We start from the raw sequence: 72,089 nt of genomic DNA, 5'->3' as shown, positions 1-72,089 counted from the left end.
TGCGCTGTCTATGTGACAAAACAGCTTCATTAGCAACGCGAGATGAAAAAAAGAAATTGAACGAGTGCATTTGAACCAGGAAGCCATGTGATTTGGCACCAGCATCTGACTTATCTGATAAAGATTGCTCTGACATGAAATCCATAAGCTCATGGTAGTTAAGGTAACACGACCAAAAAGAGACATGCCGTACTGTCATTCTTGTTGGACAAAACGGTCGTAAACTAATCGACTTATTTTTTTTTTTCACTTTGCAGTTGACGAAAGAAAGCCAGTCTCTTAGGGGAATGTTTTACAGAAAACAATTATTTCCGTAACTAGGTTGAGGACATTTCGACAGTCTATCACATTTCTTAAAGTATCTTGAACAACCAAGCTAAGAGAGTGAGCAAAGCAATGTACATAAGGAGCCCTTGTTTCTAATTGAGAAATTTTTGCTTGAAGTCCTCCACGTACACCAGCCATATTTTAAGCGCCATCATAACACTGGTCTCTACAATACGTTATTTCCAGACTGAAACGTAGAAGAACATCTTGAATTATTTTGAAAAGAGTTTCTGAATATGTGTCATTTGTTGAGTAAAACCTAGAAAAATTTAATCGATTTCAAGATCATTGGTGACTATTCTAAAGCAAAAGAAAATCTGTTCTTTCACTGAGATATCTGCTGTTTCGTCAATAATTATAGCGTAATACTTTGTGGATTTTATAGTGGACACAAGTTGCATCACTACAGCATTACTCATAATTGATAGCATTTCGTTACATGTATCGTGTGATATCCATTTTTCTCTCTCTCTCGTTCAAGCCACAACTTAAGGATAGGGCTGTATTCATTTTTCAATCGGAGAAAATGATTGAAACTGCTTTTGTCGTCAGTATGACCCCTTATAGCTGGTCCCTGAACAGTCAAATGAACAGCCAAAGAAGAAAGTATCTTCATCCATCTGAAGTTTTTTACCATCAGAGAGCTGGGAAGATACATTGATCTTGCTATTCAGAACATGAAGTTTTGAAAACGATTTTCGATGACAATCAGAGCTTTCATGTTTTTTCATTCTTTGCAACGCTTTCTTCCAATTACGGAAACCAGTTTCAATAATGGTTAATTTCATTTTTGATGCAAACCTCAAGTCTTTTCTCATATATGTCTTTGCAAATTTTACAAAATGCCGCGTCTACTTTAGCGTTATAAAACAACCAAGGAAACTTCTCACCCCAATCTACCTGTAAGGTTCTTTTATTTGGTATCGTGTGATATCCATTTTTCTCTCTCTCTCGTTCAAGCCACAACTTAAGGATAGGGCTGTATTCATTTTTCAATCGGAGAAAATGATTGAAACTGCTTTTGTCGTCAGTATGACCCCTTATAGCTGGTCCCTGAACAGTCAAATGAACAGCCAAAGAAGAAAGTATCTTCATCCATCTGAAGTTTTTTACCATCAGAGAGCTGGGAAGATACATTGATCTTGCTATTCAGATCATGAAGTTTTGAAAACGATTTTCGATGACAATCAGAGCTTTCATGTTTTTTCATTCTTTCCAACGCTTTCTTCCAATTACGGAAACCAGTTTCAATAATGGTTAATTTCATTTTTGATCCAAACCTCAAGTCTTTTCTCATATATGTCTTTGCAAATTTTACAAAATGCCGCGTCTACTTTAGCGTTATAAAACAACCAAGGAAACTTCTCACCCCAATCTACCTGTAAGGTTCTTTTATTTGGTATAGGTCTGTCGGTAGATGAAGACGGCATTGAAGTTTCCTCTCTCTTTTTCTCAACAACAGAAGCACAACTATCAATATTGTCAATCACTGAAATAGAAGATTCATTTTGCACATTTTTTCGTTCTCACTATAAAAGGATTCATTTTTCAAATGTTCAATTAACACTATTACCCGCAAATAATGAATGAGTGAATAAATAAAACAAACACTTCACTGAAACTGATGCTCCTCTTCTTCCAGAAAACTGAAACCATAACACGTCACCACAATAATGCTTTATTTTTTCTGTCAACACTATCGATAAACTAACACACCGACACGACACGAAATCTTTGGAACAAAACACATCGGAGTATACGTTGTTACTGACTGCGTTTTCTCTGCAAAATGACCAAAATTCAATATTTGAAAGTATAGAAAGAAAAAATCAGAAGAGAGGAAGGAAAGCAGGGTTGATTTTCTGCAACTAGGGGTCAAAAATCTCTACATAAACTACCATGTGTTGCAACTGCTAGCAGGGAACCTTCAGAGGGTTTGCAGAATTCCTAGAAAGAAAGGCTCACCATACTTGTCCTTTACATCCGCTCATATAGGTCTAGTTATAAAACGTCGATATTCTCTCTCTCTCTCTGTGTGTGTGTTTGTTTCAATGCCCCAGGACGGCAATGCTAACCAATAGTCACCAGTAAAGAATTGAAGCTGGGAGCGAAAAAAAAAAGAATTCTCTTTCCTCTTTTCCATAAAAGTTCTGAAACGGAAAAACAGTTGTTTGGCGAGCTAATTTTATTAAAGAAAACTAAATATTATATTCTGAAAATGAAAACGCACCTGAGTAGTTATTTTCTAAAACTGTCTGGAAAAATCATTTTGAAGAAATAAGGATACGAAAACATAACTGAAATATTGTGGAGGCTCAGCCCCCTCATCGGTAATATTGGGGGTGCTGAAGGGGTCTGAGCCCCCAGGTTCCGGCGCCTATGTTAGTATCAGTGTTTACACCATGATTTATTTTTAACTTGGTTTCCTGTTTCATATATGCTAATTGAATTTTGGAGGGAATGTGTCATGAATAATATTTTTGATAACCTTAAATAGGTAACTTATATGGCTTTCCAGAAACCAGTGGATAACATTAATAAATGTTGCGCGAGTTGTAAACTTATGCTAGGTTAAAAGATATCTTATGTTAGTTAAGATTTCATGAATTTAGCACGTTAGTTATATTCTCACTGTTAGAAACTGAATAAATCTAGGATGCAATATATAATATGAAGAGCTAAGTTGATATAGTATTTTCAAACTTTCTTATATTATACACTGATTAACCTTAATAGCAGAAATGCATTTTAGTTTACCTCGTAGTCGTCTTTATTGAATATGTACTATGGTGCGTTTCATCGATAGGTAAAGTTTACTTCTGACAAAGATTATGTGCAGTTGTTGTTTAAGCAATGACATTAAGTAGGCTTTGGCTCCTAAAATTGATAAAACTATTTTCTGAAAGGCAAAAGATGGAACACATTCTACAATGATAACGTTGAAGTTGTATATTTTGTTGTGTATAATATAGTAATCAGAGCAATAGCGCTATATTTATAAGCGCTAGCCACAGAAAAGAAGAAACAATGATGTAAGTAATATTTGTAGATTGATCAATATATTTTTGTTAGTATTTTGCTATAGTGATGAAATTCGTTGTCAAGGAAATATTTGTAATATATAATTGTGTGAGCCGTCATAATAGTTATACGTGCAATTTTAAATTGTGAAGTGAAACAAGGTATAATGGTCAAATATAGAGTATTGTGAATTCTAGACTGGTACATGTTTCTTCAAGTTATCTTTAATATCAGTAATAACTAAAATATTTGAAAATATATGAACGAACTGAGGCAATCTATGTGAGATTACGTTATAATTTGAGGTGGCACCAATTGTTATTTTCACAACATTAAAATCGACCGCAAGTATTATGTCAGTAACATTGAGAAAGTAACGAAATGATAAATGTTGTGATATGATTGCTAAAATGATCACTTGTATGTCGTTTCCTAGTTTATACTCCTGCCAAACGGCACAAAAACAAATTCACAACTTTCAAATCTCGTTTAGGTAGTATAGCGCTACCTGTCTGTATAAAACCTACATAATATATACTTGATATTCGAGTTAAAATTGAAAAATATTAACGTCACTTTCTGTAAGAAAATGAAACCGTTCGAGTTTTAGTGTATGAAGTTCCATAATAAAGTGCGATTACCATATCGTTCTATATCTAATATTTAATGAAATATTCGAGCAAACAAGAACTATAAAGTACTTGAATAGACACAGATTAAATACCTAGGTTCAGAGTAACAAGCAAATGCAAGGAAGGGAAAATGCTTCTTCTTTAAACTTCTTAACACATGGGATATTTATACACAATAAGCATAAACTCATGTAAAGTTAAAAATGTTACATGAATTCAATTATTATTACCACAAGCTTACCTCTTTCTCAAAAATAAACACTACTACTCTGATCTCCCACAGCATTGGAGAGTAAATAAGGGCTGTGCGTTGGGTCGTCGGTTTCGTGTCAGAAACATGTAAGATCGTGTAAAGATATAAACAATGTGGAACCAGATTTCTAAGAAAGTATTCTGGTTTAATTGCTATCAACATTCACTAGAGTGAGAGATATAATGTACTAGAATAACACAGGTATATAACACTTGTTCGTTAAGACGCTCTTCAAACTATTTTGTTTTACTCTTCTTACCCTGCTTTGGTTGTAATTGAAGATCAAACAACACAGGTGATTTCAAAGTTACTTGTGCAATAACAACTGTTTCAGTTCGGTTGGCAGTCAGTCGAAAGTGTAGCTGAAAGTAGTTTCAGCATCTGGAAAGTTCATAGAAGTGTCACAAGGGACAATACCTTCTTCATTCGGCTTTTAGTGAACAGCTGATGGAAGTTAACCAATTTCGATAGAAAACTGGAGAAAACGCATTTATCCTGTAAATAAATAGATGGATTTGACTGGAGCTCACTAAGTTCGTTGGTTGGAAAGTAGAGACGGTCAGTATCTTAAGTTGTGCTGGAATTGCAGTAATTAGAATTAGTCTTTATATTTCTACTCGAAAGACAAATAATGTTCGACTCAATGATTGAGAAAGTGGTCATTTCGGGTTTTACTTCCTTTGTAAAATCGTTTGCAACATGAGTCACAGTTAGACAATTAAAACAAATGTGGAGAATTACCTTATATATAACACCAGTACAACAACCGGGAACTACAAATTTAGAGACGTACGTTTAAATCTAACTATTTCCAATATTATATTACTTTTATCAACTGGAAAATGTAGAGTACTGAACCACGTTACTACTAAGAGGTTTGCCACTTTTCCGCATGAGCAAATTCTGCACTGTGTTCTTCGTTACTTATTTAATATATACTGAATCAAATGGGGAGATTAATTATTAAGGAAGTTATTTATATAGAAGAAAACATATATACTTACAGGAAGAAACACCGATCATAACTTATTATTTTCACAGAGAAAGAGATTTGGATAATAATGTTAGTTAGATTTCTGAAAAGTTCTAATACTGACAGATAGGTAAATGTTAAAGGTGAAATTAATGGAGTATCAAGTTAAAATTGCAAAACAGACAAGAAAACATTTCGAGTAACAACGTTGCCACTATTTGATTCTCAAGCCAGTTCTGATATTAAGAAAAAAAATCTCGTTGTGCAGCATACTTAGTAAAAGAATAGTGATTTTGTTGGAATAGAACACGTTGCGTTAGATTTATGTTAATTTATACCAGATTAAGTTAGTTTAGATTATGCTAGACTAGGTTAGGTTAAGATAAATTAGATTAGGTTTAGTTATGTTATTTTATAATTACCATAATATAAGTAATCACGGAGGGGCTAAACGGATTTTAATTCATTACAATTACAATGTAGTCAATTACAATAAGCACCTTAAGGTTTACACTCTTCTCACTTGTGCAATGCTGAAAATTTCTATTACTTTCTCAGTAAATTTGCAATTGGAGTCGTTCCTTCAATCTACGCCACAACCACTTGAGATATTTTCAATCTGTTCCGAGATTTCTCATTTGTGAACTTCAGCTTTAAGATGCACTTCCAGTGTGTTGTTTGGTACTTTCTTAACTTGATTTATCTTATAGGAAATAAAGTAATGTTTTATCACCTTCGTTTTATTTGTTCGTTTTTCCTATGTAAACAAGGTAACATACAATATAAAAATTGATGTTCTTTCTAATTTCACAATAAGGTGCTTTAATATTTAATACATAATTAAAAATAATCAAGAAAGTGACATAACATGACCTGTTGGAGCCATCGAAAGCAGAAGATTTAGTATTACCTGCCAAACAGTATGGGAACAAAGATGTGTATGCGAGCTGTGATTTCTTGGAAAATATCTCCGATCATGCTGAACGTGTAGGAATTCGAGGAGTCATGTATGTTAAGAAGTTTTCTGAAGCCAGTAAAGCGAAACAAGAGGTACGTATAACAGGCGATTAAGAAAGTAAAGAGACAGAGAAGAGTTTAAACGTTCTTGATGTTAGTAAAATTTTAAATCATGAAAAATTTTGTAAATGTTTCCAATATTATTATTGTTCTCATAGTCTATGTTTCTTCACATATATTGTTAAATTGGCTTGCATTGTTAAATTTGTGTACATGCCTGTGTTGAGTTAATTTTTCTAGTATAAACAATTCTGTAATCTCTTGAATTCTAATCAAATAATAAAAAAATATTTATATAAAAATAATACTTAATATTAAAGTTTCTTTTTCTTTCCTGAAACTCTCTCGCTATATACTTCATCATACGGAATTTATATTTTCTAAAGTTTCCCGAAGTGTGATGTTTGATTTATTTAACTTTTTGCTAACAATAATACCAGTTGATTGTGAAAATTGAATAGTTATTTCTATACAATTACAATTTAATTTGCTTAAAATTTGTTTACTTTTAAAAGGCAGAAATCAATGGTGCATGCAATTGTTTAAGATAGTTATCGTTTAACATGAAATAGTTTGCTTCAAAACGCAGCATAATGTAGTGTTGCTATTCTTCATAGTCCAAATAATAGTATGTATTGTTTGTAGTTTGATAAGTATTGCAGCATTGAGAGTAGTACGATAGATTACTATATAACTAAGAATTAGTTTATATCTTGTCCGTTCTTGTTACGTTCTTAAGCTTTTAATTTTTATACCTGATAAGTACCGTACATATTTATATTTTTGGTCGATTTATGCTGTTCTTTTACAAATTGGAATTTCTTCGTTTTATTTTTTACAATATATATACTACTAAAAGAGATTTTTACAAGAGAGACATGCCATCGTTTATATATGAATTTTTGGAAGCTGTATCAATAACAGATGTATATTTGATGCTAACATGTGGCATTATTTTTTAGCTATAGCACAATATAATGATTTAATGTAAAGTATTTTTTAGCTGTCTTTCGAGTTCCAATGTGTATTTGTCAAATTTGCAAATACATCTAGATTCTAGAATGTCTGAGAAGATGTAACATGATTGAACCGTATGTTGTTTTTAACGTAAAAAAAGCTTGTGAATTACATACTCTTCTCCATCAAATATTACTTTAGATTTCGGTAATCTATATTTTGATCTTATTTTACTATCAAAATATCAATACGACTGTTTAAGTAATTTACTTAAAATGCATAATTGAAAGTTCAGATTGCGTCATTTCTCATTGTTGCACATAAAATTGCTATATACTTTGCATTTCACTTTCTAGCCTGGAATAGTTAGACATAATTAATATAGTGGATTAATGTAATAATTTCATGAATAAAAGGATTAAATTGAAGTTTAATATATATGAGGTACCAATAATCTAATAGTAAGAAAAGTTTCAGAAATTGAAAATATGTTGTTTTTCTAAGGTGTTTTCCTGTTGGCAGTAATCATGTGAAAGCATTTTAATTTAGTTGCACTTAGTGAGCTTTTTCTACCCAAACTTGCTAGAATGAATATGCAGTCAGCTATAGATAATTATTCCATCTTCGGACAAAAGCTGGTTTCAAATAAAGTAAATTTGAAATTTGAACACGTTGATTCTGCTCTAATATTTGATAAAATAAAGCTATTGCGCGTTCTTTATTGGTAATCAATACATTGTGTGGATTCACATTCAGTTCTCTGGTTAATAAACTAACAAGTAAGTACTTATATTTGCGTAGTTATCACATAAAATGGTTCAAGTGTAACTTCCAATTAATTTTAACTTCAAATTTATCCTTAATGCTGAACTGCAAATTTTGTAATTATGTACTTTGTACGTTTGGCTAATGCTCTTGCTCCTCCAAAATATAATAAATTTAGTTTTTTCCAATTCACATCTTTCCGTTTCTAAGAGTATTTAGTTAATTCATGCATTCCTTCCAGCATTATTTTAATATCATTGCTATTGTTATCTGGACTAACTTTCAAGTTCACATCTGGAAACGGAATAGCTTTTACTCGCTTCCTTGTATAAGACTCAAAGAAATTATTCTCGAATTATTATACTTTTTTTCTTGGTTTCCATGTTTGTTTTCAAATTAGTTAATTCGGTACTATTATCACTGCTGCAATGCTATTCCAAGTTCAAATAAAGCTAGATATCACTATTGAATGACTAGCAACATTAGATCAAGTTGCATATAAAAACAAACTGTTTAATGTCAAACAGCTGTTTTAACTATTTTCGTAGAAATTTTTAATGTGGAAATCTTTTAAATTAGTATATATTCCCTTTTGAGACAGGCCATTTTAATGTCTAATATTGTTGATCTCAAGGTATTATAATTTGTTCCTTCGATCGAGTGAAATTGTTCCGCAATAACTGATTATGTTCTATAAATTTGTTTTACCTTCTTAATATCAAATTTTCATATATTATGTAATTATGTGATATTACAAAAATAGGTCTAAAGTTTTCTGTAGCTTTCAGTATTTGTTCAATTTTTGTGTTGTCGAAAGAAATTTATTTTCAAACCGCAAGCAATTTTACTTCTGTTAAATACTTGTTCGAAAAATTTTAACTGAAATTGTGGTGTTCAAATGAAATGAAATCTTTAAGATTTAGGTCCCACTTTATTCAGAGTAGAATAAAGGAGATAGTGATGATCAGAAATGAATGAAATTGTGGTATGAAGAAAGTGCGAGGAAACTGGAGAACACCGAGAAAACTCCTGCACACTTTTTATTCTACCACAAAGTTCACTTGGTGCGAGCTGGATTCGAATCAAGAACCCCATGCACCAGAGGTAAACCTCTACCACTGAGCCAAAATTGTGGTGTTACATACTGTAATTTCTTAAAGTAACTACATCGTACACCATCCAACACCTGGAGCTGTATTTTTTTACAGTTTAAAACCACTACAGTGGAGACATATTTCTAAAAAAGTCTTCATTTCGGTAAGATAAAAGATTCTTTAGAAATAAAGTTCTGTCATTAATGGCGCACGCCGGGATTGACTCTGGTGAAATGAATTAATAAAATTTAAATTTTTAAGATTAACAAGAACGTTTCATTTTCTTTTTCTGCACTATTATTTGTAGAATATTAACGTACATTTTCACTAGTTGCTCTCTCTCTCTAAACTATTATAAAATTTATCTCAAGTTTTCCCCTTAATTTTGTTGATTGTAATTTTAGTGTTGGTTTAAATAAGTTGATATCCATGAAATTTTCTTCACGTTTCTTAGCCAAAAGTTCTTTAATTTTTTGAGAAAGGTTTTCGCTTTTTAACTAGATGTATTTCATCATTTTATTTTATTATCTCTACTTCTTATTGTACTTCCTGTATACTCCAATTCTTAATTTCTTATCACTTGAGTATGATTTCTTTTCGTAGGGTTTGTACTTCTAATTACTTCTGTAATATTAATACTCTTCTCTTTATCATATTCAATATAATTCTCATCTTTCAGTACAGTGTCATGATAATTTGTATTCAATATAGTCTAAATTATTAATAATTATTAATAATTTGCAATTTGGACTTAAAGAATGACTTCTCAGTACATCATATTTGATTTCTTAGAGTCTGTCCTGATTTGGATTTCAAGAAGATGGCCACGACAGGAATCGAAATACCTGGCTCAATCTGCCTCAATATAAAATATATTCTTAAGAAATGCTGCTCGAATGTAGGACTCCTCCAGTGCAAGGTATCTTTCGTGGGTTATGAAAAATGTCATAGATTTAAAGGTTTCAATAAATTATATCATGTGGTTTTATTTCGAGAATCCCAGAAGACTGAACGAGCATTAAGTTTGTCCCATATGTAGTATACTATATTGGAAGAAATGAAGATCTGAAAAAAAAAATAGAATATTATTATTAGGTGGTATTTATAAATTCAAAGTTTAATTTTTACATTTTTAATTTCCACAATAAATATCTTATTTACGGACCAATACGATAGGTTAATTACGCTGTATTTGTATGACTATCTTGAATTATTATCTCTTTTCGATGGATATTGTTAAGTTATATAACTGAACAAAGTTCTTCACATAGTAAAAATCTAGTGAAAGATAAAGTAGGAAAGCTGATAGATTTTCTCGAAAAATATCACTAACTTTTATAGCTATTTTTGTTGGTAACTCATAAACGAGACCTGGAATTGTTATATATAGTTTTTGTTTAAGTCGTTTGAATTAATTTCTTGTCAGCATATATTTTTCTGAAGTCTGATTTCACTGATCGCTTGTTACGTTTCCAACACATAATTTTTAAGTGCTATGACTATATATAATCTATTTTCTAACAACGAATGTAACTTGCGGTCTGATTTTCAAAGATACGTTGGTAACATATTACACCAGGAAATGGTTATCGTAATGTAATTGCATATCTTTGACTTGGCTTTATTTATCTCAGATACAATTACATTTAGTTCTGTTTGTAATGAGATGTCGTAAAATATTTTATATTTTCCTATCTTATAGGCGCCTTTTTCAACCACGATATTTGATGTTTTACGGTGTTTGACTATTTTAATTACAAATGTTTATTTCTGTTCTTGATAACACGTATCTTAGATACATGTTTATTGGAATCACAAATCGAAGACTTTATTTTTTTTTTAAATACCAAATGGAATGTTGTACAGTGACCAGCAAACGTAGTTCCAATATTCTGTACGGATAAATAATATGTCGCTCAACTCAGAAATTTTCAAACCCTATGTCACTCTAAAATAAAATATGTTAATGGAGCTTGAACCATACACGGAAAATAGTTGTATAGGGGAACAAAGTAATCAGGGTATAAATACGTGATTAGAATAACAAATGTCGCTTTTAAACAAGTAGAATATTTTTTTCACTCAGAGAATTGCAACTCACGATGCCTCCCATACATCTGATGCCATAAAAAGCGAGAATTATTATTAGAAAAGGCGGTGTAAAAGCTCTGAAATGTGCTCCCATGCTGCTCACGAACTTGGTAATGAATTCTCGTGGTATGAGGTTCCATTCGTCCACCACCGCTGTTGACAAGAAGCTGGGTGAGCATTGATGAAGCTGGACTGCTGCATAATATATTTTCTTAGTATACCAAAAGTGTTCGATGGGATCCAAGTTGGGTCAATAGGCCGTTCCGTCCTTTCCAAGGACAGCCTCGTTCCAAGATCTCCGTCAGCTAAGCTAATCAATGCAGTTGCTCATTATCGACTATGAAGAAGAAGATGGGACCGATTGCATCTCTCAAAGGAAACACGAGGTAAAGGAGTACAGCACCGCGAAAACATTAACCATTAAATACATTTAAGAATTGAGAGGTCGGTATGCGTTTACAACCTTAAGTCTCCTCATACAAGAGCATTGTACTAGCAAAATGACCATGTGCTGCACTCTTCCTTCGCTCACAATGTATTCTCACTTTTCGCAAATGAGTGTACGTAGAGAATCATTGCTCAGACTGAATCGTAGAAGATAACGGGATCTCACTACTACTTGCTCCAGTTCTAATGTTCTAGGCACCCCCGAAACGGATGCATCCAATATACAGGTGTCGAGGGAAAACATCATAATATTTGTCAGGCAAATAAACCACTGCTATGTTGTCAACGTGCCACTTAGCAGTGAGATTAGACGCCTTGCAGTTCTCTTAAATCGGTTTGCAATTATACACAATGTTTGACATTGGCCTTCTTGTTTGTTGCACAATGTTGTGTATCATCCTGAGCGACATATACCATGGTCGGTTCTACCTTTCGTTGTGCACAGCATTGCTTGTGTCTAGGAATGCCCTCCGTATACGTAAAACAATTCAATGGACAATACCAAATCTTTAGGCGACAAACGAAACACTTGTCCTTCTTTCAGTTTTAAGATGATTTTTCTCCAAGTCATCAAGCTATTGTCTCTGTGCAGATTCCTGTGTGTAACACCACCAGAGTGCAACATAATAACTCTCTGATTAACATAATCTGTAGTGGCTCTTTTTCTCAACTGTTTCCTATGAGATAGCAGAACTATTCGGTCCATAGTCTCAGTGACATCATCTATGCAACATTTATCTTCCTTTTTATGTGTGGAAGACCTGTAGCAGTATGCTGCTGGTAGGTTTTCATCTCCACTGACCACATGTATATGTATGTATATATATATATGTGTGTGTGTGTGTGTGTTAACATAGGATTCATTAAATCTTATAGTTGTCCAATTTGAAATTCCCATTAATAGCAGTCCAAGGAGTGGAGAAAAGAAGCGCTTTACTTTGTGAACATCATGTTTATATTGTTAAACATAAGCGTTACTCTCCACCTTTGACAATGTACACTTTCTTCTGGGCAAATATTGAGTTCATGAGTTTCCTCGGAGTTCTCCAGTTTCCTTTCACTTTCTTCATCCCACAATTTCATTCATTATCATTGCCATGGTCTCCCTTAGCTTCAGTTAAAAATCATGGGACATTAAACTAAAGTTTTCATTTAATTATTATTATTATTTGTGACGAACCTGGAAATAATGTTAGACTAAATTTGTTTCCTTGCTCTTAAATGAAACCTAAGAAAAGTAATGAGTCTTACATTAAAATCTCAAATAAATTATTTTCAATGCATTATTAAAATTGATTTTTTAAAAGAAAATTTATAGTTGACACGCTTTTATAACTTCAAATAAATTCAGCCTCTTTGGTCCGACTATTTTTACTCTCAAGTACAGCAGAGGTTGTGTGACGTGAAGCAAACCCATCCTATATCTCCTAAGAATCTATTTATTTATATATTTTAGGAGCAATGAAAAATTATATATATATATAGTCCAACACTCCGTAAACATTTGATTTTGAGAGTTTCTAATTTCTACGTGAAATGTTTAGTGCTATGTCGTGTTGTAATCACATTCCCTGGCCAATAGCTTATAGCATTAATCTAAACTCTGTTCGGCCTAAGCTCTAAACTACGATAAACAAAGCCACGTGAAAATAAATCTCGCTGATTTGCTGTTGGCCTACCGACGGTTGTAGTCCTCCGCAAAATAGTTCATATGATTTGATTGTCACTTTTAGAATGAAGCTTCATATAAAACTGCTATATTATTATAAATGACATAAATATATTACGGATTATCTAATAATACTGCAATCAAGTATGGTTAATGAAACAATAGAAATAAACACTAAGCATGTGCAATAATTATGGTGCCAATTCAACTGTGGATGCGTGTTAGCTTTTAAATCTGAAAGATGTCTCACATGAATCCCGGTTCCGCGAGTGTTGTGGTGAAACACCAACAAGGGAAACTTTTAGTCACTAAGCAACAATTGCTTACCAGCTAAATTTAAACTTTAAAAAAAAAAAATCTTTCAAGTCGTTTACTTTTCTGCTGCTGCCCGAAGTACCTGGACAACACGATACAGTATTGTCAAAATGCACGTGTATAACTTGCTCCTCCTCGTGGGGAGTGGAAGTGATACATCACTAGCCAATCGTATTTTTGACAAGCGGAAGGATACAAATATTTTGTTTAACGGAGTTTAGAGCTTACGATGAACAGGGAATAGTGATTCATCTAAAATGGTAAGGAGTTTGCAACCACAAAGACGAATAAGCAACATAAGAACAAAACATGTGGTTCTACACTATACCATAACAGACATTTAATGAAAACCTCTGCTTATGGTATTCCAGAGCAGAGTAGCAGGTAGATTTCAATATCCAAATATGATTGATGTGTCTTTTAAACATGTTTGTTCTCGTGAATATTGCTTCTTCAATCCACAAAATAAATTAGAAAGTCCAATGCAGCAACAGTTTCCTAGCAACATTTTCCTGCAGAAACTGTTGTCAAAATGTCTAACGATGGGCAAAATCTCTCTGTGATAAACAAAGAACCGTCTACAAACAATAGGCGCATCTCTAGAGCGTGTACCAAAATGAGGTTTTAGGGACTAGCTCTTAGCAAGTATACTATTATTACTATCGTAACAAGTACATTCTGTTGAAAATGATCTGTATGCACTTTAAACATCCATCCACGTTCCAGCCGAAGAGATAAAATAGATTGTCTCCCACAAAGCAAACACCAAATTGAAAAGGGTACCTACGTGTGACAGTAACTTTCGACTCAGAAACCGTTCACTGTACACGCTCTTCACCTCCTGGCTGTTGTCCCACACATCTCCATAAACGAGATGTGCTCCCTTGTGGCTAAGGAGTTAGCATGGTGTGCGAGACCCGGATTCGATTCCCGGCGAGAGTTCATGATGCTTGGATCTCACATTAATTTGTAGGTCCACGTCTCATGTAGATTTGCAGCTGACATGTGTGCTAAAATAAAATTCATATAGAGTCCCGCGTTAGGCAACACAAACAGACTTGTCCTCAATCCATACTATTGTGCATTTTTGTATTTTACAAGAGAAGATAGAGATTTGCGACATTGCCACAATTAATAGAAATTCACTGGCCACCCTTCGTTTTACCTTTTTCACAAACTGGCTATTAGTTGCTCCTTGTATCATGTTAACGTCCTTCAACGATGTTAAACCACACCAAAAATATGTCTTGTAATGACAAGACCTTCGAACTCAAGTGCACGTAACATACTTTCCTGCTACTATTGACCAAGATTGAATAGCGTTCTTAGTGATTGGTGTACGTACCTTCTGTACAGGGTAAAAATCAGCACGATCCTCATTTTTCTCTACTCTTTACAACCTTAGTACAATCACAAAAAGAAACGAAGATTATAAGTATTAACAATCTCATTGGTTAGTACTAGAAAATCATAACCGTAGTACTTACATCATTCTGCATGTTTGATTTACCCATATTCCCATACTATGTATTGGTACCCATTGCATATTTCTTAGTGGGTATTGGTGGATATACTCGTATTCGTGGGTTTTCTTGGCGTTTCCCATTTCCTATTACATTCTTCTTCACTAACTCTTGTAATCACTCTTTCATTTGTTTTGAAAGCATAAAAAAGCATTACTGCGAGATGTTAATTTTAAAAACCCAGGGAACGTAAATAATTTCAAAATAAGAGTGCAAGCCAGCGATATAGAGAGAAAACTCTCAGGGAGTCTGGGCATTGTCTATCGCCACGTTGGTTCGGAAGATGAAACAGTCCATGTTGTGTTCCTTTGTAAATCACCTGTCACCGCATATTTTGCAATATTGTCGTCTACACAATAGTCCGTCTGGAACGTTACCCATAAAATTTCAAAATGTTTATCTCCTTAAAACACTCTTTTCAACATTTTGTTACATAGTCAGTTTTGTTGCATTCCTATACCATTAAATCCCATGTGTTGTCCACAATAATTTCTTCTCTATGAAAAAGGAGAAAAAGTGGTGCATGATGACATACTGTTAGAGCATTTATCACTACTGCAAGGTATTCCACGTTTCATTCCACTTAAAGTTAATTTGTATTGAGATCAGAGCCGTAGCCAGGGGGAGCTAGAGATGCTGTCGCCCTCGGGTACTGATAGCAAGGAACGCCAAATGAGCAAGAAGAAACTAAAAGTGTTGTAAAAAGAGTAAACAACGCGGCGCCCTGCAAAATATTGGCGCCGTATAAATCAATATTGTTGTCAGTTTGCAAAGAAAGACTGTAGATGTGGTAAACATTTTCTTGCTCGCTTCCCTCACAATCCAAACTTTTCAATAAGAGTCACAACAAGTTTTTACTTATTACTTAAAAAAGTTATTATCCTACATATATAATATTTGTTATTGACAATGTGATATACAAGGTAATAGTAATAACTTATAGTGTACGCAGGAACAATTTCAAAATAAAAACTGGTCAAAGTGTTAAATATATTTTTGGTATTTTTATTGTGTTGAGGTTAGTTAATTAATCCCGCTTTTCTACGCAACCAGTTGAATTAGGATGCAATGGTCACAATGAAGGTATGAAAATGAGAGAGGTGGACAGCTACTGCAAGCTACTGTTTAAGGGAATATTAAAAATGAAGGTAAACAAGGGGATTAATAATACTTTCGAACTTGAAGCAGTTGCAGAATAGAATATTAAGGGGTCAGAAGTTAATCCAACGAATTTCGTCTTTTCACACTGATCGCTACCCCTGATTGTTTTCCCATTGATATATGAGATGGTTCCAATCTAAACAAATTTATTTTGATCATTTCTCCTTGAACTGCTTGTATCGCCAGGATATTTATTCTGTGTATTTGTATCTAGTTGTGTGATATTTTTGTCCTCTACATACATGCGAAACATATACATATGTTAGTGTATTTTAATATGTTTAATAATTAACCTTGGATTCAGATATTTCATTGACTAAAAAACTAAAAGTTACTGTAATTTCAAGAATATGTAATGACCAAACTTTATTTTGGATCTTAAATACAAAGATTAACCATTTTCTTCACTTTCATCGATCAATATTGAGAAATTTTCAAAGAAGGGTTCTTCAGAATTTTTGTTAGATATCACAAAACATTTTTTACTGTAAAAGAATCGAAATGGCTAGGGATAGAAGTCAGTGGAGAGCTTTTGTGACAGCGGCATTCAACCTCTATAAGCCATAGAGTTAGTTAAATATAAGTTTCCTTTATAGCATGATCGTGAGACGTTAAACTGATTATTTTATTTAATATACGTAACTTCATCAACTACAATCATTCCCTTTTGTAGTTATAGAATCTCGTAAAACCTTTCGCCATCTGAATTCTAAGCAAGATACCATGTTCTGTCAACGAATGATATTTACTTTCACACGTTGTAAATATGACAAACCTTTCCTAATAAAATATCCAGAAATCAATCACTTTGTGTGGGAGAATCACCGCCACTAATAGATTCTGAATCAAGCATTTTTGAATTGAGCATATCACAAGTCTAAAACGATACATATCACGTCAGCACAACGGCTAGTAATTTTGGAGATATTCACCTCCAAAGTTCACTTTCTCACGCTTACGGCAGTCTATAACTCTGAAACCAAGCGGTTTGATGTAAAGGTTTGCTGCTACTTTTTCTTGTTTCTAAAAGTAGATACACCTAAGCGTTGTGAACCGTTGAGATAATAATGCCTTATACAGCACGAGAGCAAATTCAAGCGACTCATCTACGGATTTCGTTCGTCCACGTAAACATCTTTCACCCACCAACGAATCAGGTGATTCCTACATAAATGTAAGTAGTTGTATAAAAGGATCAGACGCAATATTAAACATCTCTCACAAAGGTTGTTTGGTAGTCAACTCGTAATGCACTTGTCTTCCAGGTAAGCTCATTTGTACTACTGTAAATAAAGAGTAAGTACAATACATCGACACCGACCTTCCGTTGATAACTTAATTACTTAAAACATGATTGTATATGCATTTTGAAACCTCTTGTACCTTAACGTATCAACCAAGCATGATCGTAACGTCTTAACAAGTTTAATTTTTGTGATCTTATAATGGCGTAACATAAACTTTTAAGATTACATTTTGCTTCAAACAATGGTAGCGAGTCAAAATGAATTGTTTGAATACTTTCTATTTTCTTATTTATCCATCTTGTTTTGTTACAAGCTTTATTGTTATTTCTGGATTGCGACACTTGCTCAGAAACAAAGGAATATCAAATTAGTTGGATGAGATTTATTCTTTCTCCACAACATTTTTTAAATTTCTTTTCATGTTTATTTGTTGAAATAAAGAAGTAATCGCTCGACTTACATTTGCTTTTCTAATTTTGTTTTATATGGAAATATTGGCAACATAAGTTGATATTGTTCGTAAGTAATAATTGCTAAAATTATAACTTTAGTAGTAGACCTATCCATCCTTAGAAAAGAATTGCTATACACGATGACAGGGAAAAGAAGCTACCTGAAGCTCTTGTTTTAGAAATGGTTCATTACCTTGCTATAGTATCGAAAATAGCTTTTAAAATCAAAGAACTGATATTGTTAGTGACAGTTAGGCTGCAGTGTTAACTTGAGACGTTTGGAAAGATGAGCTTTTACGCAGATGTACGCCTTCATTCAGGACATGTCAATATGGCTGACTGGGAAAAGGATAAACACCACCGTGAGCTAATACTGAAGTTGATGTTGCCAGTTTTGCACTCTGGTTTCCTTTGTTGTACGCTTTCTCAGGTATCCATTTGACATAAGTTTCATGATCTTTAAAACAAAGTTTAAAAGGCCTCTCTCCCCATTGAAGGTTCATGTAAGAGACAGGACCTAACATATATTTACTTCAAACAAAACTGAGTTATTCTTAGCACTATTTGTGTCACCTATTTTAACTTAGTATTAGCCACTAAGTCAGTAGTTTAGTGGTAGTTCGAAAAGTTTATCCATAATTTGGTTTTAAAGGAGTATGACAAAATCCAATTAAGTGGATGGACTAGAGTAATGGGAAAAGAATTAAGATCATTGCTATGACACAGCTGGTTCTACAATGCAGGTTTATACTCGATATTTGTGCAAAGTTGTATTCGAAATAAACATTACAAGATAGTGTTTATACAGAAGTGGCGATTGTTAGTAAGGAGATGAAATTGACTACTAGATACTCCTTGAAATTCTGTGTACCACTTTTGGTAGGTTAATGACTCATCAACTGCCATAACAAATTTCCAATTGTCATAAGCAAATATAACTAGTAAAACCTTCTGTTCTTGCTATTTCGACCAGCGATATGCTGCGATGAAGTGAAATATTTTAGTTTTAATTATGACTGTTATGCTGACTAGGCCAAAGGAGGTGGTGATGAGAAATGAATGCAATTTCAGTGTTGGAAAATAAGTGTTACAACTCTTCCGAGGTGACTCCTGCCACTGAGACAAGAGAAAAGTTCTCTTAAACTTTCGGCTATCGGTCATAGTTTTGGATCTACAAGGTGCCGAAAGCATGGGAAAATTACTTTCGGACACCAATAGTTCGGAAACTATCCAACGTAAAGAGGGTGGGTAATAAATTCACTGAAGAAGTCATACCTGCTGTATTGAATTTCGCATGTTTCACAATCCTACCATGCACGCGCAATGGATTCCCCAAAGGAACGTAGGGAGTATCGGATAATCTGCCAAACAAAAATTGGTCTAAATGGATATGAATTGATAGGGTTTCTACCAGGTAACAATATTCGTTTCTATTAAGTCGGTATACAAAACGGAACAAATACAAAACGGCGGACACCTTCATGCCCGTTGTGTGTCCTTGCATAATCGCCAGGTACGGATGCTGGTTAAGAGTAACGTTATGAGTATTAAGTATAGCGAATTTGTACTCAAATGCTCTAGAAAGACAACTGGAGTGTCGGTAGAGCACAACAGATGAACCAGGGTGAATCACATGTGTGAAAAGACGTAACGAAAATGCCCAGAAAAAATGCACTCATACTAAGTAAACATGAGTTCAAAGCGTCGGAAATGTAAGGAATAGCATCGAGAAAATGAAAGCCATTGCCAATTCACCAATAATATTCCATCAATCCGGTATAATGTACACGGTTACATACCAATGAGGATGCAACAACTGAGGCCAAGTTGAAATTGTGCAAGGGGACTCAGAAAGAAACTGGGTAAACTAAATGGATGTCACTAGTGGGATCGCATGATCGATATTGAAATGTGGCCAATATGTGTGTTGATATCAACATGTAGCTATCGGACAAATGTCAACATGTTCCACTACTGTTGGGACACCGTCCCGCGTGCGAAAACTAGGAAAATAACGTTGTACAATCTGCTATTACATCTGTTGCACTTTTTAGTAGATAGTAACTAGAACAGGATTGTATAAATGTCCCTCTTTGTTTGGGACATTGTCCCACAGTTGACACATATGAAAAGAAATCTCTTAATCCATGCTTCAAATTCTGATAGAGCGTAAAAATAAACTTGTATCATGTCCCACATCTTCTGGGACATATGACGTACTCGAAATATAGAAAAATACCTCCAGAAACTCGTATCTTACACACAGTGCACAATGCAAGACAAAGACGAAAATGAACCAATTCTGGACACATAACAATACAGCTGGAACACCATACATATGGAAAATAAAACGACGAGAGAAATCGGAAGAAACGTCTTAAAGCTTTGATTGTTTACAACTGTGCAAGAGAAGTAACAAAATGTAATACACAAGCATGTCGGGAGGCTGTACAAGATGGGAACTCCTCAAAGAAATGAATACAAAGAATATTCCCTCGAAGCCTCAGGGCTAGAGCGCTCGCTTTTGCTCGCCTGGTAGCAGTTTCCAATCTTACTGGGAGTCCACGGCCTCCGATTCAAGACCCGAGTAGTTATTCTCCTATTTTTGACACGTGGAACGGTGTCCCAGCAGTAGTGGGACACGTTGACATTTTTTCATTAGCTACATGTCGATATCAACACACACGTTGGTCACATTTCAATATCGATCATGTGATCCCACTAGTGACATTAATTTAGTTTCCCGAGTTTCTTAGTGAGTCCCCTTACAATTTTAACTTGGCCTCAGTTGTTGCTTCCTCATTGGTATGCAACTGTCCACATCATATTGCATCGGTTTGAGGGAATATTATTGGTGAATTGGCAATGGCTTTCATATTCGTGACGCTAATCCTTACATTGTCGACGTTTTGAACTCACGTTTACTGAGTATGAGTACACTTCTGGGCATTTTTCGTTACGTGTTTCCACACATGTGATTCACCCTGGTTCATCTGTGGTGCTCTACCGACACTCCAGATGTCTTTCTAGAGCATTTGAGTACAAATTCGCTACACTTAATACTCAGAACGTCACAGTTGGCCAACGTCCGTACCTGGCGATTATTCAAGCACACACAACGGGCATAAAGGACTTCGTCATTTTGGATTTGTTAAAGATATCGACTTAATACAAACGAATTATTGTTACTTGGTAGAAACCCTATCAATTCATATCCATTTAGACCAATTTTTATTTGGCAGATTATCCGTTACTCCCTACGTTCCTTTGGGGAATCCCTTGCGCGTGCATGGTAGGATTGTGAAACATGCAAATTCTATACAGCAGGTATGATTTCTTCAGTGAAGTTTTTTACCCGCCCTCCTTACGTTGCATATTTTCCGAACTATTGGTGTTCGAAAGTCATTTTCCCACGCTTTCGGCAGCTTGTAGATCCGAAACTATGATCGATAGCCGAAAGTTCAAGAGAACTTTTTTCTTGTCTCAGTGGCAGGAGTCACCTCGTGAGAGCTGTAACACTTATTGTGCAAAACCCTATATATATATATATATATATATATATATATATATATATATATATATATATATATATATATATATATATATACATGAGAGGAGGTCCTAACCGACTGACTAAATGATTGATAGATACTAATTCCAAACTGCTTAAGCTAGAAGCTACAAATTTGGACAAAACATAAGATTTCTGATGTAAAAATGTAAAATCGAACGAAGAAACTTTTTTTAGAAATTTGACAGAGAAGGAGATAAAATTTCACCATGAATTTGATATTTGCCATGGAAGGGAAGAAAAGGTAGAAAGAAAATATGGTGAGAGTACAATATCTATAATTAGATAGGCATATCTCGAAATTCACTGATCTTCTAGTGTTTTTCTATATTTCCCTTAGAAGACGAAAAATGGTGGGAATATAAAAGAGCAGTGTTTGGCAATTGTTATAATAGGATAGCCATGACTCAAAATCCTCTTAAGATTAAAGATATATTAGGGATATAGGGCGAAATCCTCAACTAATCCGACTATTAACGAATATATATTTCCTAGAAAACGGTTATGCTTTATATGCGTTCCATTTCCATCCCGTATGGCAGGACAGGAAGTCTGTTCTTAATTACATGGAGATTTTCTTGGGAGTATTAATAATGTATTAAAGCACATGAAGACAAAAGCGGAACTGCAGAATACTTAAATTGTAATTTACCCATATTTTTTTAAAAAATATATAACATTGATATATAATTAGTAATAGGCAAAATAAGAAATGTAATAATAGACAATAATACCACCACAACAAATAGTAACAAAGCTGTATGTCTTAGTGGTTGTCTCGAAGGAATAAAATATGCATCCACTTATACAGTCAGTCAATGAAGGGAAATTGTCTTTATTAAAACGCAATAATCATTTCAGCAATGAATATTTTTTTACTTGGGGATAGCTTATTATCTAACTGAAATAATGCAAAGCTAAAAAGATTTAAAACTAATAGATAAGGATATGAAAGAAACTAAATTACATTTTCGAAAATTCGAATTCGGAAGATTTACTGGTTTTGCAGTGAGAACACGTAAATACACCATCAATTTTACTGTTATACTCGTATATACAATGAATTTAATTAAACTCGTGGTTTTCGTCGTGCGGATATGGTTTGTAGACTGCAGGAAAGGTTGATGAAAGTGAATGAATTTGAGTGAATTCGTGGAATAAGAATTAGGCAGTACACAAGACAACTATTGTGAAATCTTACGAATAAGAAGATGGTTTTAAAAGTCAATTAGACAAGTATCCATGTAAGGATGATTTAAACCGGAAGTTAACACTTTTATGCATAGATATCAAAATAGTAATTATTATGATCTTAATTTTAGAGCCTGTATTGACAAACCAATTTCAAGCTTGCAGAAAAATTATTTTCAATCGTATAACTTGCATTCACTAAAAGCGTCATTTGAGATCATGCAAAACTTCTATTTTAAGTTTATTGGCTATTCGTCCTGATTCAACGTACTGTGAACTGAATAACGAAACACAAAGACACTTAGCAAAAAAATGTTAGCATATCTTTGCAGTTTCAGTAGTTAAAACCAAAACGCATCTCGTAAGACCACTCTGCTTACGTATCTGGATGTGACTTTAGACGAAATGAGTAATGTATATGTTGATGCGAATCGCAACGAGAACAATGGAATCTCCATCATGAAGCACACAAACAAATAATAAGCGATTGTAGTTTGTAGCATTACAAGCGACTTTCAAATGATGTCCAATTGTGAAATGCAAGCCTGTACGTAAAACGTAGATAATCGTTGCGGCAAAAACAAGCTATTAACAACACTTTCAAAATAGGAAATCCAGGTATGTTTGTTTCTGATTGTGATTATTTTGATTTATTACTTTCGAGTGGCCATAACAGAAGAGGCATTGTGATTATTGTTGTATTTTAAACAAACCAATTTAGTAATTTCAATAGACTTACAACTTTCGGAGCATCTGCATACATAAATTAAATATAGTGTAGCTTTAGAGTATCTGGTCATCAGTTCGTTCGTATCTTTTCATGTAAGATCGTAATTCACTTATTTTACTTGAATCAATTTCGATAGATGAGGTATTATTAATAGTATCCATGAAATTTTCTACGAATTTTCCTAATAACAAGTAAATATAATTTACTAAAGGACGGGATGCCGAATTTATCGAAAATGACTCTAACAAATTTGTTTATATATATATCATAAGTCTACTTAAGCAACAGTAAGTTTATGCTTTTGCTGATTACTGTTATAATTCGAATAATTTGGGGAAAATTCGATGTTTTTTCATAATTCACAAATAAATAATTCAGTAAGAAATAAGAATGGGAAGGTTTCCTAAGGTAATACGTAACATTGCATGTTTTCAATGGCTAACAAGGGTAGAATAGTGAAAGGGTATCTTGAGAATGGGTATGGTAATAAGAGAAAGTAAGACATTCCTGAGAAATCCCGGGCATATATTTCTTGTCCACCAGTAAGCCCAACTTCTGAGGGCTGGAATCGAAGTAGAGATTCGCGTGTGAGATATGGGCGCTCTCTCACTGAGTTACTATGGCTTAAATCCTTTCATTTTAGATATTAATCAGTTATAAACGCCAAGAATGATCTTGTAATCAATTAAGAGGAACAGGATTCAACCTTCACATAGATTACTAGGTGTCACGACTTCTTATTTGTTTTACTGTCCTAAGTAATTCAATAGCTACAATATCTTGAATGTTTTGTTTGTTTTATCTTTATCTAATTAGGCTAATTAAACCTTCCTAAAGACTAACAAATATATCGTAGAACGTAACATTGGAATTGAAGTTAGGTCTGAACCGTTGTAACTCGCTTTTGCAAACTTCTGCTGAGAATATCTTTATCTTTAGAGGACAATATTTCTGGCGTATTAACATTGATCTCATTAAGCTCACACGGCATGACGACTCTGAGACAAAATCTCTTCTAACAGTATTAACTGCTTCGCTGTTAGGCATTGATCATCGTGAGATTATCCAAAAAAGAAACAGAGCACGGGAAGCTATCCTAGCTGGTTCACGCTAAACATTATAAATAAAATTAAAATGAAAGCTCGTCACCACAAAGCGACAAGACTCGGAAAGTGAAATATAGATTTACATAAACGCGAATTTAATAAACTTCGAAAATTGATTAAGAAAGATATACAAGTCGCATATACAAACTTCGCTAAGGGAGCGGAATATTTAATACAAGAGGACCCATCTACGTTTTGGAACTTTATCAAGAGTAAATCAAAGCATTTAAATGGTAATGTATTGTGTTATGAGAGTAAAGAGTTAGCATGTGATAAAGATATAGTAAACACATTTGCAACCTACTTTAAATCAGTGTATACAGACGGAGCACCACTATCTGTAACCATTTGGTACTTATGTTACTATATTAATTCAAAGTATTTTTGTAGTTTTCTTTCAACCATCGAAGAGAGAATAAGTCATGGCGATTGCGAGAAAATATCGTATTCAATATTTCATCATATTTGCACACGTTATGCCACCTGCGTGATAACACAACTTATGCAGTTCTTACGACCCATTTTAAATATTTGTCAGTTTGTTCGATTTCGTGAAGTATGTACACTCTTCTAGATGCTGTATTGCAGTTATTCAGACCAAAGACACAAATTAAGATTTCAATAAGTTCCTTGCAAAACGTTCTTCCTATATGTAGTTTCTGCGACACCAAATGAAGTAATAGATGTTGTGAGTGGATGCAAGTAAAATACTATATCTTCTCACATACTGTGTAATACTCAGTTTCATGAAATATGATCCAAGCAAAAATCTGAAGCAACAAAACAGAGCATTCACAGTTAACGATGATCAGGCTAAGAGATTTGACGGTCAAATAAGGTTTTCAATTTCATCCCATTTTTTTAAAACTGCCTTTTAAAACTCAAGTTTCTTGAATGAATGCATGATAATCTTATAATATGATACAATTACCTGAAAAGAACGTCTGCAACATGCGATTCAATATTCCCCTAAAATTTTTACATAACCTTCGGCAATAATGTTACCGTTACTTGTCAAAACAGATTCATTGAAAATTAGAATATTGTATCACATACCAGCCACAATGCTTTATCGTTCGGCAGAGATACTGGCACCTACACACTTCTTTGAGCATTCGCTCATACAAAACGACGCTCAATGATTTGAAATATAGTCAACGACAACTCGACAAATCGCATCATACGTTTACACTAATAGACGGTCTACGTAATATGTTCGCGGCATTCTTGGAGTTCTATTAAAGTCTATTGTACTATTGAATGCATTGCAAAGTAGACAGATGAGTTTCTTTGATGTCTGTTAAATCTAAGTCAGGTAAACTCATTAATGGTGAATCAATAAAAAATGACCAGGCTAAGATAGCTAGGGTCAGTAATGTCATTAGTGAAAATAGTGAAAGGTCTGGAATTGAACATGATTCTAACTGGGCTAATAGAATCTCATTCTTGATATGTGAGCCAATTATTTCATATTACTCATCTTATATGATATTTAATTGATTTAATAGTAAATTTCCAGAGATCATCAAAATATGGAGACCTCGGAAGAATAAAATATCAAGTTAGAAGTCATCAAAATTGCTTCTGATGCAGCAAATTCATTAGTGAATCCTGGTACATTTCTGAAGTGAATAACTTGTGAAATAAATTGAATTCACGATTGTCCTCGACAAACTTGGACCCATTATCACTGAAACTGTGCAGAAACTTTTCTCTTCGCAATATAAATATTCTAAGTGCTGCTGTGAATGCTGATACGGCCAAATCTGTTACTAATTCCAAATGAATATCTTTTATTTCTATGAAAATAACTATGGCTCTATATACCGTGCATCTGATACGATTTTTAGGTGCGTTCTTGAGGATGACAAGACTAGATTAATGATTCCCAGTATTTTATAGAAATCGATGTGAAGGAGTCAGTGTAGGTGATGGAAGTTGATCCGTTAATCATTCACTTTTCAATTTAAACACTTGTAACTGGGCAGTTTATTCTGTCATATTCTCAAGCAACCAATACGTACAAATAAAGTACTGTATTTTCTGAGGAAACACTAATAGCTTTTCTTTTCTAATCTCATACCCGGTAACCTGGCCATTTCACAAACTTGGCAACCCTTCGTTCCACATTAGACCCAGCTTCCGGGATTCTACTGTACTAATGAATCTATAGCCTTTTCGATACGGAAGCATTTTTTGGAAGATTTCTTTTAATAAAAATCTTCTCACTATTCAATTTTGTAAAAGATTCTGGTGAGCAATTGAAAACTACTGTATATATTTTAATGCACTGACGGATTGTGAAAGCTTAGAAAGAAATTAGAACATAAAAGACCAAAGTTAACTGTCATCTGGAGGTGAAAACTAAAATGTGTCAAAATTTCAAAGTTGATTTAAAACAATAAATGGCTGATAGATTATGAAATGAAAATATCATTCTGTAGCTTTTCTCGCATCGTATATGAGAGGAGTTAGCAGTGGATCTGAATTGTGTAATATATTTGCGACATCTGACTGAAAAAGTAAAGAAAAATTTGGGATGTTTCACTTGCATCCTTTCTGAGATATTTCATGGTGAAATTACACGATTTTTGAAAATTCCGAAAGTTTAAAAATTTCCAAGAAAAAACTAGTATATGATTCTCAGATCTGAATCTTGTTTGGGATGTTGTCCATTATCTAGTCTCTATGTAGACAAAAATTGAAGGTGAGTCTAATTTATTTCCCTTCAAATTGTACATTCCAAAACAGTCGTCTTTAGGTTTCCAACATCAATGTTCAAAGCTTCTTTACCGACGTTCTAAAGTACGTCTCAACGTCTACAAAACACAGAATGTTGTCCATTCCATTATCTTTCATATGGGTTTGGTTTGATCTCATTATTTTTGAAACCTAAAAAGTTACAGCGTTTAACGTAATCCTGTGGAAAGATCAAATTACGCTCAGGCGCCTACACAAAATGGCCGCTACGACAAAACCTGCGGGGCTAACAAATAAATGAATACCCACTTTCAACTCACAGAATATGGTACAAACTTAGGTAAAAAATTAGTCAAAAACTAAATTTTGTCGGCAACTATCATTGGTCGATTTCATTTGGATTGACTCCCAACAAAATTTTCTGGGTGTTTGCCTTGTAAGTAAATCAAATATTCTGTCACGATTCCTTCACATGGTCATTCCTATTAAGACTCATAATAATCTTATAGAAAAAGAAGTCACATTCGCACTTTTGATTGATTGCATTAGATTTTGGATTGTTTGAATATGATGTATATCTCCGAAGATTCTAGTAGTTCTAGTGTTTTCCATGATTTGATTGATTTCATGAAGTGTCCTATCCACCTCATTTCTACAATGACTAGTATACGTCTTTGGTGAACAAGCCTCGGGTTCAATTGCAGGAGGGAGAGTATCAAACACATTACAGTAATCTCCTTCTTAAAATGTAAATCTCACCTTACATAGGCTGATCTAACTGAGAACATAAATAGAAAATAAACAGTTGTGAAGTGTCTTGAGGCAACAATGCAAAAGTACTTGGACAAAGTGTTCCTAATTAAAGATGCCTCTGAAACTATTATAATAATTTGATACATTGCATGTTTCCTATATACTGTTCACAAAACAGCATACCTGGCAATTGAAATATATAAGATAGCAGACGTTTCCAATCTAATGGAGATTCCATTTAGTATATTGTCGTGAAATTGGTGGAGAGTCTATAGAAAGAGAACGGCATACAACAAAATTAATGAAAATCATAGGAAATAATCAGATGTTGACTTCAGAAACTGAAAATTGTTTTACTATAATAAAGAACATAAAAGCATTTTAAGGAAATCCATAGCTCAGAATAATCTCAGTGCACTAGCTATGGTATCAACAGAGAAAATGGTAGAAACTAAACTTCAGAAGAGTTACTGACAAGTCAATTGTCCAGAAGAACATCAGAAGTGATTTCGTATGTGAATGAAATGGAGCATTTGTTTATGAATGGGTACGTTTTTATTATATGTAAAAATATACATGGTACTTTCATTATTTTTATAATTTTTTTATTTAGAATACTGACAAAATTAGAATTTTCTAGCGATTGTGAACTACCAAAAGTTATGTTACGAGACGCCACTGACCTCTAAGCCTTTTCCATGCCAATGGGGGAGTAAATTACACTGAAATGTTATCGAAGGTCTCACTATTCACCTCAGTGGAAATTATGGATTCAACACTAATATCAGTTGTTCTCGATCAGTTTCAATTTCAGCTCCTCTCCCCCTAGAGGCGCCTCATATCTCAGTACTTTATCTCAGATATCTCATACCGAGTATTGTCTCCCTATCGACAGGAATTCGTGAGTTAATCTACTTTTACAATTTGAAACAACCTCTACCTCTTTGAAACCCTCTCTACCCCCTTAGGACGAATCAAAAATTTCTATATAAACTGAGGTCTCTTTCCGATTATGTCCTATTTGTCAAAATTAATGTGAAGTATAGCGATTCAACAGTATGTATTTGTATATCGGACAAAGAAAGTAACAAACATTCATTTTTAATATACGATTAGCAAATAGTAAAGGAAGACTAGTCATATTATTACTGTATTTAGAAAACACTAGTACAGCAATTAAATAATCTACCATGTAAAACATCAAATAACTGAAGAAGTATATAAAATACATTTAAGCCTTATGATATGCTATGGATATATTACCGTCCTGAACGATAATGTAGTTGGAACACGCAGAATAAAGTTATTAACGCTTTGTAGGAGATCCGTGTATGATTAAAAGAAATATTCATATTTATAAATACCTTCTGAATAGTCCAATATTACTACTAAATATGAGGTCCAATATTATTCACTTCTAGTTTCATTACGTATATTTCCTCATCAATACTTACGTTTGATTATTAATAATGTTCTATATACTTTACATTCTAATCTATTTTACTGTATCACAATCAGTTTGAATCAATACTCAAATGTTGAACTTTCACTTCTGACGCGAAACAAAGGAAAATTTAGAGATTATTTTGGTTTAGTGGGATTACTTCACCATATTGTACAATTCTTCAAGTACGAAATTTTCATTTGTATATATATAAGATTTTTTTATTTCAGAATTATTCGTGCAATGCGTAACTTGCTGATTGTTCTAAGTCTAGCAGCGTGTGGATCTCCAGAAAATAAAATAACTTATAACAATGATGAAGACGCTATAGCTGGTACGTATTTGACGTTTTGCAAATAATACTCAACATGTGCATGATATATTATCATTTTGTTGTTTATACATATACAAACATAACTTTAACCTAATTAAAAATGGAATATAATTTGGCTTGTTAATAATACTACTACTTTGTTAATAAATAGATGGTTAATCCCGTATTTTCGAGTAAGATCCCATTTTCTACTGGAGTGTGGTATATAACAAACGAAAGTAAACGGGAAGCTCGTGTAACCCTCAGATCTAAACTCCAATCATTATCCTAAGAATATCCTGGATAATGTTATCTTGTCATCCACCTCACGGAGTACTCGACAACTAATACCTTTTCTTTCTGTGAAACAGCTTTTACTTATTTTGATTGGTTATAAATTAACGTTCCTTTCAGCCAAAGTTGTCGTCAAAAACTATTAACTGAGGAGGGGGTCACATACACAGGCATTCATGTATCTACCTATATATATATATATATATATATATATATATATATATATATATATATATATATATATATATATATATATATATATACAGCGTAAGACGTTTAAAAGTACCACATGAAATGCTGAAGAAACAAGAAACGTTAGAGCAGTGTACTGTTTGTGGTAAACTAAACATCACTATCAAATGGGCACGTTCAACGGAATATAATGTGGTAGGAAATATATCGACAAATGAGGCGTTAGAAACGAAGTAAATATATTTTTTGTAATGCGTCAATAAACAAAATATGAGCAACGTAAAAGGAAACACATGTAGAAATTCAACACCATTTATTTCATGCTTCTACTGCACATAGTAACGGAGATATGACCATGGAAATTGTTGTAGATAGAAAGACAATTGACCAATTGACCGCTAGTACTGCGGCAAGTATGAGCTGTCAGAAGCCACAAGAATAGACAAAGAAAGTCGAACATATGGTGTTCGAGAGGGAAGATGAAAACATGAGACATCGTCAGCACGTTTTATTTGACGGTGTTACAGTACATAGTGACAATGGGCATGACAGTATGTCGAAGAACCATACAGACTGACTTGTGCAGTAAGTGTAAATCTAGTCTATCAAGGTGTATATACAGCAATCGAGGGGCATATACAAAGATCGTTCCAAAAAACGTAACATTTCATGTGAAATGGCCCTACAAGATAAATTATTACGCTGTTGAATATTGTCTGGTGTTGTTGACACATTTCATAGACAACGTCCTTCAGTTTCCCCCAGAGGAGACAGTTTGACGGAGTTAAGTCTGGAGAATTAGCTTGCCATTTCACAAATCTTTCCCGTCCTATTCACCGATTGAGAAATATGTTATTTAAACATGATGTAGTTCATCGTGCACTATAAGCTGTTTATTCGTCATGTTCATAAAACGTTTCCCTCCTTGTCTGGAGCGGTATGTCCTCTAATAGCAGTTCATTTTCTAGGAAGGTATGTATCAGTCAGCATTTAGTATCCGATAAATGAAAAAGGCCCAAGGATGGGTTCACCCACTATTCCATGCCAGACGTTAACACCCCTGAACGCTGTAATTCCACTTGGCGAAGCCAAGATGGATTTGTTACAGACCAATTGCGAATGTTCCTTGGGTTAACATTTCCATGATTGGTAAAGGTTGTCTCGTCGGTGAAATGGATACGCGACCACAAGACCGAATACTGTTCACAAAATCATTCCTATATACTTACTAGTGGATGGAGCTATGATATGGTTGAAACGTATGTGTATGTAGATTGCATAATATATTTCTCTGACTCATATCAGCCTCACTCTTAACATCTCAAGCTTCACTACAACGTATGCATTACACGTCATTACTTGAAGCTTTTAGTTAACGAGTTTATTCAGATATAATGTATTTCGTCTTATACGTTCACAAAACCTCTTTCCTTGCAGAGGTTATCTTCACACTTGTAGCAATAATTTTGTGAATTTTACTCCTGTTCGTACTAGTTTAGTACACTCATTTATACCCTCTTGGACTATAGTCATGCTTAGACTAAGCTATAACATCAGTATTCAGTATGATGCAAATCCAAAGTAGCAAATATTGCATAAACATGTAGAGTTTACTGTAGTTTTAGTATAGCGGTCACAAGACGAAAGTTTTAGCGTATTTTGAATAGGAACGACATGCGCGTTTAAATATTTCAGTTCATTTTCTAACAAAAAAGAACCCTTCAGACGATCAAAGCTATCAGAATATTAAAAATATCAGTGAAAAATAAAAGCAGTCGAATTTTTTTCCCTTACGGACGTATTATTTTATTTACGTTTTTGAAAGTAATGACGTTAATTATTAAATGAGAAATAGTAGGGAAGATTTGGTGGTATGAATGTATGGTTGAATGATAAAATATCCGCATATACACAATGTACAATAGAAACAACCTAGGCCTGATATGGAACGTAGAATCCTTGGAACCAAATATGAGCACTGGACTGCATAAGTACCGTACTCTGCTTACCAAAACGTAACTTCAGCGTGTCAAGTTCTAATATTATCAGAGCTCATATAATGAGTTAGGTGATAACATTTCATCCTTGAATTTCTAGATGTTCAATCGCTACTACAAACATTACCTTTCCACCATTTCATACTTAATATATCACATTAAAGTAATGCCTTAATACCAATCACAAAGGAATAGAGTAAGTGCAATTACTTACGACGAACTTCGCATACATTGATGCATTTTTTAAATAATGATTATCATTTTTTAAATAATGTAAGGACATAGATTTAATATCCAAAATATAAATCAACTTTGATTTTGCTCCTTTGTGGCTACCTGTTTCAATACAGTAAGCAACATATAACGTGTCTGTAAGATGAAGAAAAATAGGATATTTTGCAAACAACAATAAAATCGAAAGATCTTTTTAAAAAAATGAAGTAAGATGACTACAAGACTTACAAATAATACATCTGGAGCTAAGACCCAACGAAATTAGCTTCCGAAGTATGAAACGACATAGACTAACAGAAACCAAATTGTATAGGAGATTAGTAACTCATTTTTCAGGTGCTCTCAGTCTATAAAAATTGTACTTAATTCAAATGTATAAAACCTTTACTACACTTTAATGACTTTAGTGAATAACAATAAATACAGCTAACGTTCATGTTTATTAACATAATTTTTCATTCTTGAATATTTTAGTTGAAAGTATACGTTTAAATGGTATAATCTATACAGTTTAAATGGCAATTAAATCGCCACAATGTTTTACTTTAGAAAATGCATAAATATTTATGCTAAAATGTGCATAAAGTTATGGTCCATGTTACACTTTGAAATGATTAAATAAGAACAGTGCAGTTCTCAAAATCTCATGTTTACTATTGTTTGAAATCTGCAAATTACATGGACGCTAGCAACATTTATCAGTATTAGGCAGAAGTACAGCACAAAGATACTACAGTTAGAGTGACTCTTGAATAGTTTGAATTAGCGTTAATCACTAAGTGAGAAGTTTGTACACGAAAATAGTAAATGAAGACCTGGAATAGCGCCTGGACCAACCATTCGTACTCAAACATCATAGTAAAAAGGTATATGAGTAAATGAGCACTTTTGGCCTAAGAAATCGCGCATCACGATTTTTCTTGCTTTCTGACATTTCATACATTTAATTACCTAAGTTTCCTATATACCATTCCCAGAATTTAAGATGGGAGCATCAATGTCATAATCTATGAAAAGAAACAGACTTTTATACTCAGCAGTATAATCATATAAGGTAAAGAAACCTGATTAAAGATAATAAGTTAGGTCAAAAACGTTCGAAATTTTACCTACAAAAGGAACAAAATGAAATAATCAAACTTACAGAGGACTAGCATCAATTACCCGCTTTGCTGGTTTAAATTAAGAAAAAGTAGTATATGTTTCGTTAGTCAGTCACTTTTTGCTATTACCAAAGAGTTCCTTGACGTTGGTCGTTTCCGATGACTTTTATATATCCCCCTCTCCTCCCCATGTTGAGGGCCACTGAATCAGAATTGTCGTTGTTCATCTCAGCGACCCGAAAACTATGAATTCGACCCTGATATTGGTCATTTCGATTATATATATATATACCCATACCCTCCCACAGTTTGCGGTGCTGAATTCGATTTTAAATAGCATCACAAATGTCACTGTTCATCTCAGCGATCTCAAAAACTATAGATTCGACATTAATATCGGGCATTTTCAATAATTTGTAAATGTCTTTCTCTCTCCTTTAAGCTACATCGTAAAAACGATATGACAAAAATCATTTCATGTTTGAACTTCATCTAGGTTGAAAATTTGATCGAGATCGGTCCGGTGGTTCAAGAGTTATTAAGTTTTATTTTTATATATCTCCCCCTCCTTCCCCTCCTATAAGTTCTACTGTCAAAGTGAAATGATAGAAAACATCTCAGGCCCGAACCTCATCTACGTTAAAAACTTGATCGAGATTGATCGTTTGGTTCAAGAGTTCTTAAGTTTTACTTATTTTTCAATTCCTTCCTTGCTCTCCCCTAAGGTCTATCGTCAAAGTGAATAGATAAATACCAGGACCCAAACTTCATCTATGTTGAAAATTTGATCGAGATCGGTCAGGTGATTCAAGAGTGAAGTCACAAAGACAGTCACCTTCATTTTCCCTTTTTTCATTTATTCTCCTCCTCCCCTACGTTTCACTGTAATTGTGAAATGAAGAAAACAGTCTAGGCCAGAACCATATCAATGTTGAAAGTTTGATCGAGATCGGTAAGGTGGTTCAAGAGTTATTAAGTTTTATTTATTTTTATAGACTTCTCCCCTAAGTTCTGCCGTTAAAGTGATATGATATAAACCACTTCAGGTCCGAACCTCATCGATGCTGAAAATTTTGTTAAGATCGGTTGATGGTTTAAGAATGATGAGTTACATAGACAGTCATTTTTGTTTTTTACTTCTTTACACATATCTTCCCCTCCCAATCCCCTTCGTTGCACTGTAAAAGTGAAATGAAGAAAACAGTCCAGGCCCGAACCTTATCTATGTGTAAAGTTTGATCGAGATCGTTAGTGGTTCAAGAGTTTTAAGTTTTATTTATTTTTATAGATTTCTCGTCTTCTCTCCCCCACCCTAAGTTCTACTGTTAACGTGATGTGACAAAAACCACCTCAGGTCTGAACCTCATCTGTATTGAAAATTTGGTTAAGATCGGTCAGGTGGTTTAAGCGTAATGAAGTTACAAAGATAGTCACTTTTATTTTGTATTTTTTTAATTTTACATTTATCTCCCCCTCACTTTCAATGCACTGTAAAAATGAAATTAAGAATACAGTCCAGGCCATAAACTTTACCTATCTTGAAAATTTGATCAAGATCGGTCGAGTGGTTCATGAGTTATTAAGTTTTATTCATTTTCATATATTTTCCCTTTTCCCCTTTCCCTCCCATAAGATCTACTGTCGAAATGAAATGATAAAAACTTCCCAGATTTGAACTTCATATATATTGAAAACTTCATTGAGATCGATCGGGTGGTTCAAGAGTTATTAATTCACGAACATAGTCATTTCTATTTTTATATTTATTAATGTTTGTATATCTCCTCCTCCTCCCCCTCCCTTACGTTGCTCCTTTAAAGAGAAGTGACAAAAATAATTCCAGTCTCGAACCTCATCTACGTTGAAAATTTGATCAAGATTGGTCGGGTGGTTCAAGAGTTATTAAGTTTTATTTATTTATTCTATGCGCCCTCCTTCCCGCCCCTAAGTTCAGCGTTAAAGTAAATAGCTAAAAACACTCCAAGGCCAGAACTACATCTACGTTGAAAATTTGATCGAGATTGTTCGGGCGGTTCAAAAGATTAAAAGTCACAAACATAGTAACTTTCAATTTTATAATATAGATTATACCCTGATTCTATACTTACTAAATTATGTGTTTAAATATGACGACTTCCAAAATATAGGTGAGTAATCCTATGTATCTCTCCCAATATTTAGGAGTGGGCTAAGATATCCCTTCAAAAATCACTAGAACAGTGATCACTATTTGTCATTACATGTAATCAGATTACATGATTTCTCTTAGCAAATCAGAGCGTAGTGAGCTATAATGCTGCCCATACTAGTCCAAGTACAATTTGATGTAATAAGTACGTATATATACGGTTTTAGTATGCATTTGGAAACTCGTTTCCATTTCTGCTTTTAGAATATGTTGAGCTAAGTTCCTTCAAGGATATTTACTGTTCTCGACATTATATTTGTTGCCCTTTGAAGGTCACTTACACACATAATTACGAAGAAAACTCATGAAAAGCGTGTTTCTCTGATAAGGCTAGAGCAGGACTGTCACTGACAAATATAAAATAAATGTTAATTTATTAGGTTGCTTAAGTTTATATATATAATTTAAGTCAACAATGAAATTTCATTCTGCGATCTTGGTATACAAAGAACATTACTAGGAATGTTAGGAAATGTTTCTTTATCTTCTTTTCTTATAGCTGAGCTTTAAACTACTATACTAGTTCGATTCAACATCAACTACTACGCAAAAGTGAAAGTCCTTTGAAGGTGAATCACCAAGCATAAACTACATTTTGAATTCTAGCCATTTAATGTGGTAAATTGTCATTGTATATGGTGTGACTACGTCATAAGGGTTGTTGAAACTTCAATCGCAAAGGTCAAAGCAGTTACTTCTGTTGCATATGTTAGGCATGAAATCAAGAGACTTGTTTTATATGTCGCATTACTTATGTATTGAAAATATTAATATTTGATTTTTTTTTTTTACAATAATTCAATATAAAATTGAAAATAAAGCGTTATGTGAACAGTGCAACATCAACAGAAACTAGCGCTTGATAGATCACGGTAATTTTTTGAATTCGAAATGATTATGAAATAAATAAACGTGCTTTATAAAGGTTATTGAAATTGGAATTACGATTCAATAATTTTCGTAATTCTTTGAAATGATGCAATTCAAACATAAACGTCTTGTGTATCAAAACTTAAATGCTTGTTCTAATAGAAATGCGTAATGCATTTCTATTACTTTAATATGGAAAGACCAAAGTGAGAATACCCAAAATGACAGAAAATGATGATCTAAATAATAAAAAAGACAATACTTAACTCTTATAAAATTAGAAAGGTTTTGGATTGGTAATTCGTCTTTGCACATTTAATTATAAATTAAGTATTTAATACAGTTCTACACTTTAGTGTTACTATTTCAGGTGTACTACAAGCTTGCAGAGTAACCCAATGCCCTCCTGGACAATTTTGTTCTAGAAAGTTTGAGAGAATAGATAGCGGCACAATAAATGTGTATGCAGAATGTACACCAATCAGTAAATGTAAGGAAAGCAATTGACACAATCATATAGAATATTGAGTATTAATCCTAACAATTTATATTAACATTAAGAATTAAGTATAAACTCTAATTTTGTTCCCTTAAGATACTTTGAAGAGTGTGAGTTGATTTGTGTGAAGTTTGATTTTACTTTAAAATAGTATTTCAGTTACAGAAATAATTATTTATGTATTATTTTTGCTGAAAACTTTTGAAGATTATAAATGTAATTATAGCTACTTTTACTGATTTTCTTTTAAACATTCAAGAACATTTTCTCGGAAATTTAATGAATAATATAGAGGGGAATATCAAAGTAATTATTTTAGAGTAAGAACAATATTTAATAGTTCCAAGATGGGTTGATGTAATGGCCTTCAGTAAGGATATGCCTTACATCTAAGGTGAATTCAATTATTTCTATCAACACACGTATTTTAAGGTAAATTAATAACCAATCGTGGTTTCTAATCATAACGGTTAATACAATATACTTAGGTTTGTCTCCAGAATATGAAGTCTCAGTTATCCACCATTACCTTGAAGGTATTTACTTCTATTTTCCTCACAGGCCTGAAATACGTTTGAAAACAGATATTATTCTTTAAGATTATAACTAAGTATTCAACTTTATTCTAGTTCATGAGATCACATGAATTATTGATTATTATCTTGATACAGCCTCTTAAATGTAAAAGAAACAATTGTAAGAGGTTATAGTTATGTCCAGAGTGTATTGTGTGTGAGTGATGCATTTTTATTCAACCGTGTTGCGAAATTTAAGTCTGTTCGAGATGGGCTTAGCCGTCAGGGTATTTTCATATCTGTGTTTTAGTTTTTCAGCTCTTTATTCATTATCTAATTCCTTACAAGAACTTTATTTATTCATCTATTCACTGTCAATATTTTCCCCTATAATGAATTTCAAAACACCCCATTTTGATTCTAAAACATATTCAGCATTATTTGTTTTGTTATATACTCTACAAGTCACTGAATTGAAGTTCCTGGTAATGTTTCTTTAACAACATCCTCAAGATTTGTTTACAACAAGAATTGAAGAATATGTATTAACATTCTCTGTGTTAACAAATTTCAAGAAACTGTCTTTTCAAATGGAAATTGCTTCCAAAAAATTATGATAAATAGTTTTTCATTGAATCATCCATCTGTCTTGTAAGAACACCGGTTCTCATTTGATGCAATGATAATTTAGCAAAAAAAAAAAAAAAAAAAGTCTCAGCTCTCCAGTGCAAACAAACTAAATTCCCATAAATATTTCCGTTTTATAATTTTATTTCTTCATAAATGATATGTTAAAACTTCATTTTTGCCAGACAGTAGTGTTTCTTTGGCTATTCAAAGTAATTAGACAACTCTAAATTATATATATTTTTTAAAAAAATTAAATTGCTTAAAGATTTTGAAAATCAACCATAATACATCATATTAACCAATCATATTGTAACAATTTTATTTTGTAACATTTTTTTATTTGCATAAAAACTAAGTTACATGTTTGGTCATATAAAAGTTTTTATCTACACAATCCGCGTTTATTATAAATGGGTATATATTCACGCTGAAAGTGTTGGTATCATTTACAGATACTTGGGGTGTAAATAAAGTTATTCAAGAATAACTGTTTCTCAGTGAATTACAGCACCGCACTTTTTATCATCTTGAACGTTTACCAGCAAATGCTGCTTGTAAAAGAATTTCAGCCATCGTTCAATTAATATTCATTTGCTGAAAATAGATTAAATACCGGTACTCATTGACACTTGTATCGTAAGAGAACGGCATACTAGACATATAGTTAAGAATTAATTAGAAACTATTAGCTAAACCTAGTATGTCCCATTGATTAGTTAGAATTTATTGATTAATATATGCAGATTTGTATTTGAGTTTCATAAACTAGGCTGTCGTAATGTACTAGTTTATGACTTCATCTATTATTACAAATGCGATCTTATTTTTTCAGCAAGAGAAGTCTATGGATTGTGTAAAGGAGGTTGTTTGACAAAAGGGGAAGTTTGTGTAGACGGACAATGTACTATACGTAAGGTTTTACACTGATATTTATATTTTAGTTAAAATAATAAATATAAATATTAAGCATAAGCGTAACACCAAGTATCGCATAGTAACTAGTTATAAAATATTTCTATATTCTCTTTAATATTTTCCGTAAGTAGAAGCTTTGCTTTGTATATACTTAAACACAAACAATTTGTTGAGCAAAACAATATATTCACATTGAAAGACTACATACGTGTTAGTTGGCGAAAATGTAGCACGTATGTATTTTTTAAATGTGAATATGTTGTTTTGAACAGCAAATAGTTTGTTTGTGTTTAAGTATATCCTCTTGTTCCGAAATGTGAATGAATATGTAAAATACTTGTGTTTATTATTTTATATTACACAATGAAAATGTAATATATGATAGAGAAAAGCATATACACACAAACGCATAAGGGGAAAATAATTTTGATAAATTCTTGTAACTTATAAACAAAAGTCACGTACTTTTGGGAGTAAACGAAGGTGCTTTCTTTCGTTTCTTTGATATTGCAGCTATAGATATTGTTAGTTGTAATTTCAAGAAGTGCTCCAAACTACACGATTTTAAACAATATAGGCAACTTTAATAATATTTATTATATGTTCATAATGTTTTGAAATACCTAATTACTATAAACAACCATACGCAAGCATTATCTCTCCAACGTTGATTACTTACTCCAGTAACTTATCAACCTGTGAATCACTATCCACATAGTAAGTGCATATTTGTCTTCACTTTCTTGAATCTTATACAAACGCATAGAAGATAAATGTTGAACCTGAGTAGTTGCTTTCATATCTTTGAAAACGTCTGAAAGAACAATCAGTTCGTAGTAAATAATTACATGCTTGGTTTAAACCTTTACTTATGAAGTCATCAAACACCGTTTTCAACTTATTAGGGCTCAGGAAGAACTGAGTAATAAATTTCAATCTTACGTATCTAATTTGGTATTTTTATCTTAACAAGCATAATTTTAAACGTTGTAGTGTTTAGTCTGGCAGCTAAATGTCTTAGAAGATGCATTCATATGCATTTTTTTCTCAATCGAACATCACAGCATATGGAATGAAATTACCTAACAAAAGGTTTTTTCTACGTCCAAAACATTATCAACCTAAAATTAACAATATAGCAAACTTTACCAGATCAACAATCAATTATTTATGTTTGTCTAGTAGGTGGTCGACATTTCGATACAAGGTATATTAAGATCTCCTAGTGGTTATCCACAGACCATATTCATGTAACGATGGTTCTGGGATCCCTAACTCTGACGTGCGCTCTTGTACCGTCACTGCTCCTTCGATTGTTTGCCCATCCAGATATTTTGTGAAGATAAATAAGTACATCAGGGTATTTTGATTCATATATTGGTGGTGTGTAGATGCTTCATTATGCTCCTTTGAAAATATTCTATACTATACATTGGCGGAGTAATTTGCTATTTGATATGTATTTTGAAAATATCAGATCTGCAATTAATAGTACAGTTCTTGTCAGTGAACGAGAACTTAATCTTCCTCACATACACTGTCTGACGTTCCGTTTCAAGTTATGTTGTTTAAGATCTTAAGAATTTGTATTGTTTTACGTGCGTATTTATATTGTGCGTTCCTTCGTTTGTTTATGCAACTGGCCTTCATTCTTATTGTGGTCTGACCGTTCCAATTGTGATTGCCAACAAGAATAGGTGGTAAGCTCATCCCCTGTCAGCTTCCTTCAAAAATGCGTAACTCATGACATATTTTAGGACGGCATTTAACTTCTGAATTATATATCCCTACATATACAGAATTGTACAGCGGTGGACACTTCTAAATGGTACAGCCATATGGAGATTTACGGCTAAGGTGTACCATTTAGAAGTGTCCACCGCTGTACTAATTCAGTTCGTTCGTTCTGAGAGATTAGTCTTAACGTCACTTGTTCTACTTACTTGGAAATACCTAGGACATCATTTAAATTGTTTTATGAACTTTACGAAAGCTACAAATGTTTCATTAGCTACTTTCTATTTAATATTATTGCACAAAGTAACATTGAGAACACATAAATTGCAATCAGTACGCAGTTCGTGACACTATTGATCTTTTCCATGCCTTTCAAGAACCACTATTTGGCCTCACAATATCAGTTCACAACATTTCATCTGTAACTTTACCGCTACTAGAATACTTAGATAAAACCTCTTTGTGGATTTATGAATACAGTCAATGATTATATTACCCGCTAACTGAAACATCGGGTAGTAAGTAGACAAGGAGTTTGATGGAAATTAAAAGTATAGATGGTGAGATTTATTTACCCTTAAACAAGCAGTACATCGCATGAACAAACGTTATTCACGAATTAAAACACAATAACAAATATGGAATATCTAAAGTTATTGTAATTATCAGATTAAAATTTGATTTAAGTTAGTTTACAAATTCTGCTTATTTTGCTTTGAGAATGCCAAAACTAGAAGTTTATTCCATGCATGATGAATGTGTCGGTTTTGCAAAATTATGCATATGATTAGAGTCAATTCACACATAATGGCGAATGCTACTTTCTTATAGTTCTCAAGATATCACGGAGAAGAAATTTAGTACTCAGTGTAATCCAAGTTTATAACTGAATGTATGAACTCCCAATGTGTTGTAAGACTACTTACTTTGTACTCATATACACTAGGCCTAAGGAAACAGGCATTAAATATTTGAAAGAATAAGTTCGTAATATTCAATATGTCCTACCCATTACATTCGTGTGCTTTCATCAAATGCTTTGCTTGAAATGATAATATTTTTTTCGGTAATACGCAAATATTGTACTTCAACTATATTATTCCACTCGCACTTTAATTCAAATTATACTCTACGAACTTGAAACATTTACTACAATGTTATCTTTAAGCACAATAGAAAAGCATTTTGAAACAATTTAACAAAACGAACTCAGAGTTGTGTTGGTATATTCATAGTTTTTGAGGGATGTGGTTAAGAACAGCTGTTGGTTTGGTGTTAATGACTGCTTTTCGTAGCGAAATGGAGAAATCAAACATTTGAGTTAATGTCTATTTAATCTTTCTATTAAAAAGTAATTCGTTGTATATATTATTTGAGTAACTTTCGTCCAAACAAATGATTTATTACTTCATTACCTCATTGCCTTATTCTCAGCTCCATATGGATTGTGTTCAGATGGTGGTCCTAGCACCTGTGTAGGCATGGGGAAAAGCTGCCAAGTTCTTAACATGCAAACACGATACCTACAAATATTTGAATTCAAGGAGGAACATTGTACGGTGAGAATATAATTATCTCTTTGAATTTCAAAAATTCATAACATTGCTATTATGTTAGTGATCAATTTAGGATTTATATATGTGTACGGTATTTGAAAGACATGTATTATTCTACCAATGTTACTACTTCTACTACCACTGTTAGTTTGTTGTTATTATTAGTATTCCGATTATTTCGCTTCTTTCCATGAAACAATTTAAATTGCACTGCAAGTGCGATTTTAAACGTATATTTTCATTATATCTATCTGCAACTCTTTTCAGTTCTTAAAAGATTAATATTTATCGGTAGTAAATAATTTTCTAATGTAGAAAAATTCTGTGTTGATCTTTCAACGACCTAAACATGTCGTCCAAGCTTTAAGTCGTTTTTTACAACAGCATTTGATAGCGTTTCCCTCCGAATGGCTCTGTCTTTATCCCTTTTTACAGTTAAATAAATATACATACATACATTCAAACACATGCACGTATAGAAACACAAACACACACAACCACAATATCTGCAAAAATCAATAAAAAACTACAGAACAACTTTGATTTAACTTATCGATTTGAAATGGTCAAATATATGCAGACAACTGCGAACCACAGACGTGTGTCAATCTCGTATTCCATCCCAAATTCAATATAACCAACAAAGTCACATTATTTTTTTTTCTGATTTGTTCCAGAGCAACATTATTTCTTCTGCTCTCGTTTCCAAGAAAATTGAAAACTAAACATGATGACTACAATGTTGTCGTCCTGGGGAATCCACGAAACTTAAATCAAAAATAAATGAATGAAAGTAGGTTAAACCATTTGTGCTGAATTTGTTCTAATTTGTTCTACAAAAACTGCGTTTCCTTTCAAAGTTTTCAATATATTCGGTGGGGGCTATAATGTTATTGTCCAGTTCGTCTCCTCATGCTTAAATTTACAGATAAATGCATGAGAATTGCTTAACGTGTTTGATGCAGAATTTTTTAAATGTATACTAGAATATCAGGCCTTTTTCATAATTGTTCCAGGGAAAAGATTAAATGATTGTGGGGTCAAGAATTATGTGGTTCTGACACTCATATAACATATAAATATACGGACAAAATGACACCTGCTACTTTTTTCTTGTTTGTTCTAGACTTTCAGTTTAAACCTAATCTTTTCAGAAAATAACAAGACAATTGTGTGAGCCTTCAAGGTTTATATTAGAGATAAGGGTACAAAAGTACCAAAAATTGTTTTAGCTGGATTTGTTTTAATACAGGGTGCGGCACGTCAAACCGGCCCGTAAAGTGAACACATAAAATGAAATGTAATGTATTGAATATGATTAACTACAACACATAAATGAAATGTAATGTATTGAATATGACTACTCACCTTCACAGCAGCCTTCACAGCAGGTGCTGAAAGTGTCCTCCGCCCACTTCAACACACATCTGAGCATGATTGAGGAGATTCATATATACCCTTGTCAGTTCTTGTGTTGTAATGCTGTTGGTGACATCCTAGATCCTGGTCTTGAGTTCTTCAATTGTGTGTGGATTTGTTTCGTATACTCTTTCCTTTAACAGTCCCCATAAGTAAAAGTCACACGTGTACAAGTCTGGTGACCGAGGAGGCCACAAGCCTTTGCTGATTGTCCTCTCTGGTGTAAACATCTCATGCACAAGAGACAATGATGCAGCTGATGTGTGGCATGTTGCACCGTCCTGCTGAAAGTAACATAACTGACGCTCCTCTTCGGTCAAGTGTGTATAAAATTCCTCCAGGATTCCCATATACACGTCACTGTTTACTGTCGTCTCAAAGGATATGGGCCCAATAACGCGTGTGGCGGAAATAACACACCAAACACCAATCTTCTCATTATGCAAGGGTACCTGGTGGATTGCGTGTGAATGTTCTGTTGTTTTGGGAATTTACGTACCCAGACAGGTGGAACCACGCCTCATCACTCATGATGAGCATTAGTGGATCCAAGAAACCACTGGCAACATTGCTCAACAGCCATGAACAGAAATGCACCCTCTTCTGCAGGTCAGGCTCCTTCAGTTCTTACACAACACTTATCCGGTACGGTTTTAACTTCAGTCCCCTTAAAACACGTCTGCAACTTCTCTCACTCGCATGAACCTGTTGACTCAATCTCCTGGTTGACTTTCGAGGATTTCTTGTCATTATCTCCTCCACCTGCATCTTTAATTCAGGTGTGCAGACAGGTGGTCGTCTGTTCCTGGGAGCATTTTGAACCGATCCTGTACGCCGCCATTTTTCAATCAATTCCTGAATGGTGCTTTTTGCTGGCACAGAACGTCCTGGAAATTTCTCCCGAAACAAATTCTTTGTTTTCACAAAAGATCCAGTGAGAATGAACCCTTTAACAATGGCAACACGCTCGGGTATCGAATACGGCATTATCACACACTGACACTCACCCGGCTTAACACAACAAGGCCTTTTCCTCAACTGGTTTCGACAAGTTTCACTGGCTGTGGCTGCACGTGACTGCTGCAGATCACGTAAGTCGACCCGACCTCGACACGCCATCTCTTGGTAGGAAGGTAGATTATTTAAGTGTTGCCAAAAGCACAATATACCAGAATATTACGATGGGCCGGTTTTACGTGCCGCACCCTGTATGTTCTTGTGTACCATAGTTTCCTTATTGGCTATTTGGGGAAAAACAAAAAATTAACTGCGGGAGAGGGGAAACCTCAAAAATCGCCTTCCTTGCTGATCTACAATTTTCAATCACAAATTAATGTATCAAAGTAACCTTAATCGTTTGTGTTAAATTTCTTCTAGCGTACTAAAGGCTCCTGTTTAATAGCAAAAGGAGATTGATTCTGTCGACAGGTAACGATGACTTCTAACCATGGCTTAGCAGATCCGATTCGCTCCAAGTTTTTTATTATGTTTCGAACAAACCCGAAGTTGCGGGCGCACTGTCTAAACGAGTGTCCACGCACACGATATAAACAAATTATTTCCACTTTATGAACTTTAGCGAACCAAGAACAACATTTTGTTATTGTAGTGTTTCTGTTTTGTCCACCTGTAGCATCTGACAACCACTGTTCTTAGTTCTGAAACTTGCTGAGGTTATTTTCTAAAAAGTCAAATAAGAAAGAAGCTACCGCTGCTAGGGTCTGAAGTCAGCAGTGCGCCAAAACAGTAGTGCAAAGGCTTACGGAAACAATATTGCCAGTCTGCCAAAAATAATGATATCGAGATGAAATTTTCACACCACCCACAGTATAACATGGTGGTTCGTTTTCAATGATTTCCGGAAAAAGGGCATATACGCCCACACAAACGGTCATAACTCTCACACAAATGGACAAATCTCCCAAATGCACGAACGGTCATAACTCCCACAGCCAAAACTCCCACACAGGTATGCGGTCATACCCCCAATGGTCATAACTTGCACACAAATGGACAAAACTTCCACACATAGCAACGGCCACAATCCCCACAAAAATGGACAAATCTGCCACACAAATGGACAAAACTCCCACACGCAGAAATTGTTACAACGACCACACAAATGGACAAAACTCCCACAGCAAAAACTCTCACACTCAAGAAATGTCAAAACGACCACATAATCGGTAATAATTCCCACACAAATGAACAAATCTCCCAAATGCACGAACGACCAAAACACCCTTGTATTTTTTTAATGATTTTTAGCGTGTGAAACTTACAAGACATGCAACCAGGATAATTTCAAAGTGTGGGATAATTGTCCGATTCTGAGGGAGTTTTGTTCATTTGTGTGGGGATTGTGACCGTTGCTATGTGGGGGTGTTTTATCCATTTGTGTTGGAGTTATGACCGATTCTGTGGGTGTTTTGACATTTCTTGAGTGTGAGGGTTTTGGCTGTGGGACTTATGACCGTTCGTGCATTTGGCAGATTTGTCCGTTTGTGTGGGAATTATGACCGATTGTGTATGCGTTTTGACATTTCTTGAGTGTGGGAGTTTTTTGCTGTGGAGGTTTTGAGTGTTCGTGCATTTGGGAGATTTGTCCGTTTTTCTGGGAGTCATGATCTATTGTGTGGGTGTTTTGACATTTCTTGAGTGTGGGAGTTTTGACCTAGATCCATTTGCTCATCGTTTCGAAACGGCAATCGCTTTATATTGAAGAGAAATAACAATCAGTAGACGAGGCATAAATTGGACCATATGTTATTCTACGTGAGTTTTTTAAAGAGTTGTTCAAAACACATTTCACTTCGTCACTCTGGAGTGGCCATTAAACTCAAATTCAGCAATTCAACAATACATCCTGGTCTTAAGAGGTTCAATTCGCATAACATCAAGGAAATGTGTATAGTATTTCTTTAATCTTAACATCCATTAGCAAGTTCTCAAATATGTAATACGTTCCCATAGATTTAAGATCTAGTTAATACCAACTAGCTAATAGCTTCAATACCCAGTAACGGAAATTCAATTCTTAACCCCGCGCTAACTATTAGATACAAGCAAGTTGGTCTTAATATGTTAGCGGTGGTAGTAGGTGCATTTCGCCAGCCCCCCCCCCTTGGAGTTTCGAAACAAAACCTATGCCAATCGTTTGTGCTACGTTTGTGCCGGAATGTACCGCAAAAATTTTCGTTTGTACCACTTCCGGTACAAAGTTATAATAGTTTTAAAGTGGGGGGCTGGGGAAACGGCAGCCCCCCCACCTTAGAATTTCGAAACGAAACCTATGCCAATCGTTTGTGCTACGTTTGTGCCGGAATGTACCGCAAAAATTTTCGTTTGTACCACTTCCGGTACAAAGTTATAAGGGTTTTAAAGTGGGGGGGCTGGAGAAGCGGCAGCCTCCAAACTTAGAATTTCGAAACAAAACCTATGGCAATCGTTTGTGCTACGTTTGTGCCGGAATGTACCGCAAAAATTTTCGTTTGTACCACTTCCGGTACGAAGTTATAAGGGTTTCAAAGTGGGGGGGCTGGAGAAACGGAAGCCTCCAACCTTGGAATTTCGAAACCAAAGGTATGCCAATCGTTTATGCTACTTTTGTGCCGGAATGTACCGCAAAAAATTTCGTTTGTACCACTTCAGGTACGAAGTTATAAGGGTTTTAAAGTGGGGGGGCTGGAGAAGCGGCAGCCTCCAAACTTAGAATTTCGAAACAAAACCTATGGCAATCGTTTGTGCTACGTTTGTGCCGGAATGTACCGCAAAAATTTTCGTTTGTACCACTTCCGGTACGAAGTTATAAGGGTTTTGAAGTGGGAGGCTAGGGAAACGGCAGCCTCCAACCTAGGAATTTCAAAACAAAACCTATGCGAGTCGTTTGTGCTACGTTTGTGCCGGAATGTACCGCAAAAATTTTCGTTTGTACTACTTCCGGTACGAAGTTATAAGGGTTTTGAAGTGGAGGGGCTGCAGAAACGGAAGCCAGCAACCTTGGAATTTCGAAACAAAAACTATGCTAATCGTTTGTGCTACGTTTGTGCCGGAATGTACCGCAAAAATTTTCCTTTGTACCACTTCCGGTACGAAGTTATAAGTTTTTTAAAGTGGGGGGAGGGGAGCTGGAGAAACGGAAGCCTCCAAACTTGGAATTTCGAAACAAAACCTATGACAATCGTTTGTCTTACGTCTGTGCCGGAATGTACCGCAAAAATTTTCGTTTGTACCACTTCCGGTACGAAGTTATAAGGGTTTCAAAGTGGGGGGGGGGCTGGAGAAACGGAAGCTTCCAACCTTTTCATTTCGAAACCAAAGGTGTGCCAATCGTTTGTGCTACGTTTGTGCCGGAATGTAACGTAAACATTTTCGTTTGTACCATTTCCGGTACGAAGTTATAAGGGTTTTAAAGTGGGAGGGGCTGGAGAAACGGCAGCCTCAAAACTTGGAATTTCGAAACAAAAACTATGGCATTCGTTTGTGCTACGTTTGTGCCGGAATGTACCGCAAAATTTTTCGTTTGTACCACTTCCGGTACGAAGTTATAAGGGTTTTGAAGTGGGAGGCTAGGGAAACGGCAGCCTCCAACCTAGGAATTTCAAAACAAAACCTATGCCAATCGTTTGTGCTACGTTTGTGAAGGAATGTACCGCAAAAATTTTCGTTTGTACCACTTCTGGTACGAAGTTAAAAGGGTTTTAAAGTGGGGGGCTGGGGAAACGGCAGCCTTCAAACTTGGAATTTCAAAACAAAACCTATGGCAATCGTTTGTCCTACGTTTGTGCCGGAATGTACCGCAAAAATTTTCGTTTGTACCACTTCCGATACGAAGTTATAAGGGTTTCAAAGTGGGGGGGCTGGAGAAACGGAAGCCTCCAACCTTTCAATTTCGAAACCAAAAGTATGCCAATCGTTTGTGCTACGTTTGTGCCGGAATATACCGGAAAAATTTTCGTTTGTACCACTTCTGGTACGAAGTTAAAAGGGTTTTAAAGTGGGGGGCTGGGGAAACGGCAGCCTTCAAACTTGGAATTTCAAAACAAAACCTATGGCAATCGTTTGTGCTGCGTTTGTGCCGGAATGTACCGTAAACATTTTCGTTTGTACCACTTCCGGTACGAAGTTATAAGGGTTTTAAAGTGGGGGGGCTGGAGAAACGGCAGCCTCAAAACTTGGAATTTCGAAACAAAAACTATGGCATTCGTTTGTGCTACGTTTGTGCCGGAATGTACCGCAAAAATTTTCGTTTGTACCACTTCCGGTACGAAGTTATAAGGGTTTTGAAGTGGGAGGCTAGGGAAACGGCAGCCTCCAACCTAGGAATTTCAAAACAAAACCTATGCCAGTCGTTTGTGCTACGTTTGTGCCGGAATGTACCGCAAAAAATTTCATTTGTACCACTTCCGGTACGAAGTTAAAAGGGTTTTGAAGTGTAGGGGCTGTAGAAACGGAAGCCTGCAACCTTGGAATTTCGAAACAAAAACTATCCTAATAGTTTGCGCTACGTTTGTGCCGGAATGTACCGGAAAAATTTTCGGTTGTACCACTTCCGGTACGAAATTGTAAGAGTTTTGAAGTGGCGGGCTGGGGAAACGGCAGGCCCCCACCTAGGAATTTCAAAGGAAAATTTTTGTCAATCGTTTGTGCTACGTTTGTGCCGGAATGTACCGCAAAAATTTTCGTTTGTACCACTTCCGGTATGAAGTTATAAGGTTTTAAAGTGGGGGGCTGGAGAAACGGCAGCCTCCAAACTTGGAATTTCGAAACAAAAACTTTGCCAATCGTTTGTGCTACGTTTGTGCCGGACAAAAATTTTCGTTCGTACCACTTCCGGTACGAAGTTATAAGGGTTTCAAAGTGGGGGGGCTGGAGAAACGGCAGCCTCCAACCTTGGAATTTCGAAACAAAACCTATGCCAATAGTTTGTGCTACGTTTCTGCCGGAATGTGCCGCAAGCATTTTCGTTCGTACCACTTCCGTTACGTAGTTATAAGGGTTTTAAAGTGGGGGGGCTGGAGAAACGGCAGCCTCCAACCTTGGAATTTCGAAACAAAACCTATGCCAATCGAGTGTGCTACGTTTGTGCCGGAATGTACCGCAAAAAATTTCGTTTGTTCCACTTCCGGTACGAAGTTATATGAGTTTTCAAGAGGGGCTGTGGTAACGGCAGCCCCGCACCCAGTAATTTCGAAATGAAACCTATGCCCACTCTTTTCACTACTTTTAAACAGGAACGTTTCGCTAAGCTCTTTTCTGTACCACTTCCGGTACAAATATACGAGAGTTTCAAGCTACGGGGCTGCCGTTTTGATGCCCCCTCGGAATTTCGAAACGAGACCTATGCAAATCGTTTAACAACATTTGTGTCGGAATGTATCGCAAACATTTTTGTATGTATCACTTCCAGTACAAAAGTATGACAGTTTTAACTAGGGGACTGCCGTTTCCAGAACCCCCCATCTTGGAATTTCGAGATAAGACTATGTCAATCGTTTGTGGTACGTTTTTACCGGAATGTACCGCAAAAAAAATTACGTGCCTGAAGTTGGCCCCCCACCTCTCCCAAATCACACCAAACGTTGCACATCGTTAATACATTGTTAGTGCACGTTAGTGCATTTAGAACTAACGTTAGTGCTATCAGCGTTTACGAGATATTGAAGATTTTGGTTTGGGACCTACTTCATATGAAGTTAGCCCCCCACCCATCTTTATGCAGATAGATTTTCACTAAACTTAGCGCATCGTTAGTGCATCGTTAGTGCACTTAAACACACTAAGCACTACCGTAAGTGCTACCATATTTTGGGATTATGCAAGATTTTCGGTGGGGGGGGGCAACTTCAGAAATATCAAATTCTATACAAATAGAGGTAGAAACATGGGGTTGACGGTAATCGTTGGTGCATTGTTAGTGCACTTAAACGCAATAAGCACTAACATTAGTGCTACTATATTTTAGGATTTATTCAAGATCTTTGGTGGGGGGGCAACTTCAAAAATATCAAATTTTATACAAATAGAGGTAGAAACATGGAGTTAACGGCAATCGTTAGAGCGTGATTAGTGCACTTAAATGCACTAAGCACTAACGTTAGTGTTACCATATTTTGAAATTTATTCAAAATTTTTGGTGGGGTGCAACTTCAGAAATATCAAATTCCATACAAAGTGTCAGTATTTTCAGGAATCAGTAACGAATGCACTAATTACTTTGTTAGTGCTTGAAGGGGGCGCAAATTCACGCTGACCGCCAAAGATATTTTACTTGTAGCACCTACACTAATTAAGCACTAACGTTAGGGTTGGTGCACGAAGAAGCACTAACGATGCACTAAGGATTGTACTGGAAATGATCATTAGTGCTTTTTAATTTGGCAGAAATTTGACACAGTGAAAAACTCCCCTTAAATTTCTTATGTGAGTTTCCTGAGATGTAACTGGCCATAACTACACTAATAGTGAAGCACTAACGAAAACAGCTCTAATTTTTTCGTTATTGGTTGAAGTGGGACGCCAAGTTCACGAAAGCTTCCAAAGGTTTTTTTACTTGTAGGACCTACATTAATGAAGAACTAACGTTAGGTGTTAATGCACTAAGAAACACTAACGATTTCAGTAGAAGAGGTCATTAGTGCTTTTGATTTTGGCGGAAATTTGACGCAATGAAAAATTCCACATGAATCTCTTATGGGATTTTTGTGGCATATAATTGGCCATATCTACATCAATAGTTAAGCATTAACGGAACTATGAGTGTTTTGCAGAAGCGCTAACGATACATTAACGAATGGACTTATTTTTCGTTACTGCTTGAAGTGGGAACCAAGTTCACGCTGGCCCGCAAAGGTTTCTTACTTGTAGCACCTACACTAATGAAGCACGAAACTTAGGTGTTGGTGCACTAGGAAGCACTAATATTACAAGGAAAGAAAACTTTCGAATTTATCGTGAACTTAGCCCCCACTACAAGCACTAACGAAAAAATTAGTTTTATACGTTAGTGCATTGTTAGTACTTCTAGAAGATACAAGTAGTTTCGTTAGTGTTTCACCATTAGTGTAGAAATGGCCAATTATATGTCTCAAAACTCCCATAAGAAACACATGGGGAATTATTCATTGTATCAAATTCCCATCTCATTCAAACGCACTAATTACCTCTGTTAGTGCAATTGTTAGTGCATCGTAATTGCTTCTTAGAGCACAAACACCTAACGTTAGTGCTTCATTAGTGTAGGTGTTACAAGTAAAAAAAACCTATGGAGAAGTCAGCGTGAATTTCGCACCGACACTTTAAGCACTAACGGAAAAAATAGTCCAATTCGTTAGTGCTTCTATAAAGCACTAACAATTTCGTTAGTGCTTCACTATTAGTGTAGTTATGGCCAATTACATATCACGAGACTCACAAGAAATTTAGGCAAATTTTTCATTGAATCAAATTTCCGCCAAATTCAAAATCACTAATGATCTCTTCTAGAGCGATCGTTAGTGTATTGTTAGTGCTTCTTAGCGCATCTACACCTAAGGTTAGTGCTTCATTAGTAAATGTGCTACAATTAAAATACCTTTTGAGGCCGAGTGAACTTAGCGCCCCCACTTCAAGCACTAACTAAAACTTAGTGGCATTCGTTAGTGCATTGGTAGTGCTTCTGGAAAACACTAACAATTTAGTTAGAACTTCAATATTAGTTTACTTATGGCCAATTACATGTAACGAAACACATAATAAATTTATGGGAAATTTTTCATTGCGTCAAATTTCCGTCAAATTCAAGAGTACTAATGATCTATTCTAGTGCAATCGTTAGTGCTTCTAGAAAACACTAACAGTTTCGTTTGTCCTTCAATATTAGTGTAGTTATGGACAATTACATGTCACTAAACTCCTATAAGACATTTATTGGAAATTTTTAATTGCATCAAATTTCCCCCATATTCAAAAGCACTAATGATATCTTCTAGTGCAATTGTTAGTGGTTCTTAGTGCACCAACCCCTAACGTTAGTACTTCATTAGTGTAGGTGCTACAGGTACAATATCTTTGGAGGGCACGGTGAACTTGCGTCAACTTCAAGCACTAACAAAAAATTAATGCCATTCATTAGTGTATCGTTAGTGCTTCTAGAAAGCACTAAATGTTTGTATGAAATTTGATATTTGTTTGTTGGTCCCACCAGAAATCTTGAATAAATCCCAAAATATGGTAATGCTAACCTTAATGCTTAGTGCATTTAAGTGCACTAACGATGCACTAACGATTGCCGTTAACTCTATGTTCCTATCTCTATTTGTATAGAATTTGATATTTCTGAAGTTGGCCCCCCCACCAAAAATCTTGAATCAATCGCAAAATATGATAGCACTAACGTTAGTGCTTAGTGCTTATAAGTGCACTAACGATTCCCGTTAACTCAAAGTTTCTATCTCTATTTGTATAGAATTAGATATTCCTGAAGTTGACCACCCCACCAATTTTTTTGAATAAATCTCAAAATATAGTAGTGCTAACGTTAGTGCTTACTGCGTTTAAGTGCACTAATGATGCACTAATGATTGCTGTTAACACTATGTTTCTACCTTTATTTGTATACAATTTGATATTTCTGAAGTTGGCCCCCCCACCAAAAATCTTGAATAAATCGCAAAATATGATAGCACTAACTTTATTGCTTAGTGCTTATAAGTGCACTAACGATTCCCGTTAACTCAATGTTTCTATCTCTATTTGTATTGAATTTGATGTTTCTGAATTTTGCCCCCCACTTTAAAACTATTATAACTTCGTACCGGAAGTGGTACAAACGAAAATTTTTGCGGTACATTCCGGCACAAACTTAGCACAAACGATTGGCATAGGTTTTCTTTGGAAATTCCAAGGTTGGAGGCTGCAGTCTCTCCAGCCCCCCCACCCCCACTTTAAATGACTTATAACTTCGTACCGGAAGTGGTACAAACGAAAATTTTTGCGGTATATTCCGGCACAAACGTAGCACAAACGATTGGCATAAGTTTTGTTTCGAAATTCCAAGGTAGGGGGTTGCCGTTTCTCCAGTCCCCCACTTTAAAACCCTTATAACTTCGTACCGGAAGTGGTACAAACGAAAATTTTTGCGGAACATTCAGCCACAAACCTAGCACAAACGATTGACATAAATTTTGCTTTGAAATTCCTAGGTCGGGGGGCTACCGTTTACCCAGCCCGCCACTTCAAAACCCTTACAATTTCGTACCGGAAGTGGTACAACCGAAAATTTTTGCGGTACATTCCGGCACAAACGTAGCACAAACGATTAGCATAGTTTTTGTTTCGAAATTCCTAGGTTGAAGGCTGCCGTTACCCCAGCCCCCACTTTAAAACCCTTATAACTTCGTACCGGAAGTGGTACAAACAAAAATTTTTACGGTACATTCCGGCACAAACGTAGCACAAACAATTGGCATAGCTTTTGTTTCGAAATTCCAAGGTTGGAGGCTTCCGTTTCTCCAGTCCCTCCACTTTGAAACCCTTATAACTTCGTACCGGAAGTGGTACAAACGAAATATTTAGCGGTACATTCCGGCACAAATGTAGCACAAACGATTGCCATAGGTTTTGTTTCGAAATTCCAAGTTTGAAGGCTGCCATTTCTCCAGCCCCCCCACTTTAAAACCCTTATAACTTCGTACCGGAAGTGGTACAAACGAAATATTTAGCGGTACATTCCGGCACAAACGTAGCACAAACGATTGCCATAGGTTTTGTTTCGAAATTCCAAGTTTGAAGGCTGCCATTTCTCCAGCCCCCCACTTTAAAACCCTTATAACTTCGTACCGGAAGTGGTACAAACGAAATTTTTTGCGGTACATTCCGGCACAAACGTAGCACAAACGATTGCACATAGGTTTTGTTTTGAAATTTCTAGGTGGGGTGCCGTTTCCCCAGCCGCCAACTTTAAAACCCTTATAACTTCCTACCGGAAGTAGTACAAACGAAAATTTTTGCGGTATATTCCGGCACAAACGTAGCACAAACGATTGGCATAGGTTTCGTTTCGAAATTCCAAGGTAGGGGGCTGCCGTTTCCCCAGCCCCCCACTTTAAAACTATTATAACTTCATACCGGAAGTGGTACAAACGAAAATTTTTGCGGCACATTCCGGCACAAACGTAGCACACACTATTGGCATAGGTTTTGTTTCGAAATTACAAGGTTGGAGGCTGCCGTTTCTCCAGCCCCTCCACTTTGAAACCCTTATAACTTTGTACCGGAAGTGGTACAAACGAAAATTTTTGTCCGGCACAAACGTAGCACAAACGATTGGCATAGATTTTGTTTCTAAATTCCAAGTTTGGAGGCTGCCGTTTCTCCAGCCCCCCACTTTAAAACCTTATAACTTCATACCGGAAGTGGTACAAACGAAAATTTTTGCGGTACATTCAGCCACAAACCTAGCACAAACGATTGACATAAATTTTGCTTTGAAATTCCTAGGTGGGGGGCTGCCGTTTCCCCAGCCCGCCACTTCAAAACCCTTACAATTTCGTACCGAAAGTGGTACAACCGAAAATTTTTGCAGTACATTCCGGCACAAACGTAGCACAAGCAATTAGCATAGTTTTTGTTTCGAAATTCCAAGGTTGCAGGCTTCCGTTTCTGCAGCCTCTCCACTTCAAAACCCTTATAACTTCGTACCGGAAGTGGTACAAACGAAAATTTTTGCGGTACATTCAGCCACAAACCTAGCACAAACGATTGACATAAATTTTGCTTTGAAATTCCTAGGTGGGGGGCTGCCGTTTCCCCAGCCCGCCACTTCAAAACCCTTACAATTTCGTACCGAAAGTGGTACAACCGAAAATTTTTGCAGTACATTCCGGCACAAACGTAGCACAAGCAATTAGCATAGTTTTTGTTTCGAAATTCCAAGGTTGCAGGCTTCCGTTTCTGCAGCCTCTCCACTTCAAAACCCTTATAACTTCGTACCGGAAGTGGTACAAACGAAAATTTTTGCGGTACATTCCGGCACAAACGTAGCACAAACGATTGGCATAGGTTTTGTTTTGAAATTTCTAGGTTGGAGGCTGCCGTTTCCCTAGCCTCCCACTTCAAAACCCTTATAACTTCGTACCGGAAGTGGTACAAACGAAAATTTTTGCGGTACATTCAGGCACAAACCTAGCACAAACGATTGCCATAGGTTTTGTTTCGAAATTCCAAGTTTGGAGGCTGCCGCTTCTCCAGCCCTCCCCCACTTTAAAACCCTTATAACTTCGTACCGGAAGTGGTACAAACGAAAATTTTTGCGGTACATTCAGGCACAAACGTAGCACAAACGAATGCCATAGTTTTTGTTTCGAAATTCCAAGTTTGGAGGCTGCCGTTTCTCCAGCCCCCACTTTAAAACCCTTATAACTTCGTACCGGAAGTGGTACAAACGTAAATTTTTGCGGTACATTCCGGCACAAACGTAGCACAAACGAATGCCATAGTTTTTGTTTCGAAATTCCAAGTTTGGAGGCTTCCGTTTCTCCAGCCCCCCACTTTAAAACCCTTATATCTTCGTACCGGAAGTGGTACAAACGAAAATGTTTACGGTACATTCCGGCACAAATGTAGCACAAACGATTGCCATAGGTTTTGTTTCGAAATTCCAAGTTTGGAGGCTGCCGTTTCTCCAGCCCCCCACTTTAAAACCCTTTTAACTTCGTACCGGAAGTGGTACAGACAAAAATTTTTGCGGTACATTCCGGCACAAACGTAACACAAACGAATGCCATAGTTTTTGTTTCGAAATTCCAAGTTTTGAGGCTTCTGTTTCTCCCGCCCCCCCACTTTGAAACCCTTATAACTTCGTACCGGAAGTGGTACAAACGAAAAGTTTTGCGGTACATTCCGGCACAAACGTAGTACAAACGATTGGCATAGGTTTTGTTTCGAAACTCCAAGGTGGGGGGGCTGGCGAAATGCACCTGTGGTAGTCAGGTGTTTGCGTATATTATGGAAAATTAATTTTTAATGTAGCATAACTTAAATGTTAGTATTGGATGAGTGCATCGCCGTATTTTATAGTGTCAATTGCGGAGACTCAATAGTAAGATTGATAATGCGTAACATTGTATTATGTTATCGAGAGACTTAATAGCGAAAATTTTGCAGGAGGTAATTACCAACGTATGTGATATGAGGCGCGAACACTTGAATTAGAAACTCATGTAATATTGTCCACCCATCATCATTAAGGTAGAAGCACACAACACCACAGTTAGACATTTCTAATTCAAAGGCATGATCACTACGATATTGACTTTTAGAACCCAAATGCACACAAGTTAATTCCTTCATATGCAAGCATGGTAATGCTAATTTGTGATCATTCTTATCTATTTTATTTTCTTAATCTATATGTTCTCTTCTCGTTTGTTCTCTACCCACGATGCAATTTCACATGTTAGTGAGAGTTTCAGATTTCTCTTACCGTGCATGTAAGATATCATTTTGGACAAATATTTCAGTACATTGACCATGGATGTACCGTAATCAACACCATAAGTATTTTGTTTTTATTGGAAGGTCATTTGCCGGAACTGAGATATTTCTATGTACCACAATCTTCAGCTATTTTACATGTCTTCACTTATAGTGTTCAGTATTGATATCGTTTTTCAGCTGAATCCTACATCACTTTTTTCCTCTTTTCCCTCCCAGTACATTTTCTAACACGTCCCTTATCACAGAGTTCTTCTTCAGTCATTGCCGTAACAAGTTTATTTTCCCCTTTTCAATTATATCTATAATTGTTCATTTCTTCCTACAGTATTTCAATTACATTCTCATTTGTTTTCTCCTCGGCAAAGCTAATTCTTTTCATTATTTTCCATACTTGCATTTTCAATAAGGGTCGTATTTTGTATTTAAAACTTTCATTTCTTTCCAAGATAAACTGTTATCTAAGACCTTTTTTTATTGTTTACACTACTTATTCGTATGCTTTCTTCACTTCCTGTTAATTCTATATCATATTAATATATATTTATATTTTACAAAAACATATGCTCCTGGCAGATTTGATCCCAGTTGGCACTACATATCCCACCTTAATTTCGGCAAATTTTCTTTTTAATTCAGAGTCAACATTGTATTTTCTAAAGTGTTACATATTAAGTGTTTTTTATATAAATACTGAAGCGTAAAGAGTGATAAATATGTAATCCTTAAAGTATATATACATATACTACTAGGACAAAATCTAAGTTCAAATTGTAACATAATACATGTCTACAATGTAATAATATAAACAATGCCATTTATGTGACCATTAACATCAAAAAGTAGAACTACTTAAGAGATTTATATTAATAGTTTAAATAATATTTTTTCACAATATATATATATATATATATATATATATCATATACATACATACACATAACAATCACTTAGACCATGGAAATACAAGTAACATTTATATGCTTAGTTCCTCTAGGGAAAAGAGCAATACACTTTAAATGTTACTACCATCTGGCGCTTAAGTCTGTACTATATTAATAACAATATATAGTGTTACGTAAGTAAACATCGGGAATTGTCAATAATCTAATTAATGTAATTACTTTCCAGGATTATCTGTTTCCTACAAATATGATACCTCTGATGACTAATTATCAACAAATGGCTGATTATTATGCTTATTAATTTATAATCTTAGAAAGAAAGTATCAATATTTTATATTTATTTATGGAATTTGAAAACACAAGGTAACATCATTCACTCAGTTTGTAAATAAAAGTAACCACAATTACCACAATTATACTAATTAATCATAATTATAGCAGTTACACTAATTAATCCTTAAAACATTTCTATAAATACTTATTTGGTCTGTCACATATAACTAAAACATTATATATATATATATATATATATATATATATATATATATATATATATATATATATATATATATATATATATATATATATATATATAACATCATTTTGTCCCATTAAAGTAGCTTACTTTAAGTTCAACTTTCTTATTTACCAGCACAGTAATAAAAATGAAAACAGAGAATGAACTATATTTGCAACATTTGTCCATTTTAGATGTATATTTGTGTTTGGTGTATACGTAGACAAACTGAATGAAAGCATTAACTACAAAAACTTCTTATAATGAAATATGAACGTAAAATTCTAAACATACTACATGATTGACACGGTAAATAAGTAAATACGCAAGTACAATCATAATTTTCTAAATCACATTGCAACCGAAACAAATTGTCTTAAATACAATAATCAAAAGAAAGAAATTAAAGAAACCAAAGTTTGTCATGAACTGGAGTTTAGTAACCCATATTTCAACCTGTGAGTTAAATGCAACATATTGTAATTGAATGACAGTGTTACAACATTCACTAAACTTCTGGAACCAAGAAGGTGCAACGCTGTAGTTTACTGCATCTTCTGTTTTCGCTTCAAAATATTTTGGATTGGTGCCAAGGCATTATCGCTGAGTTCTAACTAATACAGTGACAAATCATGTATCAGAGATTGTTGAACACTTATCGTCACGGAAACTGAACACCGTGACCGAGTTGTGGCCTCTCAGGTAAATAATCCGTTTGCCACATTAGCTCTTTGGAACCTTTGACATTATACTTACGATCTGTCTCTGCGAATAGAATTGTCTACTCTCTGCATTGTTTAAATATTGCAATACTTACAACTTGGCTTTGTGTTCTGTCTTGGCTTTGTGTTCAAGTTGATCACTTATTTGTTTATTTATTAACAAGGTATATGGATGTAAAGGAGTCTAAATGAGGATTCTGAAGTATTAAGTACTAAGTTTAAAATTAGAACTTATTAGCCCTAATCATTGATAAGAGCTTGAACTAAGATTGTTCATGTTCCCCGTAGATGTCTACAAAAAATAACCAATATATTTTATTTACTATCAACCTCAGCTATCATACAATGCTACTTATTATTATCTGAGAGTAGAAATATATAAAGTCGGCGCTTCAAATAAAAGTTGTGCATTTTTGGTTGCAGAATCCGGATCTACAGTGAAAATAATCAGTTTCAATTAAAATTAATGTTTTCTATGCCTCCACTTATAAGAAGTCGAATCAACGTAGATTTAGAGTAGTTGAATAGATACTTTAAAATTATTTTGTAATTAATGAATTGAAAGCGTATTTCTCGAAATACTCTCTTTGCTTTCAACCTCAGGGAGACACTAGATGTTATTCTTTTTTCCTTTTTGCGGTTACAGCTTCTTCTAAGAAGATAACAGATAAATGTTTGAACTAAAAGTTAAGTATTTATAGTTTCTGAACTCAATTCTGCATTAAAGTGTGGATGTTTAGATATACAATTTTAAATCTTCTTCTGCGCTACTCTTTGGGGAATGATAGCATGTTCTTTTAAGAATAATGGAATAGATCTCCTAAGAAATAAATTGACAAATATTTCTTGATTTTTAAATTGATAGCGTATTTCTGGAGATGTTTCATTATTTCAACATTTTGGTATACCACGTGTATCTACAAAGTTGCATTCAAATGAAGGTAGCAGTTATGATAATATAGTTAGTTACGCCGGAAATTAGAGAAAATGAGAAAATCAGAGATTAACCATTGTTTTTAAATGAAATGAAATGAAATCTTTCAGTTTTACGTCCCACGGTTATGCCGGTTAGGCTAAAGGAGACGGTGATTATGAGAAATGAGTGAAGTGGTGGAATGAAGAAAGTGGAAAAAAAGGGGAGACTCCGAGAAAATCCACGAGCACGATGTTTATCCACCAAAAAGTCCACAAGGAGCGAGCTGGGGTAAAACCAGGGACCCTAAGCACCGGAGGTGAACGCTCTACCACTAAGCCACCGCGCCCCCAGCAATGTTTTTAATAGCAGGAAATGAGAGAAGAAATCAAACACATAAGAGTAAACTAGATCTTCCTTTATGTCCATATGACAAACTCTTTACATATGGCACTATATGAACTTTATGTATCTTTATATCGGATCATTGTAATTAGAAGTGCCACTAAGTGTTAACATGTAAAACTCACGTTATGTTTGATGCACAACTCCAATAAATTGTATTGGTATACTGTAAGACTGATCTTTACATAGAGATTGTGCAAATGTTTGTTTTGGAACCCATTTTACAAATAAGGGTTTCAATTTTTTATAAACGGACACCCTTCGTAAATCTCTATTATTGTCTCGTTCACATCTAGCTCTGAAAAGTCATATTTGCTCTAAACGATGATGTTTGAAACTTTAATGTATCGTCATAACTTTTAATTGCCCTTGAGTGTTATCATATGTATAACCTTCGACAGATGAATGTTTTTGGAGTACCTCAAGTGGAGGCATCTGACATTAGGACACCTTCGGGAATGATTAAATTAAAGAAAACTACCTTTTCAAAGAACCACTTTGTAAATTTTGCTGATGATTAGTTAAATACTAATGTAATTAAATTGAGTGAAATTCTAAATGTTTTTTCTAAGAAAACGTAACTTCGAAATGGTAAAAATAATTATTGGCATTATTTCTAAATTGAAGGTTACAGACCAAGCTCTACGTTGTAATTCTTTTCAGAAGCTCAGTGTTATAACTAACATCTAGTGACATGTAAAAAGGGTTTTCAAGGTTGAGTTTTGTTGATCAGTGTAACCTCCTGCTTCTAATAAAGAATTATAATAATAATTATTTCGAGAATAAATATAGAACTTTATGATATTTGTTGTGTTATTTATTCTTCATCATTCTAGGTATTTGTGCAAGCATAGCCATCCTAGTGTTAAAATATTCGTTTACTGTGGAAACTTGGGAAACTATGATTAGAGCAAACCCATTTGTCTTTGACGAGCGACGGTTACAGGAATATTGCAAATTAGTTAATTCTATGGTCAGCGGTACAATTACAAAAACTGGTGCCCTCCTAAACAAAATCGAAATAGATAACTGATATATGTATAGCGGTCCTAGGGATTATATTACTACGGTTGAATCGTTCTATGTTCAGTCTTTATTAAGTATTAGCATCTAAGATCAAAGATTACCAAGGAATACCTATTAAGTACACTGCTCCACAAAACTTAAGCAACTCGTGGTATAAGCGACGTGTGGGGCCCATTCAGCACTGGTTAGTGGCATGCACATACACAGAGACGCGTCAGAGACACACAGACAAGGCGAGCACACGTTCTATTGCATAAGCAGCACCGTTGCAAGCGCGGTGAACAAATTATGCCATGAGGCGTACACCACAGCCCAGTAGTGTCCGAGGCTCCAAGCATTGTGTTAGTGGTTCTTGTGTGGGGTACACACCTTGCAATGACTGATAGATGACATTTGAGTGACTTTGACCACAGGCGAATAATTGGGCGGTTGGAATTGGGTCGATCACAAGTGGAAGTGGCGCAGGAATTCAACGTGAACAAAAGCGTTGTGTCAAGGTTGTGGAGTCGCTTCCAAAATGGAGGTGAAGTCAGTAGACGTCATGGAGGAGGCCGTCCGAAGAAGACGCCGGCCGTCGATGACGAATTTCTCACAATTTCTGCCAAACGTAACCGTCAAGAGTCACGCTCTCAACTGGCCAATGAGTTGTTTCATGCTACAGAACAACGCGTGAGTCGTGAAACTGTTCGTCGTCAGCTCAACAGAGCAGGACTGTATGCAGGAAGGCCTGTGCTGTGTGCGCCATTGAAAGTGGAGCACAGACGTGCGCGTTACACATGGTGTCAGGAACATGTTGCAAGGGGGAACGCCAGTGGGCGCGTGTCATGTTCTCTGATGAGTCGAGATTCAGTTTGTCGTCTGATTCTGGTCGGACTTTAGTGTGGAGGGAGCCAGAAACACGCTATCATCCAAACTTCATTGCTGAACGGCCGTCTATGGCGGTGGTTCCATTATGGTGTGGGGTGGAATTATGCTGAATGGGAAAATGGACCTCCATATTGTGCAACATGGCACTTTGACAGCACAATGGTACCGTAATGAAATTCTGAATTCACATGTGCGCAATTTCCGCGGAGCGTTTGGCCCAGACTTCCTGTTCATGGATGACAATGCCCGCCCACACTGTACACATCTTGTTTCCGACTATCTGGAGAGCGAAGACATTACGCGTATTGCATAACCTGCATATTCGCTGGACTTGAATCCCATCGAGCATGTGTGGGATGCTCTTCGACGGCGAATAGCGCAGCACAGTCCACCACCACGCACTCTCCCTGACCTGGGAACAGCTCTCCTCGAGGTGTGGCAACATCTGCCGTAAGACTTGATCAACACTCTGATTTGCAGCATAGAGGCCAGATGTCGTGCCTGTATAGCTGTTCGTGGTGGTCACACGCCATATTGACTGCCTATGCCCTCGCACAATCCAGCTTCACCTGTTGAGGTATTGTTGTGCTGAACTTTTTGGTCACTCTGTATATTCTAACTGTATTGTTCGTCTTCACTTGTGTTGCATTGTGCATCTGGACAGTCGGTTTGTTCATTATATTTGGTGCAGTGATAGTGTCGTTTTATTTTCTGCCACTTTCTTCGAGTTGCTTAAGTTTTGTGGAGCAGTGTAATTGTAACATTTTTTACAAAAAGTAAACATCCCATTACGAGTTCTTCTACAAATATAACTAGACAAAAGGAAACATAAAGTGGATAGAACTATTTTTTCCTTTTCCTTAACCTGAATTTAAGCTCTGTATATTTGGGTGCTGACCATGGTTTCAGTCAAATATATGTCAGTTTCGTTATACAACATTATTTTATGGTATGTTGTGTTTTAGGTGCGGATGCTGAAGTTGGTCACATTGCAGTGTAATCGCCAACTTCTCAAACCTAACGAATATTTTAAAACTATTAAAGTAGTAGCTTGTGGGTCAAATCAAAACAAAATCGGTTTACGTTTGAGGTTGTATGACCACTAAAAAAACTACATGCAACATATTTTGCACAGATTCTATTTTTAACATAGAAAATTACATTTATATATCAACTGTGCCTATTGAATTTGAAAAAGATATTTTAGACATACACGTACTCAAATATACCAACGAGCGTGATGGTGGTATATGTAATTGAAATCGATTTATATATTTACAATGTCAGAGCTAGAGTTCTTTAAAATGTGTTGAGTCTGCTTTTAATCCTCACACAGAAATGTGAAATACCACAAACTGTTTAGTTTTACTGCAACGACACATTGGTAATGTGGTAGTATTTTGAAGAATTTTTATGAATTGAAACAGTGAGACATACCGGGAAGAAATGCATAAATATTCAGTAAGTAATAAATATTAAACCAAACATGAATGGAAGTAATAACTAATTGTCACGTTTCACCATACTTTGCAACAATAAACGAAGTCGAGACCGCATTAAAAAGTGTAATTTGAAAGGGATACAAAGTTTGAAAATCACAAAGCTTGTCAGAAAAGGTTGAAACTTTAGATAAATATATTGACTAATATCATTTTCGCTTCTTTTGTCATAAGAGTATTTTATAATTAAACATTCTTATAATAGCTAAACAAACAATGATTAACAATTATTACAAAGACACTACCGATTAAATGCGAGACCGGTCTACTGTACTTTTGAAAGCAAATAATATCTATCTATCTACATCTCTCTCTCTCTCTCTCTCTATATATATATATATATATATATATATATATATATATATATATATATATATATATATATGGCCGGATTTAGGAGATACAAAGGTGCACCCCCTTCGTTGTAAATACACACTATCTAAAATGAGAACTAGAAAATAGTCACACTTTCCGAAACTTTCTGCCATCATGTTTCCCTTCGAAGCTTAAAAGAAAGCAGAGCTTTGCAAAAGCAATAGAATAAATCGGTTTTCAAAAGGTTGATGGAAAAAGGATTCTTCAAGAAAAACAATATCACATTTGTCACATCGGGAAAGAAGATTGAAACCAGGAGGAGAGAAGAACTTTTTCCTGTACAACACTTGTGATCTTTAAAATATTTTCCTCCGTTCTATGCCAGTGGTTCTCAAACTTGTTGTTACTGTGTCCCACATTAAATAATAAAAAGTATTCTATGGCCCACCTACTTTTATTATAATACACATTCACATTCTACCCATTGGTAGTGTATTTCAAAGCAATTAAATTTTCTAAATCATATCTATAACTCATTATTTTCTAGACTAAGAAAGGAAAGAAATACACATGATATACAAAAAGTTATTGCATAGCAAAATATTTGTACTGCTGTTCATAATGATGCATGTACTTCTTTTCGGTATTTATTAATAACTGCATTGAGGTATCCATGCAGATGAGTTACTTTTAGCCGAAAGAAATTGGACACTTGCAGTCGATTTTTGTATTTAGTCTTTATCCCCATGATTGCTGAAGATCCATCTTCAAATAAATAGGAAGAACTAAATTGGAGTAGCACTTTCAAAGCCTCAGTAGAAAGTTCTGGATAAGTTTGCTAAACGGACAGCCAAACAGTGCCAGTTTAATGGGGCTTAGTTAGTTTCTCTTGAGTCTTGGCTGATATTCAAGTTGAAATGCCACTGACAAACGTGTTTGCAATCCACTTCTGTTGCTTACATGTTTCCATATATTAAAGGAAGTAACATTCAAAATTTCCTTTCAATGCCTCCAAATATGCGGATATTCCAGAAATTACGGAATCGTCTGGATTCACTTCTTTTTCGATTACGAAACTTTGCAATGTTTCGAAACGATCATAATTGTTGTTTTCAATGTTACTCTTCCACAAGACTTCTCCAGGAAACTAAAGGACATTGAACTACTCATTTTTAAAATAAAGTATATTTTGTTTTTGCAAACATTAAAGAGACAGCTGCATTTATTCCAGTTAGTTCAATAACAGTCTGTATGAAAGATTAACATGAAATTTATTTTGGGATGTTGTAAACACCCCGAGCGACCACGAATGTTATAAAGTCAAACTCAATGCTTATTTTAATAAATAAATATTTAGTTGGTTTCTTTAACCGTACTGTAATGTAAATTTTTCAATATAAGGGCCACGTCGCTAGGTGAATATCAGCCGGTGATGATAGAGCAAGTGTAACGTAAATGACTTTTTCAATAACTTTATCTATTATATGAAATTATACGCATGCGCACAGTAGATTAAAGTGTTTCAATGGAAAGATCTTACATTACTTCAGACTCAATGCCCCTTCCTGTAACAGATTTTGACTCACTCACTTTCTTTCCATCCTAACCCAGCCTCTCTGCTGACTGTACAACATGGCAGGACAGGCATGGATTAACCACTTACACTTCAACTCATTAACAAATGCTTGCAATTTTCATTTTCTGAATAGTACTTTACAACATACGTTTCTCCATGAAAATGAAATTTTCATAATTGGAAGGAAAAATTTCTCGTGACCCACAAAAGAGCAATACGCGGCCCACCAATGGGTCGCGACCCACACTTTGAGAAACACTGTTCTATGCATCAGTGTTGACAGGGATAAAGAATATTGTCACGTGGCTTTGAAGAACACTGTGATTTTTCGTAGTTATTGCTGCACCCCCTTCATACAATTCTGGATTCTGCCCTATATCATATATATAGGTCTTAGTAATGTGAGTCATTGTTCTGTTTCTCTCTACTTTGACCAACCTTTAAAATATTGTTTATATGCATTTTCCGAGTGACAGAATATCTATGTGTTAATTTTTTCAATTTATAATTCTGCTGTGTGGAAGTTTAAAGATGTCCATCATGAAAACTGAAATGATTGACGAAGTTAGGGAGATCACAGTAAATGGTCAAAATGGAATGTCCTAGGACATATCAGACTTCAGAAGGTATGAAAATTAATGGTAGTACACAAGCAATAAAATGGTACTAGTCAATGAACCGTAAGCTTTGGAACCGCGTGCGTTTTTCAAACTCACTGTCACTATTGGACATTTTACGCCATTCACATCCAAGGACATGTAAAAAGCAATTGCTCCCAAAAATCCTTGGAACAAGTTTTGCTTGTGCACGCACAAATATCAATGTATTGTTCTTTATCCTCCATACTGTAATATTTTACATTTTGTTTTACACCAGCACATTTTCGTTATTACTAGATTCGATTGCAAAAGGGGACATTCATTGAAAAGCCAGTAAGAGATGTTGTACTATAATGCTGCCAAAATGTCTTGATCCGTGGCAAAAAGGCGAACTGAACTCACACCCTCGACACACCCACGCGTTGAACCAATAAGGGTTCAGCTGTTGTTAAGCGAGAGAGCCTTGTAGCTGTGGGAGTGGATTTTTTTTTCAGCCGATGGCAACGCTTGAAACGGAAGACTAAGTGTCAAGTCATGTGGTATATCTATAGAACCGATCACAAACAGGTTATTAGCAGAGAGAGCGAGAACACGGAATCGACAAGGAAGATTGAAATTTAAAGTTGTTGCCACGATAGGGTAAATGACTTTCTCACTAGCCTCTTTCCGATATTTATGGACTATGTAGTAGTGTGTGCAGTGTGAAATAGTTTCAGTGTCAACTGTAAAATAGTAATTAATATTGTATCTTAAACTACAATAGAACTAGAATTTATTGTTCGTACGCACATTTTGAAACGAAAAAAATATATTCTGAAGCGCCTCATTGTAATTAAAAATATGATTATTGGCAGTTACTTACATGAGTTTATGTAATTATTTTTTGTCCTTAAATTCTGCTGAAAATATTTTCAAATAAATGCTTTATGTCTCTTAAATAATGGAAGATAGTAATATTATTTCTTCTTATTTTCAGCAATCAACAAGACGACAAGGAAAATTTAATTTTAAACAGAATTATAGGAAGAGATTTTCAACGTCTAAAGTATGATACGGATGTTGTTTTGTTAAGACACCTGGAACCTGACAAATTACAATACTGAAACAGACATTTTTCTTGTTTATGTTTAAGTTTTGTTTCGAATAACTTCAGATAATGCTGTCCAAATTATTTACTTCACATATGACTGATTATCTGTGTTTTATTTCTGACTTGTGTGCAACGTGTTCAGAAAAAATATCAAGTAATCGCCGAACGTATATAACCAATATCATATGACAAACACAATTGCAATAATTAAATGAAACACGGAGAAACCAAAGCAAAATTTCAAATTTCATTTTCTCTGAAGCATATTGTCAGTTACTGTTTAGAGTCTAATATTTGAAAGCATGTCAGGTTCTAGGAAAATTAAAATCTATTTTAACGAAATATTCTGTAATACGATATAAAGACTGGGATTTCGAACAGACTAGCAATCATTCCAAGTAGCATACAACCTCTAATTTTAACACATCATAGTAGAAGAGACAGTGTAAATGTCTGCGACAATATACGTTCACCAGGGTAAGGAATGTTAATAAAGATACATTACATTTTCTTTTTAAAAAATCACTAAAGAAAGAACAGTATACATGTTTAATTTTTTAAAAGAATGAAATTACTTTCTATGAAATACTATGTCAATCATATGTTAACTAGAATATTCTATACTACTAGTCTGATAGTAATTAAAGAAATTTCAATATTATTAAACACGCATATTCATTTATATGAAGGTGAAATCCACAATGTTTGCACTTATGTATGATTACACTGTCAAGTTAATGTTACAGAAGCTGCTGTGGTACTTTTATTATCTGTTAAAATATTATAACACTCAGGAGAAAATCAATCTCTTCCCTCTACAAAGGATATTGGTACACTTCTCTTCTTACGTAGTAAGATTTGTTGATATATGACTAAATGGACTGTTATAACTTTTGCACAAGAATGAAGTTAAAAAATCATTATTTTGGGGGTCCTAAAAGGTTAATGAAAATATATTTGTTGATGTATCAAAGTGGATGTTCAATGGATATCCAATCCAAGAATTATTAACATGCAAGTGAGCGAAAAGTGATATTAAATCTATGCCTACTATGAAGGCATCACATGAATAAAGGCATATATGAAGTTATATACAAATTTCAATATCTACTGTTAATCGAATAACAAGTTAGACCACTATATCAATACAAGGGAAAAAATTAATACGAGAATTTGGAAAATCCTCATATACTTTGTACTATATATATATAGATATATGTATGTATGTGTATATTAGAGGCGGACGAATATAATCTTATGCGTCACTTCCGATGAAATGTTAATAGAGATGGAATGGGTTGCGATCGAAGCAAAGAAGAATGTGCAAGTAGTTTAATTTCAGAAATGTACCAGCATATTACTTGGGAAGCTTGTTAGGTATTTAATATTGCATTGAATTGCATCGAGAAGATTAGCCTTTTTACCCGTTTACTCATAGGTTGGAAAGTTTAACATACCATTACGTTGTCCGTCATATATATATATATATATAAGGAGGAAGTAATAGAAACATGTCCTTATATGTAACCCAAATTCCACGTTTACGATTAAATACTGCTCCAACGCCTTTTTTCGATATGATGAACACAGGAGACAATTAGGAGTGCACGGAATTGTGAGTTTAATTCCAGAATTCAGAAGGCTAACAATTCCGGATATTCTTGGAGTTCCGTAATTTTAGAATTTCATAATTTCAGAATTACAAAATTCCGAAATTCCAAGATTCATTAATCACGACTCCCTGAAACTTCGGTAGTAATGAATAAATTCGGAATTACGACTTCAGAATTCTCTTCTTTTTCTTAATTTTGAATTAAGTTTCAAGATTCTGGAATTGCAGACTTTCCAAGTTTCGAAATTTCCGGGTAAAGTTCCAAGATTCCGAAATACGGGATAAAGTTTCGGGATTCTTCTGAAGTGACCGAAGTATTAATTTTGATTCCGGAATCGAGATTTTCATTCAGAAATCTGGAAATCCCTACTCAGTATTTCGGTGCCCATGAGTGAACACCGTAAAGGAAACTCAATTTTATATTATGTCTATAAATTGAATGACAAAATTGTGCTCTTTCTCTCTCCTTCCCCCCCCCTCTCTCTTTCTCTCTTTGTGTCTGCCTTAACTCAAAATGAGAATTTTTAAGTATGTAAATACATGCGATACAAAGAAATAAAGGAATTTATTTTTGCACTATTCTTCTAGTCATAATAAAAGAAAGTACTGTTGTAATTTAGAATTTTATATATATATATAATTTCTGAAGGGTCTCAACCGCACTTTTTCTAAACAATTTGTAAAACAAAGTTTCAATTTAACGGAAGAACTACGTATTTATACTTTCTTAAATTGTATCAGCCGTCTATCCTTAAAGAAAAGAAGTAAGTTAACCAAAAACACATGCGTTAGTCCCTGTGTTAGCTATGAAGTCCTTTGGAAAAGTATTTTAGGAAAGTTCAAGTAAACCAGCATAATATTTATTGAACAACGATGAAATTATTCCAAATAAGGTGGATGTTTCTTTTGTATTATTTCATATTTAAAGGGCAAACATGCAAAAACATTAAAATAAACAAATCGAATGTTATTGAGAAACAAATGGTGATGAACCAATCAGATGCTGAAATTTGTGTACTACAGTAGACTAAAAGATTTCATTTTTCATATATATTTTTTGAACTTACGAAATTAATAATTTCTGCACTATTTCACCTAAAATACTTTGCGTGACTACTAAGAGAATATATACTTTAGCAGCTATTTATTTGTATACTGACCATAGGCTATATACAAAGCACGAGCTCGACAAGTTCTAGCCCTTATCGTATCCCGCTTATGAACTTCTGCCCTTTACCTTTGCTTTACTCCGTATCTTTTCAAGTTTTGTCCTTTAACTGTACTTTATCCCTTATCTTATAACTCCTGTGAATTTCTACAATTTACATTTACTTTACTACTGCACAAACATCTATATTTCATGATCACCTTGCCCACATTTTCCAATTCATATAGTAAGTAGCATATATAGAAAATTTTTCCCATATCATCTTTAAATCCTTAATTAGCTAACTATGTATGGAAGCTTAATTATCTTTCCAATTAGCTACTTCACTACATCAGTTACTTTCCCATTCTTCATGTCTTCACGTTGTTACCATCATATTTATACTATCTCTCTAATGATATACTTTCACTTACCTAATTTACTAATATATTATATTCGTTCATAATCCCATACGTTTCCCATCCTCTAACAATGCGCACGAGAGGAGGCAGATCTCGGTATCGCATCGTAAAAACGATGATACATGAAACGATTTGCACATTATTGAGTTCAGAACGACATATACAAATTCTTGTCTCATCTCCAAAACCACTGTAATTTTTAAAATTATTTCGAAAACGGTATTCACTCAAAAAAGAAATTATCTGTCTTGGATCAAAAAGCAGCATTTATTACCTTAAAAAAGTACAGGATATCTAAGTTTGATAGTTAATCTTTAGAAATCCATCTTTATTAATTATTATGTAAAAACAGTGACGTGTAGACAATTGTATAAAATATTTACATAGTAAATCATCAAATAATAATAATAATAATAATTATTATTATTATTATTATTATTATTATTATTACAATATTAGTGATATCACTTGGGTTGTTGTACACATTGTTTATTTAATTTTGTGTGCACCATTGGTATACAGGACAACATGTCTATAGATTTCAAATTTAATATAAATGGGATCTTGAGGTGTCGGGATGGATTAGTTGGTTGCTTTAAATTTTAATTTCTTTCTCAGCACCGACAATGCATGAGACGTGTCCTTTAGCTTAATATAATCCGAGCCACATTACGTCACGAAGAGAATCAAGCTCATGTCATATCCTAACCTTATAGTCATGATGTAGCTTTGTATCGACATCGACTGACTATATATTTATTGTATACAGTAGAGTGAAAACCGATTGTACTAGAATTTGAACGTGTCTTGTAGTGTATCATACACGCCCTACCGGAAGTCAAGGAAGGCACTGTACCACTAGTTAGATAATTTAATAATAAGCAATACTTCCTCGCATCATAGCAGCAGCATATACAACACATACACAAAGGCACGTTATTAGATTGAATACCTCCCTTAGGCAGATCTAGTAGAAACCACAGGCTTTTCAAAGTCAAGACATTATCCCCAATTAAAAGGCATACCAATGAACAATTTATTTACGAGATAATAGAAAACAAGTAAACAACAAAAATATATATAAAAATGAGTGAAGCTC

The 72,089-nt window shown here is 34.8% G+C and overlaps 1 protein-coding gene across 5 annotated transcripts; it reads left to right on the top strand.

Annotated features, from left to right (window-relative positions):
* Positions 1–17,131: 17,131 nt before the first annotated feature.
* LOC145683507 (uncharacterized) lies at positions 17,132–68,469 on the top strand. 5 transcript variants are annotated; one of them, XR_014131127.1, is made up of 7 exons: positions 17,132–17,510; positions 29,670–29,773; positions 37,001–37,120; positions 39,107–39,184; positions 42,361–42,485; positions 58,506–58,643; positions 67,696–68,469. XR_014131127.1 is itself a non-coding variant. In XM_081754846.1 (6 exons), the coding sequence occupies exons 1-6, from the start codon at positions 17,494–17,496 to the stop codon at positions 67,768–67,770; spliced, it is 519 nt and encodes a 172-aa protein (XP_081610972.1). In that variant the 5' UTR covers positions 17,137–17,493; the 3' UTR covers positions 67,771–68,469. The 5 variants fall into 5 exon arrangements, 4 of the variants coding, with proteins under 4 accessions (XP_081610972.1, XP_081610973.1, XP_081610974.1 ...); XM_081754846.1 differs by lacking the exon at positions 58,506–58,643 and having other exon boundaries at positions 17,137–17,510; XM_081754847.1 differs by lacking the exons at positions 17,132–17,510; positions 58,506–58,643 and adding an exon at positions 17,914–18,011.
* Positions 68,470–72,089: the final 3,620 nt, after the last annotated feature.

Source organism: Thermobia domestica, chromosome 4, assembly GCF_964235325.1.
Source record: "Thermobia domestica chromosome 4, izTheDome1.hap1.1, whole genome shotgun sequence".
Taxonomy (NCBI): Eukaryota; Metazoa; Arthropoda; class Insecta; order Zygentoma; family Lepismatidae; genus Thermobia; species Thermobia domestica.
The sequence above is the reverse complement of the archived record's forward strand: the minus strand, read 5'-3'. Positions and strand labels throughout refer to the sequence as shown.

Excerpts from the sequence above, each read along its gene's own strand:
- LOC145683507 (XM_081754846.1), top strand. Across the intron at positions 37,121-39,106 it reads ATGTACACCAATCAGTAAAT|CAAGAGAAGTCTATGGATTG; the intron begins GTAAGGAAAGCA and ends TTATTTTTTCAG. Across the intron at positions 39,185-42,360 it reads AGACGGACAATGTACTATAC|CTCCATATGGATTGTGTTCA; the intron begins GTAAGGTTTTAC and ends CCTTATTCTCAG.